This window comes from Agelaius phoeniceus, chromosome 1 (genome assembly GCF_051311805.1).
Source record: "Agelaius phoeniceus isolate bAgePho1 chromosome 1, bAgePho1.hap1, whole genome shotgun sequence".
In the NCBI taxonomy this organism is placed as follows: Eukaryota; Metazoa; Chordata; class Aves; order Passeriformes; family Icteridae; genus Agelaius; species Agelaius phoeniceus.
In genome coordinates, this window is record NC_135265.1 from 43,765,399 (window position 1) to 43,837,088 (window position 71,690).

General features: G+C 37.5%; 1 protein-coding gene across 1 annotated transcript; it reads left to right on the forward strand.

The window, feature by feature from the left end:
* Positions 1 to 553: 553 nt before the first annotated feature.
* Positions 554 to 43,066, forward strand: COL6A6 (collagen type VI alpha 6 chain). The gene is made up of 30 exons (XM_077176619.1): positions 554 to 605; positions 5,613 to 5,956; positions 8,965 to 9,043; positions 9,625 to 9,770; positions 9,865 to 9,957; positions 11,294 to 11,347; positions 11,818 to 11,889; positions 12,364 to 12,390; positions 14,845 to 14,889; positions 15,120 to 15,173; positions 15,399 to 15,461; positions 16,619 to 16,684; positions 17,777 to 17,830; positions 18,770 to 18,805; positions 23,555 to 23,617; positions 24,398 to 24,460; positions 25,144 to 25,206; positions 26,796 to 26,858; positions 27,298 to 27,348; positions 28,907 to 28,942; positions 29,070 to 29,132; positions 29,452 to 29,514; positions 31,711 to 31,746; positions 32,644 to 32,680; positions 33,367 to 33,854; positions 35,743 to 35,833; positions 38,718 to 39,389; positions 40,214 to 40,307; positions 40,515 to 40,786; positions 42,463 to 43,066. The coding sequence occupies exons 2-30, from the start codon at positions 5,675 to 5,677 to the stop codon at positions 42,633 to 42,635; spliced, it is 3,399 nt and encodes a 1,132-aa protein (XP_077032734.1). The 5' UTR covers positions 554 to 605; positions 5,613 to 5,674; the 3' UTR covers positions 42,636 to 43,066.
* Positions 43,067 to 71,690: the final 28,624 nt, after the last annotated feature.

Genomic DNA, 71,690 nt, shown 5'->3' on the forward strand with positions numbered 1-71,690 from the left:
TTTCTATGACAACTGTCTTTATTAGTGGCCCACTGATGTATTTAAATTGTAAATGAGTACTTGTTCTTATCTATGTGTATCATATATAGATAACACCACCAAGCTTTCCTTTAAATTGATGTGGGGGTGGGAAATTTCAAGGCTAGAAGGTAATTTTAAAGGCATAACTCCCATTACTCTTACACTGTGAATAGCTTGCTTTTAGTTGAATTTTAGATCATTGTAACTATAGCTGTGTGAATCAGAACAAAACGATTGTGAGAGCAAAGCATTGAAGAGTTCCTTTTGGTTATATGCTGTACATCAGTGTCAAACTCCTACAGCTCTCTGTTCAAAGCCTGTATGTTAAAAACTAAGGGGAAAAATTACGAATTTCAAGTGCTGCTTTAAACTGCATACAGCTAGAAAGCCTGCAAGGTGTTAATAAAATGCACTTATTCCATTCCTCCACAATTACAAGTCTCTGTTTTAGGGAATTATGCTCTGTATTTCTTATATCTTTTGCTTTGATTTTTTTTTCCTTAGGAAGATTTTCAAAATGGATGCCTGGAAACCACTTCTTCTTCTCTACATTTTCACCTTCTCTACAGAGGCAGAGGAGTCTGGTAATACACTAAAGAAATGACTCTTCAAGTTGATAGCAATATTGCTTTTTTACATTTGCACCCAATGTCAGAGGGAGATGAAGAATTGAAGAACATTCTAGCTATTAATTATAATTAGGGATAATGTGGTCAGTTTTTATGAAACTTATAACTACAATAGGAGAGTTTTCCTAAAAAATGCAAAAATTAATGGAACAGCTTATTACATTTTGTTTGTTCATGCATGCTTAAGTTTCATATTTGCAAAAGTAACATAAAGCTCTTACCATTACAAGACTGCCAAAAGCAAGGTAAGTCACAGTATTTAGCAGTTCCATTTTGGTAGTCAGGTGTTCTGGAAGACCTGTTTGAGAAGAGTTCTGCCCAGCTGCAGGATATTTTCTGCATGACTGTCGATTTGAGGAAATAATTACTGTTCCATTCATGCTCTGCTAGTGTTATATGCTTCTGGAATTTGTGGAAACGCATGAGTTTCACATCTACTACAAAGAAATGTGCTTAGTACTCCTTAAGTTAGTGTGAACTTATTTTTTTTTTCCTTCAGAAAATAAATATTGATTAGTAATGTATGCATGCAGAATGGAGCTCAAAGTGCATGACTAACTTTTCCTTTGCACTCTTGAGAGCAGGCCAACATTCCAATGGTTGTGTTTGACATACAGAAGTGTTTAATATGCATTAACTGCAGATAAGTTCTGAGCAGACTGTGAATGAAAATCGTGTTGTGGATTTGAGCATCTCTCCTTTTCCCATGAATGGTGTTGCAGAAGGATGTAGCTTCTGACCCTCTGTATGATAATCAGGGGAAAAGAAGGAACAAATGGGTGACAGCAATTTAACAGAATAGATGGAAGTCTGCAAAAGGCCAGTAGGTCTTGGATTCTGAAAAGCAATTAGGATTCAAAATTACTTTTCTATTAGATTACACAACCTTTAAGGAAAGAGGAAATTTACAATATATTTCTTCAGTCAGCAGAAAAGCTTCCATGACAGACATAATTTTCCTGGTAGATGGATTCTGCAGTCTAGGGACAAAGAACTTCGTGATTATGCACACTGATCAATGGGAGGACAAAATCTGTGTTGGTGTGATTCAGCACAATGATGTGACATCCACTGAATGCTTGTTGGACACTTCTTAAAACAAAAATGATTCCTTATGAAGATACAAAAATTACATTACAAAGAAGGAGGCACCAAAACAGGGCAGAGCCTCCAGTGCTAGAGAATCACTTCATAGCAAGTGCTGGTAGCCAAAAAGAGGCTTGTCCCAAGCCTTTTTCAGTGAGTACTCTGCTGATAGGGTAGAGGATGCAGCAAGGCTTTAAGGAGCAATGGGATCTATGTCTTTGAAGCTAACATAAGGATGATAAAATCCCCCTTGAGAACTGTTTTTAATAGCTGATGATGCAGGGAGAGTTCACAGTGGAAAATCTTGATGCACTGAAAACCATCATAAATAATGTCGATCAGGTCTGTTAATGCAAACATCTCCCTGGTCAGGGTAAGGAACAAACCTTTTGTTGGGTGTATAATGACAAATATCCACACAGCTTTCTGCAGTCCCTGATAGAAGTACCTGAGCTAACTGCACAGCAGTGCAACTGTTTTACCAAAGAGTACTGCCCATATTTAAAATTCACAGTTAGTACTTTGCTTCAGTCAAGAGCCACTGCACTCCTTGCTATGGTAAATAACTTCTGAAGTAAGACAGTGCTTCACATTAAGCCCTCATAGTTCTTCAGTGTCTGAAAGGAGCCAGAGCAGATACCTCCAGCAGGTATCTTAATAAACAAGAGGGAAATAGGCAATTCAGTGATACTTTAAAAAGAACCTCCTAGAAACTTTGCTTTGCCATCTCCAGCTGACCATACTGCTTCAGTGGGACTGTCAGCAGCCACTGTCTGTCAACAAAACTGAAGTCTCACAGAGCCACTGTGCAGCGAGTGTGTCAGAAAATCCATCCATGGATTTGTAGGAGGTATTGGCAAGATGTGAATAACAAATCCATGGTAATAGTAAGGTGCTACCCAAAAGTTTTTCCTAGATGAGAAACAGAAAGTGGTATCTCTTATTACATCTTTTAGATGGCAACAGTGGATTGGATGCCACACAGCCTGAGAGGCTGCCAACCCCAGAGAAAATAAAGGTTCAGTGATGCCTTAGTTAACATAGCAACTTTTATCAAATATCACATGCTGGTTTTGGGTCTGAGTTTATTCTAACTTGGTGCTGCATTGCCAGTTGCCTTATCATGTGGGAAGACTGAAGTACAGAACAAACACAGTTGCTCTTTAACATTACATATTCATGCCAGCTATGTAGTTTGATAATACTGTAGATGTGTTTGTTAAGTTGCAAAAAAGAAAAATGGAGTGCATGACAAATCAAAAAGCTGATCTCTTCTGACTGGAATAAGTGCATGACATTGGTTGGGTATGGCAAGAAGAGACAGTTCTGGAGCATTTCTTCTCTCTTTGCTCATCCTTATAAGGACTGTGACTGTCCTTTAAAGCTCCTTGTTGTTTTCCTGTGTGTTGTGTTCGCATAGATGTGATATTTTACACGTGTTGGATGCATGCTCTTTGTTCTCCTTGTTATGCCATAAAATTGATCCAACGCAGTTCTCCAGGTTTTGTTCCCTTTGTGATCAGAAACTTACTAAGAAAGGAACACTGGGATTACCACACTGCTTGTCCAAGGTGTTTTGTAACAACAGCTGAACATCCTAGGCTAGTGAGATCTTGAACATCCCAAAACTCACTAGTGTTTGCCAGGGTGTTGGGGGCCAAAATGAAGAGCTGAGCTTTTCTTCCTAAAGGCAGAAGAAACTTCGTGTGAATTATATCTGCTCAGGTGGTTTGCAGAGAGAACAGCTGGGTCCGATTGAGTATGAGCTCTGTACTTCCACCCACTCTTTATCCCATCAAGAGCTGAGCAGACTCCCAGATGAAAAAGCATTCCCTGGCTCCTGCAAGCCGAGAGAGAGGGCTGCTGTGGAAGGGGAAAGTGCTTCCATGGAGCAGTATGACCATAGCTGAGGCAGTAGCACCTCCTGGTGTTTCATGGCAGGGAACAGGGAGAGTTAATGGGAGATACAGCAGTAAACTTTGTAGATATATATATACACACAGTTACACACTTGTTTAGAGAGAGAGAAGTTAAGGAAAGAATATTGGGTTCCATCTCAGTGATCTACATATTTATTGCTAAGATCTGCATAAATTTGTCTCATAAAATGAAGATCAGCTTTCTGTGAAGCCTGTTTTATCTTGTCCTGTCATCTGCTTTAATATATTCACTGACCTTCTTTCCTGTAATAAATCTATTAATTCCCTTATCTCCAGTCACCTTCTCTTAAACTGACAGATTTTTCAATTTAAAGATTTTCATTTCAGGGACAGCATGTTGGCAGCAGAAAAAAGATATCTTTGCAACAGTAAGATAGAACAGTTTAACAATGTGGATGTATGTAGGAGAGCAGGTGGTGAGAAAAAGAGTTTGGCAACACAGAGGTGTTTATTCCTGAAAATAAATAGAGATTATCAACAAGGTATAGGATATCCCCATGCACAACATAGTAACACAAAAAGTTACTGCTGTTCTGTTGCTCTTGCTGGTACAATGAGGACTTGACAGAGAACATTTAAAGAGCTGACCAGTGTGGATGACCAACTGTAAGTGCAAAATTGCTGAGTTCATGCTTACCCTTCACACTACCTCCAAACTGTATGGCTAAAAAGACTCAGGTCTTAGAAGAATCTCACTGTGAATGCACACTCTGTGTCCTGTACAAGAACACATACTGGAAGAAATATCCATTAGATTTTGTGTTCACATGTATGGGTAGGCATGTATACATTTATAGATATATTTAACTGATTGTTTTGTTGTGAGCTAAAAAGATAAGAGGCATAGAGTTTTGATGTTGCTCTGAGGTCTTTTTAGCCATAAAATCTTGTTCAATTGGACCTTTTACAGTCAAAGATTTTCACACTGCTTTCTGGCAGATCATACCCTCTAGGGGGCAGTTTGTACCACAAGTGAAAATATTGAAACATAATGATGATCCCTCTGAGATTAAATTATTTCTAGAAGTATTTGGTTAAAGAACTGAAGACATTTATCTCTTCCATGAGAGACGGAAAATTCAGAAAAATTATGTGGAGTAATAGGAACAAGCCCAAACTAGCAAACACAGAAAGCAATCTTGTGATTGCTAAGTGTTTCAGAGTCAATGAGTGAAAAGAGAATAAAATTAGGTAGAGTGCTGTTATAAAGCTAAAATTGCATGCCTCTGACTTCCTTGCAGAGGTACAACAATGAATAATAATGCATCTAGGATCACAGAATAAAATTCAACATGAGAAATTAGTAATCAAGGTAGAGAAGAAAAAAACATGTGGTTTAGCTGAGGTTTTAATGAAGGCAAGATGATTGGAACAGGAGGAGGAATTAACCACATCACACTATTAATTGTTATTACAAGGAACAATGCAAGCAATTCCATAACTGAGGTAGCCATCACCTTACAGCAGCTGTTTTTCACAATGGTTATGACATTTCATGTAGGCAATGCTGCCTCTCTCTCTCATGTTTGTTTATTTGGCCTGTTTTATGTTTGCATGTATCACCTGGTCTTGTGACAAAGCACAGTCAGTCATTAAGGTTCCCTTCACAATTAGAATTTGTGTTGTACATTCTCAGTTGGTAGCAAAGCTCATGGAGACATTTTCAAGATTAGTCCCTTTGAGGACACTGGGCAGCTGGAGAACAGACATGTTTTGCAGTTTAGGAATGTGCAGGTGTTGAGTAATTTAGTATTTGCAAGTTCATATGGCCACCTGTGGGTTGATGACGTTTTATGTATATGGAAAATCTATCTCACTGATTCTCACTTCTGGCTGTAAACCTACTGTGTTGAATTTTGTTCCATGATTCTGACAGAAAACTAGATCACAAAGCATGTATGTTTATAGTTCCTCGTTTCCTGTATTTTTTTTTCAGAATGCAGTATAGATCTTTCTATAGCAATTGATATTTCAAGGAGTGTGCAGCCAGCAGCCACAATGCTCCTGAAACAGAGATTGCAAGCATTCCTCCCCAGACTTCTACTCCAGATGGAGTCACTGCCAAATACCAGCTGTGATGCTCCAGTCGAAATTGGGTTCAAGTTCCAAGTGTTGGCACAGAGCAAACAATTAATCTTTGACTCTGGTTTTGAAGACTATAATGAAGAGATCATCCAGAAGTTCTTAGGTGCACAGGCCACTGTGGACTCCTACATGAATGCAGACTTTTTGCAGGCACTTGAGGAGAACTTCTTTAATGTGACTTCTGCTAAAGTTAAGGTAACTTAATGGTATGAATGTATATCTTGGAAAAGTTAGGCAGTGTAATATTTACAGACTCTGATGCTGAGTACTCCAGGAAGACAAAAAGAAGTTTAGGAATAGATGACGCTAATAAACAGAATCACAGAATGGTAGAGATTAGAAGGAATCCCTGTAAGTCCCCTTCTTCAATCCCTCTGCTCAAGTAGGGTCAACTAAAGCAGGCTGTCCAGGGCCATGTCCTGATGGCTTTTGTGTATGTCCAAGAATGGAGACTCCTCAATGTCTCCAGACAGCCAGTGCCAGTGCTCAGTCACCCTTTTCTTAAGTTTATACAGAACCTCCAGCTATTTTGTTGACCTGATATAATCTGATATATCAATTCCAGTTCCCTAGGCACTCCTATAGTGAGATGGTACCCAGAACTTTTGGCTTAATACATGTGATTAGTATTCCTACAGATAACGTTCTTATATCTACCATGGAATGACTGTACTTTGGGCAGTGGAAAGTAGTTTTCTTTCAGGAACTCTTATTCCTAAAAGGAAACTATTTTCTTATTCCTGATTCAATATCTTTGTCCAGAATAGTGACAGCTCGAAACAGAAGTCACAGAAAAAGGTCATCTGAGAAATTTGTTTACAGAAGTTTATTCATGTCATTAACTTGTCAAATAATTTCAAAAACAAAGGTGGGTTCTACTTACAGATAACTGATGATCAGGAAATTCTGCCTAGATGCTGCAGTTAATTTATCCATCTTGAAGTGAAGTGAAGGGAGAAGCACAAAGTTTCATCTAATCTCTCCTGAAATGAATGGTGATTCTTTCAACTTGAGTTCAAGAAATTCAAATCTCATTAGATTGTTTCAGGGTCAATGCCTTGACAGTTTATTCTTGATAAGGCACTGACTCTGTAAAGCACTGAGTATGTCCTGTAGTAGCTGTTTGAATATTAGCACTTACTAAGGTCTCCATGCAGGGAGACCTTCCTACTAAGGAAGGACTGGTTAGTTCTTGCTACATACATAAGGGGTTTCCTCCTCCAACTTTATTTTCGCTTTTATGAAACACCAATTTTAATCTGGCATGGAGTGAGGAAGCCATAGTACAAATTCCTCTGCTTTCCAGATGCAAGCTGGCATTCCATTTTTTACAGCATTTGCATAGATGTGTTTGATTTACCAACTTGGGTTGCACCAATTTGGTGCACATTTAATGAGGTTTTTTTCCAAAGATTTCTTAAAATGTCTGAACAGGGAACATGACCACATGAGATTTTGCTTGTTTTGAGTCTCAAAGAAAGAACTTGTTTGACATAAAAGTAAGAGCAGTGCTTTTTTCCTCCTAATTGCCAGTTCTGGAGATCAGTGTTAAGCAAGCCTTCTTTCTACTTAGACATTATTATTATAAATAAATATGCTGCATATTTCAGCACTTTACCAGTGGATTAATATTCTTCTCTGACACTGTTTATGTACAAATTGAAAGTGCAAGACTTTAGAATGCACATGAAATCACAATTTAATCTTCCTAGGATCCTGAGCAATAACATGCTTGTTCTGTAAAGATTATTAGTTATAAAACTCATCAGGGACCATGATTATCTGCTGGTTGATTTTCTTCTTTTCTTTGTTATATATTTGCTTAGCATCAAAAAAGTTGGACCTAATTCCAGCATTTTCCACAATGGATATGTTTCAACAGGAGCTTGATATAAAAAAATGCTTTGTAAACATAATAATATATCTTTACATACATTTACATATAATGCCTGCAGTAACACCCCACATTCCCCATTCCCCATGTTTTTAAAATGGAAAGATCATAGAAAAAACAACCAAACCCAGGCCTACAGCGTTGTCTCTAACAATCTGTGATGAGTTTACCCATCCATGGTCCAGCTCTCCTCTGTATCACACAGTGCTTGAGCAAGCACAGAATTTGTACCAATGCCTCCATATTGTATGTTTGGTAACTTAACAGTTAGCTCCAGCTTGATTTCTTGTCCCCTAACTGCTTTAGTACAGAAGTAGGATGTTTGATGTGGCAATCACTTCATTTGCTTTTGTCACCTGTGGAAAAATTTACCTTAACAGAAGTAACAGGTTTTGCATTGATCAAAGCTCTGCCTTGCATAGGGAATGTAAAATATGAAGAGTGGGAGGGAAGAAGCTCTAGCTGTCCTTGTGCACTTGCTTGTCAGAGAGTTTAGGAGGAGTTTAAGTCATTGCCACTGGGGATAGGACAAAATTTATTTGTGCAGCTTCTTTCCGGGCAAACTAATCCACTCTGTGAGTGGGACCTGAGAAGTCTTCTGTTGGTTTGAAGAGGGAATTGGAGATGAGAAATGGGAAGAGACTGGTAGCTTGAAGGGGAACTAAGAAATTGTGCTTTTCCTCCATCCTGGAAGAGCCTTAACTATAACTCTTTAGCCTGAAAAGATGGAAATGTATCCGATACAAATTATTAGCATCCTGAGGTAAGTTAACATTATATCTTAGGAAGGAAACATAGGGCGGAGATGGAGAAGGGTGATGACCTTCTATGTGGAAAGACAAAAGGTCATAAATATCTGCATGGGGGGAAGATTAGACCCAGAGAGGATGCACTTCCTGGTGTGGCAGCCAACGGGATCTGCTCTTGCAGAAATGGGAGAATTTGCTCTTGATTCTTCTCCACATTCACATATAAGAGAACTCTTCAGACATCAGAAAGTTTTTCAGTGGGTAAGTTAAAAAAGAATTTGTCTCCTACCTCACATGCTAGGAGGACAGATATAATATAATAGCTATGCTATATTCAGCAAGAAAAATCCCTCAAATGGAATGCTATCAGTGAAGAGAGGCTTTTGTGTTCTGTTCTCATTGTTCCTCACTACCATTTTCCAGCACATATTTCAGGTCTACCACAGTGTAGTGCAATTTGACCATCTCATAGCCATTTCTCTATGGGAGCTGTAATTCTTACAAAGACTGAACTTTCCATTTCTTTGCAATTGACTTGTCATTACACCCTTTCCTGCCAGGTTCTGTTAGTATTTTCAGATGGGCTGGATGATTCACTGGAAGACCTGAAGAAAGCAGCAGACTCACTTCGCTTTAAAGGTATTACAGTACCATTTTGATGTTCCTGCCTCCTAGTATCACAGGCCTGAGGTACAGCTCCCCCATTGCAACTTTGCCACTTAACACTGCCTTTCCATGCTCATGTGGAATTGCCCAGGAGTCCCTGGGAGAATATTTGCTTCTCCATGTGAAGCAGTGTACATGTTGGCTTGTCACTATATGGCAGATGATGCCAGACATGCCTAGAGGTGGAGAGGTTCTAGTTTCTGGAGTCCAGCTCCAACAGCTGGAGCAATTCAGGATGGACCCTTCTCACTGATGAGAATAGCACCAGAGGTTAGATACAACTCTGACTTCTCTAGGAAAAAGCAGGTATGAACTTGTGTTTGGGCACTGAGTAACATTCTGGTCTGACAGCTGGGGAGAAAAGTCAGTTGGAAAATTACTGCTCTGGATTTTTCTCTTACACATTTTTCTCAATAGCTTGATTTCTTTTAACATATTGTATTGAAGACTTAAAATGTAAGTCTTTCAGGGGATTGCTGCTATTCAAGTTTATTTTGTTGGTTAAATTGTATATTCCAGATATTCACTAATTTAAATTTATTCTTATGTTGAAGGTCTTGATGCACTTCTGTTAGTTGGCCTGGACAATACACAGAACTTGACTGAATTTTGGGAAATAGAGTTTGGCAGAGGGTTTGGATACAATGAACCTCTGAGCGTTGGGTTTGCAGATATTGCAAATATTTTGCAGAGAAATCTTGTAAGTCCTTCTGTGATATAAATAAAAGGCAGGGGAAATCAGTCTTTGTTTATGATTAGTATATGTAAATTAAATGTTTCTTGTAATTTTTCAGGATACTGTTGCAGAGAGAAAATGCTGTAAGGTTATTTGTAAGTGTCTTGGAGAAAATGGTGATCATGGTGTCCGGGGAAATCCTGGAAGGAAGGTAGGAGGCCTAAGATAGACATTACATAAGAACTTCTTCATTTTTCAAAGTGTTTCTGGCTTTTTGTAGTATTTCAGAGCATGCATGTGGGTCTCCATAACATTTAATGTTAGGACAGATGAAGGAGAAACATTAAATGTGATACTTTCTCTGCTGCATTCTCCTGTGCAAAATATTTTTATAATGAAAATGATCTGTACATATAAAAATCATTAAGCACTGTACTGCACCAATTCAGCAGAAAATGGAGAGGATTTAAAAAAATAAGTCTGATTAATCAAGAGGCTTATTATCTATTGGGAATGAGAAACTTCCAACTGACAAGCTGAGAGTAGAAAATAATCCTTTTTCACTCGGTATGTGCCTTACCCTTTTGTGACTGGTTATTCCAAATGTCCTCTTCTATAAGTCTGTTTTGATCCAAAAGGATTACTTCTTTTAAGATTTAAAATTGGATTTCTTAAGCCTTTTTGAATATTACAGATACCACTACTTCTACAGCATATTAGTAGAATTAATTATTAAAGTTTTTAATATATGTAGTCTCCATTTGACTACTATTCATTCCGTTAATTCTACTTATTCCAGCAGCATGTGAGATAAATGATATCTGCAGTTCACACTCTTCAGTTATATGGTTGCAGTTAAATGAAATTTTGGTTATCTCTTAAGAAAAGTATAGTCTTCTAAGACTTCAAAAATCCATTTATTGTTTGTTTCCATTGCTCTTGTTGCTTTTCTTATACCTTTCTGTTTTACTAAAAGACTAGATTAAGGTGCTTAGACAGTTTAGAATGTAAACATAGTTGTTTTGCAACTAGAAATTCCCTGTCTTCCAGTTTCTGTCTGCTCAAATTTTGCCTTAAGGGTAATGATATTTGCATGACTTCCAATATAAAGTTGAAACATTCCTATGTGTTTGCAAGGCATTGCAATAACTTTGTCCTAACAATTTTCCAACTCCATATATTTTTCATTTCACCTTATAATTTCATTACTGTAATGCTTTCTTTTCCAAATCACTAGAAAGATGTTTAATTTGACCAGGTATCACAATGAGCTTTGTTAAGCCATCAGAGAGTTTCCTGAAATAACATCTGAAACTGTATATTAACCATTTTTCTTTTCTTGGGTTTATTTTTGGGGTTTTTTTCCAGCCATGTCAAATACACAGGACTGTACAGAATGTCTGTGTAAATGCAGAGAGCTGCCCTCCTTAGCATAACCAGATCTAATTTTCAGGGAATGTTTTCTATCTCTATGTGCTGAATAATCTGATAGAGATTAACCCAGTGCACTTGGAGAAGAGTGTTACTTTTAAATTTTCCTTTTTCAGGGAAGTACAGGTTACAGTGGATCTCCTGGCCATCCTGGTGAGGAGGGTGGAATTGTAAGTAAACATTTGTCTTCCTGCTATGATGATGTTAGATGGTGCCTGAACCTGTCTGCACTTATTCACTGAATACCCATCAATGTTAACCCAAAATGTTTTAGAGAAACAGGTAAATAGACAGATCTGTTTCTCTGTGCCTCTGCACCTCACCAGAGGTAGTTATGCAGTTAAAAAAGCAAAGTGAGTTAGTTATTCAGTTAAAAAAAAAACAACCCACCTTGAAGTACAGACAATTGAGTTAGAGATTGGTAATGCAGTATAAACATGGCATGATAGTGAGAGCAAAGAACCAGATGCAACTCAGATTAGTAATTGATGTTCTCTTATGGCCTGAATTAAATTTTCCAGGAGACTTGCATGGTGCAGTGAATGGTGATACAGTTCTGTCTTGCTTTAGTCTTGTGTGATAAATTAACCAGTAATCATCATTGTATAGATGAGATTGAACATTTTCCTTTGTTTCCTAGGGGGAGAGAGGCCCAGCTGGTTTCAGTGGGACTCAAGGAGACAGGGGATGCCCTGGTGTCAGAGGCCATAAGGCAAGTGTGTAACTTTGAAACATTTCCTAATTTGTTTCCCATAAACCTGTTTTCTGTACTGGGAACAAATCCCTGTGCTGTCTCTCTGAAGCATGGATGAGCATCAAGATCCAGCTGTAGGAATGGCAGACAGTGTTTGCTGTCTAATTTTGAGAAGTATTTTTATGTAACCTGAGCATGGTTGAATGGCTCAGGATTTTGCTGACTAAACAACTTGATGATGACTTTTTCACCATCAGCTCCAGACTGACCTTAGTTAAAGCTATAAAGCTTTATGGAGTGGGAATGAAAATTAAGCCTGTACTGTCTTCCCAGAGGAAAGGAAATCCCATATGTGACAGTAGAAGGTTTTACAGTAGGGACTACCAATACTGAGCTCAGCATACCTCTGCACAACAAGCTATTGTGCCCTGCTTTTCAAGCTCAATAAAAACACTTTAACCAAATTTCATCTATATTTATTTTCAATTTCAGGGGGCCAGAGGCTATAGAGGAAGTCAGGTATGTGTTTTCATGTGTGATCCATTTTCTTTGAGAACAGATTTCGGCTCCCTTTCACGTTACCCTGTAAATTAATCAACAAAGAAGGCAAATAGTGTAAAAATTTAATGTAAAAATAGTGTAAAAACTTAGTGTGAAAATAGTGTGAAAACAGCATTCAATTTACTTTTGCTATGGTTCTGTAAGGATGGATTTAAGATACCTATCACATTAATCAAAATCAGCAGTCATAATTGTATTTTTATATGATTGCAGTCTATTAGTCTAACTGACAGGAAAAGGATTTATTGACTGACTAGTCTGATAATCTGTTAAGGTGGTAATTCTGGTTATCTGAATCTCACTCTAATTGTGAGGAGGAGCAGAGAGAAAAAAAGGTTGTAACTAATACTTATTGGGGATTTGGACATCATTTTCCCTAGATCATTATTGACATGTTTTCAATATCCAAACTTCTTTTCAAGCTGTGTTTGTCATCTCATCTGTTGATATTTCAAGTCTGCTTGTTTAACCTTTCAAACATGAAGAAGATATGGTCACTAATTCGATAATAAAAAGTGAAGCCTGGAAGACAATGATCTGTAACAGTAATAGCTTCCAAGCTACAGTGATTAAAATGAAATTAACTTGTATTGAATGCTTTGATACAAAACCACTTCTAAAAATGAGTTATGAGCCTCAAAGATTCAGATGTTTGCCTCCATAACTGAGCAGCTTGGAGAAAGTTCAGAGAGTGTTTCTGAAACCTCAGCTCTATTTGAAGTACTGCTCTGTAGTAACTTTTTAATCTTCTCATGTGTTTCTCTTTTCTTTTCCTTTTTTCCTCCGTTCTCTGAAGTAATTTGTCCTTCTTACAATGTTCAAAATGTCTGATTATAGAGGAGGGAGAGTACTTGCTGATGATTTCAATTTCTCAAAGTTAAATAGTGCAGTAGGTCTTACCAGTTGCACGCACCCTACTGAAATCCAGTGAATACGTGAATATCTTCATTATGTTGTGTAATTATATCCACAGGGTTTTTTTAATAAAAATATGAAACTTTCAGGACATAAAAAAGGGATTCAATAGTGCCAACTTAGTAAGGTTGAAGCAGTTTATTGAGGTTACTGAAGTCTGGAAGGCATTTTATTGTAGCTATTTGAATAAAAGGAAATGCTGAATGTTTAATAGTATGAAGTTTGGCTCAGGTTTTCTGAGGTAGGAAATGACTGATAGAAAAAACAGCACCTCAGTAAAAGTCATGATTACTTAGTGCTCAAAATTTTTCTGGAATGCTTATTCAAGAAATTCTTCTTTGTGACATATTAATCTAATCAAAATGTACAGCCAGCTGTTTTTTTCTTGTAGTAGGTACAGAACTGTTTTAAATGAAAGAAGTTCTTCCTCAGGAATTTTAACTAGGAGGTTTTGCAAACTCAATTTAGCATCAAAACCTACAAAGCAATTATATCTGTAGTCTCTATCAGAGTGAGACTGCTGATGGTTTTAACTTGTTCTTGTGCCACTTTCAGTGTTTGTTGAATATCGTTTCAGCTTTCTGGTTAGTTGTCTCTGCTAAATTAATTTCTCACTACAAATTAAGCCAACACAGTTAATTCCTTCATTTTTATCCTAGTAAAGAAAGATGGAAGAATTTTCAAAATATCCTGTAAAAACTGATTTTGTTATTTGGCTGAGTCTGAAACATCGTGGAGCATACTTAAATGAAATAAGAGTCTCACAGTCATAACTTTATTTAGATGCCTCACACAAGTTAACACTGCAAACTCCTTAAGTCTGGGATGAGTATTTTGTAGGGAAATGACTTCCATAAGTGTTTGATACACCCCATAAATGGGGTGTATAATTTTTGCAGGCAAAGGGAAGAGAAAAACAATGTGAATTTGAAAGTGAAGGTGACTGATATTCATGTAGCCCTGGTATTTATGTACTCTTGCTGAAAGAGTTATGAAGTTTCTTAAAAAATCCTAAAGTCTAAGATCAGTGTTCTGTAATTACTTTTTAATCATGGCTATTCTTTCTGGTTTTTCAATCCACTGTTCATGTTATAAAATGATGTAAAAAAGCAAAAAAGCACAGTACAAACACATACGATGGCTGAAATCAAAATGACAAGGTTATCAGCATGATAGATCAAATACTAGTAATTTATTGTGGAATATATTTGGATTTTGAAGGTGCTGCAGCTGGGAAAAGATTTGAAAGCTAAAACAAGGAAAAGCAGAATTTAAATCCTGATAGAAATCTAAAATTTAAATATCTGGGTTTTTATTTAGCGTCCTTAACAGTTACTTGTTTTAGACAGTGTTATAGTAATTAAAATTTATTATTCTTGCTAACCATTAAAACCATAGGTCTTATTCAAGTTCTCCAATGCAGGGTGAACACTTTCTTTGCTCAAACAGACAAGTGGACTAATGCTAACTGGCTTCTTTTTTTCCTTATTGCTACAGGGTGAACATGGTGAGAGTGGATTTGATGGCACTGATGGAGAGCAGGTAAACAATACTTTAAATGTGCAGTGCTACTAAAGACAACAACCTCAGGGTTCAAAGGTGCAGATTTTGTGCTTTGAATGGGCTTTAATGCTGAACAGTAGTTCTGTTGTTGGGAGTCTAGAATTGTATATCTGATTGAAGTTGGATTCTGCCAGAAAAATTTGAGAACCTGATTTAGCAGAAAGAGCAAATATTAATTTTTATTCTTTTTCTCCCCTTTCTGAGTCTAGGGAGAACGTGGATTTCCTGGACCTTCTGGAGAGAAAGGCAGCAGAGGGAAACGGGTGATGTACCCCTTAAAGTTTAGATTTTATGGAAACATCTTTCCAAAGTGTAATGCTGTCTGCAATGACTGTGAGTTGTTTTTAATAGCTGCCTGTTCTCTAATATGCTGTCACTCCTGCTCTAATCATTGTAGCTCCACTGACTTCAACAGATCTGGCCCTCTGCTGCCACAGATACTATTTATACTGGTACCTGAATTGTTTGTGCTCTTTTTATGAATTTAGGGCAGAAAAGGCCCCAGAGGAGAACCAGGTGAACGAGGAGAATCTGGTCTAAGAGGAGATCATGTAAGTGCATTCCTTTATTTTTACTGTATTTCATTGATTTGCTCCTTGATTTTGTGATGGAGAGGTCTAAAATATTTGAGGATTTGAAGAGTTTTTCCCAGTCCTAGAAAATGCAGTACTCTGCAAGAAGAATAGCATATTCTAGGAGTCCTGAACTCTTTAGATGTAGATGGACTGATATGTTTTGATGTGTTGCTTGGAAGCAGATGTTTAAGCCTCAGGACTCCTGCTTGTTTATGATGTTTGTTTGTTTGTTTGTTTGTTTGTTTGTTTTCAGTGTAGGCAACATAACTCCTTTTGGAGCTGCTTATCATAGAATTTTAGAATGGCTTGGACTGAAAGGGACTTTAAAGATCAACTAGTTAGTTCCACCCCCCCTGCATGGGCAGGGACAGCTCACACTAGACCAGACAGTCTGATGGAAAGACCAGGACTAGGTCAGTCTTCCCTGTTTGTTCCCACCCTACAGAGGAATTCTGGATCACTTGAAAGTCCTATGCACTGACTCTTGGTTAGCAATTTATAATGGTGCAAAGGCAGGTTACTTCTTTATATTCATATTTTTTCTTTGCATGTTCCGGAGATGTACATAAATGCATTCCCTGGACTAAAATTCCAGTGCAGATGCCACAATTCTTGTACTGAAAAGACACAACTTTGTCTTTTCACATATATTTCAAATACTTTGTTCCAGTCATATATTGTGCTGACTCCTGTCTTTAAAGCTTATATTGAAAAAAAAAAAAGAGTTCAAGTGACATGGTAATTTGCCTCTTTGAGAGATCAGGATTTCACCTGATCTAGCATTAAGTGGCTAAATGGAACTCCATTCTAGTGTAAGCCCCAAATGAAAGTCATGAGTTATGATCGTAACTCAATTAACTATACCAAATCAACCAGAACAATTTCACATTTGCAGTTTAATTTGTTGTCCTTTAGAAATTTTGCTTTTAATCCCTGTGGAAAAGAACTTGGTGGACTTTGCAGAACTTCCTATATTGAGATCTTACAAGCATCATCATTTAAAATAGCCTTTTTATTCCTTGCTCTCTGCAATTACAAATCTAATTAATTCTATTTCTGTATCCTTCTGCTGTAGTCAAAGTAATAAAGGTATGGTAACAGAAAATGCTGAGCTTTCTGTTGATCTTTTTCAGGGAGATCCTGGGGCTAACAATAATGTTACTGGCCCTAAGGGTGAAAAAGGAAACCTAGCATCACAGGTGAGCAAGCTGTTTTATTTTATGGAGAGAGGATTTGCAAAATGGTTAATTTCTACTGGCTGTCCAATGAACAAGGAGGTTTTTGTTTGTTTGCAACACAGAAAGCTTTAGGAACTCCTTGATACAAGAAAAATGAAAAAAAAAGAATGTTTACAAATACTATGGAAATATTCTCACAATGTAGAACTAATGGAAAACACGGATTTAGTATAAATATGTTATTCTTCCACAAATTGACATCAGTAGCCTGAAAGGCTTCAAGTAAAGGGTTGTAAGGATACTGTTAAAAACTGTGCTGGGAAAAATGCATGGGGTATCAACAGGCTATACTCATTTTGTTATGGAACTGCTATTGCCTCAGGGTGTAAAAACTCAAATATCACCATATATCCCAGCTCTTATATTTTATTTACAGATCAAAATACCCATTTTGATCTGTAAATAAAATATAAGAGCTGGGATATATGGTGATATTTGAGTTTTTAACAGGTGTTTTAGCAAGACTGTGAGGAAAGAGGCATAACAGAAAAGCATGGCTTGCATTACCATTAAAATTTGTTTGGAAAGAGTAAACAAAGCTAATAAGTAGTTGGACAGTAGCAAAAAAATGATGGTGAATGAAAGCTTAAGAGGATGGCAAACATGTGGGAAGAATCCACTGCTTCAGAAGTCTGTTTCTCTCTGAACAAGTAGGATTTTATGCATACATGTATGTCTATGCAGAATGTGTTGAAAGCAGTAGAAAAATTCAGAGGGTTACTTTTGGATGAATAATTGGGATTGATGACGCTTTGGAAGCAAATCTCAAGTAGTCCAGTTGAAAGGCTGAAGTCAACAGAAGTGATTTCACAGAAGCCTTTACTTAGTATTGGCTGTTAGTAACTGGAAATCCAAAACAGACATGATCTGTCTGGTTTATCATTTTTGAGTACAAATGATTTCTAAAAAGCAAGAATTTACATTAGTATGACACAACTGACTGCAATGAATATTCTTAGCAGAAGAAACAAAGAAGAAATGTATAAAGAAGAATGTGCATGTACAAGAAAAAGGAGAGTGTTTAAAGAGCTTGGTCATTACTTTGTTTTTCAGGGAGACCCAGGCCCACAAGGACCCCAAGGAGAGCAGGGTGATGCTGGCCTAGATGTAAGAATAGCAATCAATAGGGGGTGGAAATAACTAATAAAACACATAGTGGGGTTCCCACCAAGAAAACCCATTTTTGTCTTCTTCCTTTTAAACCACCCTTCAAACTCCTGCAAGGAGAGAGAAGAAAAATCTTCTAAAGTTTCCAAGGAGAAACACATTTGGCTTCAAATCTGGTAGTTTATATATATTGCAATGTGTTTTCTTTTCTTTAAAATTGGGAATTTGCATTCCTGTTAATTCCAGGTCTGATTCATGTGAAGTAACAAACCTTAAACTCAATTTCTTTTTCAATGAGCCTTAAATGCTTCAAGATTCCACCCTAGATTAATCAATCTCTTCTTTCTGCCCTTGGCTACAAGTTTTCTATGTCTGTTCAAGCATATAGATAAGCTCACTGGCAGCTGAGCTCCTCTTTTTTAGTTCACTGGAGATTGGAAATTGTGAAGGACCCTCTTCTAGTCTGTCAGCATTGTGCCTAATGCCAAAGTCTGGCATGATCAGTTCTCAATCAGGCTGCAAAAACATCCTAAAGGTTTAGCAGTAACATTCACAAGAGCTGCTGAGCAGTGTGCAGCAGTAAGTGGTGCAAACCTCTGGGCTCATAGGGGGAGAAAAGGGCTTTTGTTCTCTTTATTTTAGCCAAAGGGTAAACTGGTAAGATGTTTTCCAGAATTTTGTTGAAATGTCTTCTCTCTGCACTCATTAAGGATCTAAAATCTTTTTTCTTTTTGGAAAGACTTACTTGTGTAAGAATTTCTGTCCCAAATCTACCTTTTTCTCATTTTTTTTTAACCTTAAATCTTTCTGTGAAAATAATCTCTGCTTTCTTTAAGCTGTATTTGGTTTTATTGAATGTATAATGTGTTTTATGATAAGCTGCTGTTTCACACGTTGCTCAGTATTCTGGATGTAATCTCTCATGCCACTCCTTCCTAGGGTGCAGCGGGTCGAAGAGGCCCTCCAGGTATAAAGGTGAGTGGCTGACACTGCTGCTACCTATTTAAATGCAGCTACATGTCCAGCCTGAGTGTTTGCTCCTCTTAAGGGAAAAATTTCATTGTGAGCCAAGACACAAGTGTTTAACAATCAAAAGTTTATTTCAAGCCAAGGCAGCTTCTCAGGTGGGTGTAGTAGAGACCCTCCTGACTTGAAGGATTTGGAATTGGAAGGGATAAAAGGACAGTCAAAATAAAAGGACAGTTACTTTTACTATTAGGGCAAGTATGGGAATGTAGCTAGAGAAAAGACTGTCACTAAAGATGACAGGAATGAGAAGTCAGTCTGCAAATCTGACAGTTTATTCCTCCTTTGCTGCATGAACAGAGATTTGTGTGATACACATGTGCAGCACAGATAAAATTAGGGCAAGTCCTACACAATGCTTTGCTCAAAATAAAGAGTGTTAACTGCAGCTCTGACAATGGGCTCAAGCATATAACATAATCAAGAGTTTGGAAATAATTTCCCAAGTCAATATCTAGAAGAATGTACAGAATAGGTAAAACCCACTGCATGCTGTCTGATCATTCCAGGAAGATCCTCTGGTAGAAAAATCTCTCGTGTAATTGAGAGATGACAAAATCCCTCTCATTGTTAGGTGGTAGTCCTGGTTTTCCTAGACTTATACCCCACAGGGTCACAATGAAAGAAAACTTTCCTGAGATGTACCTAGTGAAGACATCACTGCAATTCTCTTCAATGATGATCCAGATAATGTTCTTGGAAAAGAAAACTTGTTTTCTTTGTTTTCTTTCACCCAGGGTATGGATTACAAAATACAGTTATCAAAGTAAATCTAAAAGCAGCTATATTCAAGGGTGGGTTAATGCAAGTAAAAATTAAATTCTAGGTATTCTCAAGTATCGGTTACATGATTGTTCTAGAAAACCTTGCTTTAGCACAAGTGGTTTACATTTGACCCAATCTCTTTGCCAAGTTGCTAACCCTGATAAGAAAGATGGTATATGCCATGATACAGTATTTCCCTCTTTGTCTTAGTGCATATAAATCCAAGGAAACGTTGCAATTTTGTGTACAACATTGTCAGTACCAACTGGGTGGAATATATCTTGAAGTTCCGCTGTGTGTTGGAGTCTGGGGAATGGGTAGAGTTGCAGCTTCTGAATGAAAGTGTCAACCAGCATTTTGAGTAGGTCAGGTGTAAAATGTTAATAAATAATAGCAAGAATAACCCTAGTGATGCAATATAGAACAAAAATTTCAGTGAAGGAAAAGGACTGTCTTTTATGACAATAATATTTCTTCAGTGGCCCAGTGTTTGATTTGTTTCTGATTTCTGGGCTTCCTGTCCCTCTCCTGTTGAGAGGTTTTGCTATACCTTTATTACTTTTTTCCTCTGTGTGACAGCCCAGTAACACAGTTTTTTTACATTTAGAATGATTTAAATTGATATTTCACTGGGAAATGTCAATCAGAAGGGAGAGTCCTGCAAGTTCCCTAAACTACAGTCTGGTCACTTCCCAGGTTTTTGCAATACACATGTATGCTATGTGCCAAAACCATTTTCCCTACCTGGTTTCTGAAAGCCCCAATTTGGATTTCACTTTGAAAATCCAAAATTTTCACTGAGGCATTGTAGATAGGAATAGACTGGAAGATTTTGATACTATCTGCCAGCAGGGAGAAAGCACCATGCTTTGGCTATTGCCAGGATCAGCATAAGTTGAAAGACTATGAGCATTTTGCAGTTGTTTCCTATTTCTATCTCAGAAATTCTTTATAGGGTTTATGAAGACATTTTAGATTAAAATATTGAAGAATATTCATCAAGTCTGCCTCTTAATTATCCCAGTCATTGCTTGATCACTCAGAAATCAATTTCTTGGATAATTAGGAAACTTGGTGCATTTTTTTTCTTTTCCTTCTTGGATTGCAGCTGATATCTCATGAATGTTTGCATTATTCTGTCACCTACCAACAAAAAGAAATAGTCCCACTAAGATATGGTTGTAACAGGACCAAAACTGAAGTCAGTAGAAATGGATCTTTACTATATCTTGGCTGTACTAACAAGCAGAAGAACCTTATGTGGTTAGAAAATAAGAATGTTCAACTTGTTTAGTAAATTCACAGAGTACAGAGTTAGTTGAACCTTTTCAACTCATTGAATCTTAGTTCAGACAACTCTCTTCATGTCCATGGAAGCCCCCTCAGCCAGTGATGCAGCCACACTTTTGTAAAATGACAGGGAACAAGAGAAATGACTGAAACTCACAGTAACAGAGAACTTTCAAACTGTTTTCATTCAAGTACTTGATGATCAGCTTTTGTGACAGTGGTCACAGGGGTCTTTGGATGAGGGAAGAGACGAGGATTTGACTCTATATTCAGAAGGCTTGATTTATTATTTTATGATATATATATTACATTATAACTATAGTAAAAAGAATAGAAGGGGAAGTTTCATCTCAGAAGGCTAGCTAAGCTAAGAATAGAATAGAAAAGAATGATAACAAAGGCAGCTGGCTCGGACAGAGAGAGAGCCAGCTCTGCCGTGACTGGTCACTAAATCCAAACATCCACACGAGACCAATCACGGATCCACCTGCTGCATTCCACAGCAGCAGGTAACCATTGTTTACATTTTGTTCTTGGAGCTTCTCAGCTTCTCAAGAAGAAAAAATCCTAAGAAAGGATTTTCATAAAAAGATGTCTGCAACAAGCTTTGACTTCTAAAAGCATGTAAAAAATATTTGTCTGGGTCAGTTGAGCATTGAAAGGTAGGCACCAATCAATGATCAAATGCAGGTAATGTAGGTATCACTGAAAAGCTGCAAAAAGTAAATGGAAAAGAGAATTGCACACTTCTATCTTCCACATCCCTGGAGAAGCAAGATGGAACAGTAAACCCTGCAATACAACAGTGGCATCCATCCTTGGGTAAGATTGTGGGTGTTGTGTCCATCCACTGAGATCTCTTTCATGGCAGGATGTTACAAAGCTGCCACAGGGCATAGCTCTATCAGCAGAAGTTACGAGAGCTTCACTGTGAAGCTCTCCTGGTGTCCCTGGTCCAGGAGGCAGATCTATTTAGTCTTGACATTTGTGGGGTCTTCAAGGGCCCTTCTGTGGAGCACAGTATCCTGCTTTGTAGGGAAATTAGATATGGCCAGTCCCTCTAGAGGAGGAAGGTTTTGTGCTGAAATGGGATAAAGAAGAATTCCTCTGTCAGGTAGATAAGAGGGATATTGGTGGTAATGTACTCAGAGACAAATAATCAAGTTAGAGACAGTGAGCCAGAATTCACCCACCTAACACAAAAGGACTTGGTTTAGCTTCAGCTGTTAATAAAAGGCACTGAAATAACACCCTCTTTAACAAAGTAATTTACTTCTCTTGCAGTCAGCATGAACACACTTCTGTTCACCATATCCTAAAAAGGACTCCTCCCAGGACTTGCAGTTCCAATTGACTGTGCCTTTCTGTTCTAAAAGGAGGCTAATTTTTTCAAATAGTTAAAATAACATAAAGAGGCATAGCTAGCCATTCTTAACAGTCAGAAGTAGTCAGCAGGCAGAAGGAATAGAAGGTGTGATGTGGTATCAGAGAGGTGTTTGTCACAGACAAGAACAGCACTGCAATATATGTGATGGAAATAAAGCAAAATAGTGAGGAGAAAAAGGAGATTAACTTATAGAAAGGCAAGAGAGAGAGGAAAAGGCAGGGGAGAAAAAAGGACAGCAATTTTTCTAGGTTTTGATTCAAAGTAAATTTAAGTAGCCGAAAACTTTAAATTGGTTTTGAATTTTAGTAGATATGTATCAATTTTTATTATAGTCAAAATTATTTTTGTGGAAATCTATTTCAATTTTATTTTTTACATCTGTCAATATCATATACTTGCTGATGTTCTATTTTACAGTGTTCTTACTCTGGATATAAATTAACATTCTTTTTTGCTTTCGGCTTTTTTTTTCTGTTGTTATCTTTTGTTTCATTCATATGGCGCAGCATGAAATTTCAGCCTTTAAAATTCATTTTTCCTCAGAAGATTCTTTCCAGAACCATCTGTTTCCCAAGAATCTTCAGGCATATGTTTATGATTTCTCCAGTGAAAGGGGATCTACAAGGCCTGTAATATCTTGATGCTAATTGTCACCATTTTACTCAATCCAGAAGTCAGTGAGTATTTCTTATGGACATCAGCTAAACTGACTCATCCTCAGATGGCAACTTTATGGAGATGGGAGCAGGAATTTTTTTTCCATCATCAAGGCAGATTTTATTTGCCTCACTGAATAACCAGAGTGAAAGATGGGGAGTAAAAAGAGGTCTAATTCTAGTGTGATTGTGAAGTCATGATTCCCCCCCAAAAGCCATTTCCCATGGATAAGGGGAAAGAGGATCTGGCCTTGTGGCCTGGCTTTATGACTTCTGGTCTCCACAGTGGACAAAGGTAATGCACAAATATTGCTGAGACATGGTGTAAATGTATTCAGCAAAATAAAACTGATCTCTTCTGCTGCAGCTTTTATATTCATCACACCCTCCAAAAAACCAAAGAAAAGCTACTCCTCTGCTTTTTATTTGAGTTTTCTTCAATAGGAATTTGAAGCTGTTTGAAAATTGTTTGATAGCATTGAAAAGCATTCTATCGACTGTTACTCTGTACAGATACTAGATTATTACCTTTTGATGTACAAATGAGAGATACTAATTTGTCTGTGTTCACTGTTGTTTTCTTGGGTTTTGTTCTGGCAGGGTGAGCAAGGAGATCTGGGAGAAACAGGTTACTCAGGAGAAACTGGTCTTCCAGGCCCCCAGGTAACTAATAGAACTTCTGAGTTGTTTTTATGTTAGTTATGGAGAAAATAAATTTTCTGCCTTGATGTTTTGTTTGTATTTTGGAAAGCTTTGCTAACTTCAACTAATGAATATTATGAGTAAGACTCCTTCTTGGCAAATCTTTTCTGTAAGCCTAAGGAATTAAATGTGACAAGTTACATGGCTGCAACTTCTAGTGAAATTAAAAGAGGAGCATAGGTAGCAAAAAAAAGTAATTTAGCCAACACATCTCCAACTTACATGATATTATCAAGCAGAAACTGTCAAAATGAATTCATTAGAAATTGCCAACAATAAATACATAAAACCTATTGCATTGACAAAACCAGTGAGAAAAGCCTTGTGTTTAAAAAATTTGCTAGGTGGAGTAATTTTGAACAGAATTATTGTGATAGACTTCTTATAGTAGCTTTGAGTTTAAAGATGCTCTTAGATGCTTCTAACTTTTAAAGATGTTTAAGTTTAAAGATGCTTTTAACTTGCATTTTAGGATGGAGAAAGCATGACTGGTTGATAGGAGGCTGCTTATGGCTCCATTGGTATCCTTAGACACCACAGTGGGTCTCTGAATCAGACTGTCAGGCCATCTCAGGTGCTTCAAACAGGCAAATCCTTACAACAAAACAGCAAGAAGTTTCACCTGTAAAATAAAGCTTGTGAAACAGGCACTGGGATTCTGGTCATTGCAGCAATATGATAGTCATTGAAGGGCTGTTAGCATTGATCTGACTTTGTGTTTCAATTTCTTCTTTACATCAGGGCCCAAGAGGACCACAAGGGATCAGAGGACCTCCTGGACCACAAGGCATGCCAGGCCCTCTGGTTAGTTTTAAATAATATATTCCACCTGTACCCTTTTTTTCATTATCAGTGATGGGTTGTTCTTCTAAAGAGTTTTCAAAAAGCTTATAAAAAGTAGAAACAGGGATTTTTGGTGTAATACTTAAGGAAACTGATTTGCAGTCTCATATGGTAAAATAACAGCCTTGAAAATAAATTTAGGTGTGTGAATAGCAAGTGCTAGGGTGTGATGAGTTTGTAACTATTGAGCTGCTGAACTGTCTGCTGAACTTCTCACTTTTGTGATGCTGTTGATTTTGGGGTTTCTTGTTCTGAAATTGCACCATTGTAACCCAGGAATGAATATACTATGCTGTCAGCCTTGATCATCTGTTTCAGTCAACTAATGATTCTCATGCTTACATAACCAATTATATATGTACATTAATATTTTTTACACATATGTGTGTATTTACTAGCTGTCTATGTAGATGGAAAATAACATTTATGTCATAATTGATAAAATTTTGAAAATTTTATGGCAGTTGTACAGATGACAGGAAATAAGTAGAATGATAGTTTGACCAGTAACTCTTACTTGTGGTCCTCAAAAGCCCAATATTTTTACTGATTCTATAGTAATTTGAAGTGACAATGAATCCTTGAGTGCAGTGAGCCCTTGATTTTTTCATTGTGCACCTTTTAACTGATGCTTCTTATTACAGGGTAGTCTGGGGATGCCTGGTTCACCTGGCTTTGTTGGAAAGTTAGGTGTAAGAGGAGCAAAGGTAAAGATTTTCAAAGTATCTTATTACAGCAATCTAACGGTGTCATTCATTCATTACTGACCAAAGAAGCATGGACTAACAAAGAGTTCAGTGCTGTGAAACGTGTGGAATGTTACATTTTTAAGATATTTTTCACTTGCATGGCAAGACAAGTGATATACTTAGGGTAATCTTACACATATCAGAACTACACTAAGAAGTTTTTAGTGTTGCCATGATCACTGTCATTAATTGCTCTTGTGGTAATGGTTCTGAATGGGACCTGCCTTCTCACAAAATGGAGCAGAAATATGGCAGGGCCGACCCTTGTGGTTTTTTTATGATTCCTAGGGTCTGTCCAATCCATTGAAAATACTCACCAGTGAATCATAGAATATCTCATCTTGGAAGGGATCCATGAGGATCAAGTTCTACTCCTTGCTTCTTGCAGGACTACCTAAAACTAAACCATAAATAGGATCATTCAGATGCTGCTTGAAGTCTGACAGGCTTTGTGCCATGACCACTTTTCTGGGGAGCCTGTTCCAGTGACAAACACTGGATCGGTGACTTCACCCTTAGGTGAAGAACTTTTTCCTACTGTCCAATCTGACCTTCTCAGTTCAAAGAACCATAGCTGCTTATTTTAACTTTGTTTTTCTAAAGATTCCAAACCAGTCCAAGGAACTTTTGCTGTTATGGTGTCTATTTTGAAGGAATGCACATATTGAGAAGAACTGACTAAACATAAAGGCAAACAAAAAGGCTTATACTAACAGGTTGTTGACACTGGAGTTCCCTTACTTATAATAAATGTTATCCTTACTTACCTTTCCTTTATGTTTGTTGATATGTGAGATTTTATTTAATCAAAATAACTAAATTTAAGTGTTGTTGTATATTTGAATCTAAAAATCATAAATAATACCAGCCAGCTAAGCCTTTCCATCTCTTTCAAGGGTTGTAACCTTTAGCAACAGAGAGGTATCAGAAGGTCAAAGTGCTGCCATGAAAAGAATCACTGTGTGAAAACATAATTAAAACAGTGACTAACATTGGGAAGATATATGGGAATTTCCATCATACATACCACTTTTTCAGTCTGGTTTTGTGCTGTTTAATATTAGGGCCTTTGTTAGAAAAATGTTCAGTTAGAAAGTGAAAACTAAAGTGGAACTGAAGAAAAGAAACCCTGCAAGAGGGCTAAGAGCACAATGCAGACAGCCTGCCTGTGAAATATCATTTGCTATCAATAGGTGTTTCAGACTGGTAGAATTCCAGAATATGTCCTGCTACCATTAATATAATTTTTTCCAAACCCTACTTTTTTTTTTTTTTAATTTGTAATTCTTTATTACAATGGGAGTTTTATTGAATTTTGGGGTTAGCTGCATGAATGCTCAGCATATTCTGATTTGCCAAGTCCTTTCCAGGTCTACCAACAGGAACAGTCCATGAAACATGGTCTGTAATGGAATGCTTTTGCCCAGCATCAAGTAGTCTATAAAATGTATAGGCACACTTCAGTTTAACAGGCAGGTTTGCATTTCAGAAAGAAGAATTCTCTTGAATGAGGCAAACTAATGGCTTTTGTGTTTCAATTATAACAGGGTGAACCTGGTGACCCTGGAGAGAAGGGCTTAGCTGGACCCCCTGGACAGAGAGGCATTCCTGTGAGTTTTCTTTCTAATTCAGGACCCCTGTATTTTATTACCTATCCATCTGAGTCAGGAATGTCCATTCCCTTCTATTTTCTCCATTTGATACAATTAAAATTATTTCACGTTTGGTTCTCAGTTTCCTTATAGACACCAGATTTCTTGTGGGCTAGGACAATATCTTTCCCCTCAAATTCTTTAGAAGTGAGAAAGTATGTAAAAGGAAGGGCACACAGTGGAAAGAAATTATGACCTCTATCTTTGTTTTTCCTCTACAGTTTTTGCCACTGTTTGCTAGTGTTTTTAGATTGTGTTTTGATAGCTTGTCCAATGTCATCAGTCTTAGTAACTTGGGCAGGTCATTGTAATGGGACAATCTTAATTCCAAAATGAAATTGGATCTAAACCTAATCCTCAATTAAAAGCTAATTCATAGCATATTTAACTCACACAGGGCATGGATGGCAGAGATGTCTATGGTCCTGAAGGAAGCAAAGGAGCAAAGGTATGTGGTTTAAGTCAGAGAGTGTCTCAGTCTCCATTCTACTGTGTTACCAAACATGATCATTCATATTTGATTGAAAAGAAATGTAGGACATGCAAAGTGCATTTCTAAGGTTCAGTGAGAGGCTCAGGATTACCACAGTCCTTGAGAGACATTCTTCCATAGGATATTCTTTTGAGGACTACTCACTCTTACTCTTTCCCTGATATATATATATGTGTGTGCATATATATGTGGAGGATTGTACTTGCAGTGCACAGTGCTTTCTTCCCACTTCAGCCTGCCTGACTGAACCTTGCTATTGGCAAGTGTTGGTGGGCTGGACACTATGGGCTCTTTTAATTTTTCTTGTTTCAGAGGAAGGATTCCCTAACTACCAAGGTGGGGGTGGTACTCTCCAAACATTGTCACTGTTTTCATGTGAATTTTTTTCCTTGTGTTCCTACTGTCAGCAGTCAAATCTGAGGATTAACCTCTGGATTGTTAAGAAATTTTTATAATTCCCTTCACAGTGCTGAAAAAAAAAGTAATGAAATGCCTTCATCTCTAAAATTGTACAAGAATTCGGCTAAAATAAAAAGTATACAGAAAGTATGAGGTCAAAATCATGGTACCGGTGGATCAGTCTATGAGCAAAGTGGTCAGGATATTGGAAACAGCTGCAGTTCTCCTTTCAAAGAGTTTGTGCAATATTGCAACACTAGTCCTTTCTTGTTGCTTGTGAAACAGAAAGGGTCCAGTGAATCTCACTGGTAGGCCCATCTGTTTCATTCTCCCTTTCTGTGAGAGAATCAGAGTGCAGCAGAAAGCTGCAGAAAAGATATGAAAGGCTTTCTAGGAGCCTCTCCTATAGATGAACTCCTTTTTTTTTAAATGGCTTTTTGGGAAAGTGGCCCTTGATACTTCTTATTTTCCAATCTCTTTTCTTACCTTCGTAGCTCTAACAATTTTCTTTGATAGCAGAATTTCACAGGTTACACATATGTTATATGCAAGAGGACAAGGAAATATATAAGTAGTGTGAATTCCAATGTTTAGAAAAGATACACTTCACTTCTGATTGGCTTTTGTAAGAGTTTCCCTATTTCTCATGGGGGAACAAAGAACACACTAGAAACTGAAGTAACTGAAAACACTTGATGAATTGACTTCTGATAAGCCAAGGAAATATTATGGTATCATTGTTTAATCTGGGTGGTATAAAATTTTGAAACTACATTCAAACACTGGGTTCTGAATCTGAATTCACATGCTACATGGGAATTCCTCTGCATGTTATTAGGAGACATGAATAAGTTTTGATAAAACACTTACTGAGAAATGGAATATTCTTGAAAATTTAGAAACTGATGGAAATTCTTAAAATGCCCTTCCCTTAGATGAACAAGGTATTAATCTAAAATTACATAATTCGAGACCAGAGTAGCAGCCACTATTGCTCGGACGAGTTGTAAAGCTGAGAATAATTTTGAAATTATTTTTGGTTTAAAGGCATCAAACACTAACCAGATCACAAAGTTCTAGATTCTTATGAAGTCTTTGTCCTTTCTTTTCATAGGGAGAATCTGGATTCATAGGATATCCTGGTCCAGAGGTATGACTAAATGGGCACATTTCATTTATTTTTGTCTTGTTTTACATTATTCTTCTTTGTAAAAGGTTGCCTGTGTTTCTGTCTGTCTTCTCCTTTCCAATAAATTCTGGATTTAATTTATTTTCAGGGAGAAGAAGGAGATCAGGGCATTCCAGGAGCTGAAGGACCCAAAGGAATTAGGGGTAGAAGAGTAAGAATGATAAATCTGCTAACTCTGTGAGAGTTCTAAAAGTAAAACCCTCACACCAAAAGTGGTTTTTATCTAAAGTTTTTTAATTTGTTACCGCTCTGATCTTTTATTGCCATATTTTGGGCAAGAAGTCTTGAGAAAGTGCAGGTCGAAATCTTCAAAAGTGTTAGTTGCTGATAATTGTTAGGAGTGGTAGACTATCTTTATGAAAATGCAGGATCCAACTCAAAGTATCATTACAGAGATTTTTTTCCCCTTATGAAGTTTGGTACCTGTGCATGCGATTATAAAGAATAATATATTGTATTTCTATTTTTAGGGTAATTCTGGCGCACCAGGTTCCCTGGGAGATCCAGGTGACCAAGGGCCATCAGGACCTATGGTAATTTTTGTTTTTAATAAAATTTTTAGTTTTAAGAAAATCACCCTTAAATTACTCTTAAAATTACTATTAGATTAATGGAATATCTAATAGTGTTTCACATGGTAAACTATGTTTAGTCAGCCTGGCAGTTGCACAGAGTTATGTCTTGCCTGTGGATGTGTGTGCACAGAAGCACCAGCTGCTGGAAATGAAACTGCAACAAAACAATGCTGGCCAGAATTTCTTCCACAGTATTTGGTATTTTCTTCAGGCTGTGTGCATATCTAATTAAAAGAACAGAAAATACTGAAATATAGAACTGAATAGGTCTGCTAAATGCCAATAGTTCTTTAAAATTTAAAAAGAAAAGCAAGGTAAAATGAAACTTGCAGTTACAGGCACTTAAAGTTTAAATTGACTATAACCTGTTAATCCATAATTCAAGCAGATGTCTTGAGGTATTTTCCAGTGTCTGTGCTCTGCATTTTATACAACAAAATGTTTTATTCTTTATCTAAGCAGGTGAAAGGATTAGGGATTTCAATAGGATTTAGGACTAACCCTTTAAGTAGTTAGGAAAATCCCTGTATGTGTCTATCTTTACCCTGCAGCAATTCTGAAAATTAGCTCCCTAGTGACCAGAAACAATCCCTACTGTTAATGATTTTCTTGTTAAACTTTCTTTAGCTTACTCTTTAAATTGAAATGTGGAACACTGTTGGTAATACTGTCTTTACCTGAATAACATGGATCACAGGATGTATGTAACTTAGTAAACATTTTTTTCCCTTCTCATTACACTGTATTGGTTAATGAATGTACCTGTCCCAATTTATTCTATGATGCTGGGCACAAGAATGGTTAAGAGTGCCAGCTGGAGCACATTTCCCTCTCTGCTACTTGGCCACTCACAAAATTTACAGATAGATCTTGTGAGTTGATGAGCCACAGCTGTGGGCCTTGCCAGTCCACAGTCCAAGAAATCTTCAGAGATATTTCAAGTTCAAGATCTCCTCTTCAGGTGAGAATAGAGCTTGGGATGTATGGGCTTGGTGGGGTTATTGCTGTAGCAGTACATCAGTGAAATGAAAAAGTAGGAACCCTGTAAGAAGTGGAAGAGGTAGGAATGAAGGAAGAGGCACAGGTAGTTGACAGGGCCAGCCAAAACAGGCTTGTTTCACCCATCCTTGGTGGTTTGATTATCCATATGTGTCAGGTCTGCCCAGCTCAGTCACCACCACTGACTTGCTATCAGTAGCATTCTTTAGGACCCAGGCAATTCACAGTAAACTCTTGCTGAACAGTACCAAAGAACATGGATCTGCTGGGAAACATAGAAGAAAAAAAGCATGGAAAGGCAGTGATGGTACTAGCAGCAAGACAGCAGAGGAGGTGAGAAAGGTAGCACAGGCAGATGGAGGAATAGAAGGTTAACTGAAAGGGGAAAGAACAAATCTGGGGACAGGGCTGTAATTTGGAGATGTAAGGAAGTATACAATTTTGGCAAAATGTAGTGTTATGGTAGAAAGTGGGTGAGGAAAAGAAGTGGGATGGGGAGTTCAAATTTTCCTGCTGTATCTCACTGCTGCTCCGTGGGAGTAAGGGAAATTTTTCAGTAGTCTTATGCATCTGAAATGCACACATGATGAGTACTCAAGCTCCCTTGAAAATTAGTTATTTTACCTATATTTCATTTCTGTTATGAAGATTAAACAACACTTTTATTTTGAAAAAAAAAATGCTTGGAGTGCTGTTGTTTTTCCACAGCTCCCAAAGAGAAAGTTGCAGAGTAGGTAAAGGTGTCATGATGTGTGTATGGTCTGCAGGATCTTTCAAGGTAGAACTGTGGGGATTGTAATGTGCAAGAGGAGAGGGAAAGCTTGTCACACACCAGATGTTGGAAAATATGTGAAGTGCAGGTAACAGAACCATAGCGCAGAAACTGCTGTTTATAAGGGAACCCAATTACTGCTCCCCAAGAGCAGCAAGTATTGAACATTTAAAAACCATTAAGAAAAATGGACTGAGAAATAAATCTGACAAGTAGTCTGCAGCTCTGAGCATATATGTACTGGGAACTGCCATCTCCTCTCAAATTCATAAATGATTGCTGGGAAACACTGTTTTGCCTGCATTTTCTTTGGGCTACAGAGTAACACATGGGAATACATTAGCAGGGTCTGGTTTTATGGATCTATCTTTAATTTTTTTCAGGGTGCCAAGGGACCAGTGGGCACCATTTTAATGGAAGTAAGTAATCACCTTACAGCTAACTATACTGCACGGAATTATCTGGTTTCGTTTCCATTGATAATCCCTGACAGCAATGAGCACACTTAGCTGTTATAAAATAGTATATTTTCCATGTGCTTGTCAGAGTGTGCAGTGGGTTCTGCCATTCTGCAAGCAACCAAGGAATGAGAAACATTTATGCATGTGGATTAACACCATGTCCAAACTTTTACAAACGATTGGACAATTAATATTCATTTATCTGTTTTTTTCACTCATATCAGTTTACACAATAGCTCACATTAGGGTTACTATTTCCCTTTTTGTAACGGAAGGCATTTCTTCAGCAACAGTTATTTTCACTGGGAATTACAGTGCAGGATTTCTTCAGAATCCTAATCCCATGTAAAAGGAACACTTCTGAGTAAAGACTTCATTAATCCTTGCATGCATGACTACCTGTAGGCAGTACTATTGCAGGTGTGTTCTGTGTCCAGAGGACATCTCTCCTTCTTCATGGGCTTCTCACTTCCTTTGTGAGTCACTATTGGAATGCCCATTGTTTATGGAAGTGCCATTGACTGATGACATCTTAGATCAATTTACTATACAAAATAAAGAATGGATGGCACTCATTCATAAAGAATTTAATGATTGTTTTAATGCTTCAGAACATCATTAAATGCCAACAGAGCACATCTTAAAAAATGTGCCTAGTTTCTGCAGCAAGGGGAGAGAGTTCCTGCACTATCTGTTATAAAAAGGGACTCGACTCTGTGATTCTGGATTTCTTGTAATGAAAGTTATTTTAGGAACTGGGATACAACCTTCAGCTCAAACCAACAGTAAGATTCCCAGTCTGGGGTGGTCTGGGATTTGCCATTAATTCCTTTTTTATTAATTTTGAACCTGCAGCCTTGTGAACTTGTGAATTTTACCCGAAAAAACTGCCGTAAGTGGGGAAATCTTCTTTTACTTCTGATTTCACGTAGTCACTCTTCCTGAATGTAACAGCCTTCATTGGAAACCCTATAAACTGATAGTTTTTATCTAGGTTCAGTTTGACTGGTAGTTGTTAATTGTAAGGGCTTTCGGCAGGTGTATGAAGCAAACTTATGCTTTTTGATAATTTTTCCTATCTGTTTATTACAAAAAATATAGCAAATATTTCTTCCTCATTAAAGATCAAAAAAATCTTTGGTATTGTGCCAACACCCTTTGGAGAGTTCTCTGAGAAAAGACAAAATTTTTATTTCAGCTGTCACCCAGATTAGGTGTGTTCATTCTCAGATATGTGTGCTCAGCAGAACCCAGGATAATTTAAAAAATTCTTATCCAGTAAAATGGCATTATTTTGACTATTTGATTGTAAAAGAGGAATGTGGCCTTGCACTGACAGACTCTGTCAGTTGTCTGAACTTTGGCCAGGCTCTTCATTAAAAGCCAGTGAATAAGTCACTATTTTAATGCATATGAGTCCAAAATAATTAATTGCTCTCCCTCTCTTCCTTCCAGCATGCTCATCAGGTAAGCCCATCTGGTCTCTGAATATCCATTATTTTATAGATTTGAAGAAGAAACGAACAATGTTTGAGTTGTGGAAAGTTTCTCACATAACTTTTGTGCTTTGATATACAGACACGTGCCCAGCTTATCCAACTGAAGTGGTTTTTGCCTTGGATATGTCTGATGATGTTACACCAGCTGCATTTGAAAGAATGAGGAACATTGTTATGTTATTGCTGAAGACCATTAAGATCAGTGAAAGCAATTGCCCAACAGGCGCTCGTGTCTCTGTTGTTTCTTTCAATACCAACATGCACTACCTCATCCGATTCTCTGAATTCCAAAAGAACAACTTGCTGCTACAAGCCATCCAGAGAATCCCACTTGAGAGATCCAGTGGAAAACGAAATATTGGGGCAGCCATGAGATTTGTTGCGAGAAATGTCTTCAAACGTGTTCGTCAGGGCATCCTCACAAGAAAAGTTGCCCTGTTTTTTGCCAATGGTCCATCGCAGGATGATGTTGCCATCAGCACAGCTGTGCTTGAGTTGAGTGCCTTGGACATCACTCCAGTGGTTATTGCCTTCAGTGAGGTGCCAAATGTCAGACGTACCTTCTCTGTAAGTAGAGCCTGTTGAAAACTGAGTCAGTCACCCACTTGCTGAGTATCTGCTAGGATTTGAGTGAATCCTGTTCTCCAGCCTAAGCCCTACAGGAACTGTCCAATCCCTTACTAGAAAGGGGTATAATTTTAACAAAGCAGCAGTGATTCACTTGACCATAGTGATCACCATCTGACCTTTTTCTGAACATAAATTATTAATGTCTTGTGCTTTTAGGGAAAATCAGAGAATTTCCATAATGTTCTGTTAATTTCACTTATTTACTATGCCTTTTTATTTCTGAAGTTGTAACAAGTAATAAAAATTTAACTAACAAACTCTGGCCCTAGTTTCTAGAAAAGTTAGTAGAAGGTTTCAAGCATGCCTTCTGTTTTTTCAAAAGAAAATTAAATTAGCAAAGCCCCTCTTGATATCTTTATTGCCATTTGTACATGAGAAAACTATGAAATTTTGTTTTAAAATATGACTTAATCTAAAAGATAGTAAAAAAATTAACAGTCCATTTTAAAAGGTACAAAAGGAAAGCAATTCTATATTTATTTAAGGTTTCATAATATAGATTGCATGTTCTCCGTCCTTTGAATTTGTTTTAATATCATCTGTGCTCAGTTTTAACTTTTTCAAAGTAGAATTCATTCCAGCTGCTGTTTCCTCAAAATTGTAATTTAAAAAAGAAATATGTTTACTTGTGCATGATTAAAAGTGCAAAACTTGGAGTTTAAGTTCTGATCTAGCAATATCTAAGTCAGTCCTTTATTATTTATGCTATATTTATTCTCATGCAGCCTCATATTTATTAGTTGATTCATGTATTTTTCTGACTAAATGATAATTTACCAGAATGAAAAATTTCTGCTGACACATGAGAAGGAAACTTATGGTTTATTGCCTGGGTTGTTCCACAGGATAAACAGGAGCAAGAATCAGTATTTTCTTTACTTAGTATAAGCAGATTACAACTCTGAATGCATGTGATGACATCTGGTGACTTTACATAAATCTGTCTTCAGAGTAGAAGAGTTTAAAAGAGCTGCTTAGCAGGGGAAAGGCAAAAAATTCACTGCCCAGCACTCCTTTAAGTTTACAGTGATGGCAAGGCCAACAACCTCACCACCATCCCCACGTAAATACAGCTTCCCTTTTCCTTTCAGATGGACTTCTGCCCTTGGAATTGAGAGGTGGTGTAATCTCTATGATCCTACAAGTCTGTAGCCACAGATACTTACTGGCTTTACTTTGCTTCAGGAACTTCAGTTTATTGACCACATGCAGCCATTGCCAATTCTAATTCCCTTGAAGAGTTCTATCTGTAATATTCTTTACAGATGTTAATCAGAAATTAATTGTGTGGTGTATAACACACAAAGCCAAAGTTTAATGCAAAGAAGTAATTATTTCTTTGCTTACCATTATAGCTTATTCATATATGTTCATTTCCTGTAATACTGTGATATTTTAAAGCCATTTTTATCTTAGTCTACAAGGAAATGCTTTTCCATTGGATCACATCTGGATGGGGTTGGGTGGTGGTCAGTGAAATTGTAGAATGTTGGAGCATCTTCAGAGTTCCTCAAGCATTTCTGTGGTCAAATCTTCCACTGTGAAAGATTGTCTTTCTTCAGGTGATCCCAGGAAACATGTAGGTTGCTCTCATAATACAACTTTCTAATGCTAGAATTTTCCCTCCAAGAAATCATCTTCACCCTTTGTCCCAGAAAAAGAGATATCCTGAGATATCCTGCCCTTTTCTCTGTAGAAAAATAGCACCTTATTAAGAAAATAAAAAAGTGATGATCCTTCCCTGCAGAAAAAAAAGAAAAAAGACAGTCTTCATATATTTTGCCTTTCTTCTTAATGTTGCTTTTGTGTTTGCTCTAAAACACAGATTGATGACACAAGAAGATTTCAGTTATTTGTTTGGGAAAGACAACAGGACGAAAATTTGGAGGGCATCACATATTGTGCACTGTGCTTTGGTAAGACATTTTGCAAATTGCATCTGTTGGTCTATTTACCATTTCAATAACAAATTCTATAGCTTTTTTTTTTGCAATGTGGTGGGGATTTTTTCTGGTACACCTTAAACACATCTGTGCTTAAATATAAAAGAAAAATATTAATGAACTGGTCAGAATCCTACTGCCATGAATGTTCCACAAGGAGTTTGCAGAGATGTATTAAGAACTGTGTGGTTGGTTGCATGGAGCAACTCAGCCCAGCTCTGCAGCCAGTAGGGATGTCTGAGTGTTCCCATTCCAGGATGGTTAGAAGACAGTGCTATGGCTGTTTCTTATAATTTCCAAGAGAAACTTCACTCCTTTACAGAGGAAACTTTACTCCTTTTTCTGTCTCTGACATTCCAGTCAGCTGAACCCTTCTGCAACTGGGCCTTCTTGCCTTCTGTGACAGATAATTTTGTGGTTACAGAATACCACTGCTGAGGAGTTACAATTTTAACTTCCTCTTCAGTGGATGGTAAGAAATAGAATCTCAAAATCACAAAAGCTGTTTAATTTCCATCTCAGCCATGTGAAATGAATTATTGTGTTTAGCATTTCCTTGTTAACAGAAATGCACTTAAAATAGCAAAAAGATTTTGGGAAGGCAGGCTCATTTGCTGTAAGTTCTATGCTGTGAGAGGGGGAGAAGCTGCTAAATGATAATATGTCAAAATGTTGAACAATGATCTGAGATGAAAAAACAGAGTTTGATTCTGTGTCCTTTACAATGTTCAGAGAAGATTTCAAGAGAAGAAAATTTCTCCAGGGAACTGTTATCTATGAAATTTTTCCTTATGAATGTTTTTCTGCTCTCATGCATGAATGATTTCCCCTAGTATCTCAAAACCTTCTTCAGCAGGACTCGTCTTGTTGTTCCTTACTAGAACAAAAATATTTCAAGCTCCTGTTACAAATGGAAGTAGGGGTTTAGAAAATTTCTTGCCTTTTGCCCAGGCCTCTGGCAGCAGGCAGTAGCTTTATTGAGGCAGCCAGAACCCCAAAACCCACTCTCATTCACAAGTTCTTTAATAATGGCTGATTTGGTCTATTATAGAATGAATCATTTAATTAATAGGCAGAAAACTAAGAGACATAAGACTTAAACCAAACTAATACTACACAGGAATAAGGATAAAAAGAGAAACTACTAGTAGATAGATACAGCATGAAGTTAAAGGTACCTATTAATGTTACAGCTAATGAAGAAATAATATAACTTCAATGGGTTCAATATATCTTACCATCCAATTGCTGGTGGGGCACATACACATCGAGATCCTTTCCCTCAATCCCCAGGGAAGTAACCACAGAACCTGCATCCAGGCTCTGGGGAGAGTTTCAGGGTGTGTGTGTAGAAGGCTTCTGCCTCTGTGATAACTCTGTGTCTTTTATAGTTTGTTAAACAGTGTCTTTCAGTCAAGAATATTTCCTTTATCCCTTCCCACATCTGTTCTCCAGACTAAGTTGTTGATTCCTAGCTGAGTCCTGAGCCCTTTTGGAACCAAGGAAAACCCCTTGCTGGGCCTTTCAGCCTCTAGATTATCTCTTTATGGACCAATTCCCTGTGGTAAAGAGGAGGGGGTATAGAGTACAGCTACAGCTCCCAAATTGATTAGAGGTTTTTTGTTTGTTTTGTTTGTTTTTGTTTGGGTTTTTGTTTGTTTGTTTGTTTGTTTTGATTTTTTTAGATCAAAGTTTAGGAAAAAGAAAAAAAGCGTTTGTAGTGGGTTGACCCTGTCTGGATGCCAGACAATCCCTCCACAGCTGGGCAGGGGATAAGGAGATAAGGACAGAGAGATCACTCATCAAATGCTGCCATGGGCAGAACAAAGTTGAATTACAAATATTAATTGAATTTATTACTAACAAAACAAAAACAGACCAACAAAAAGTAAAATTAGACCTTAAAACCACCTTCCCCCCCCACTCCCGCCTTCTCAGCTCTACCGTCTCCCTACCAGCAGCACACAGAGATGGAGAATGGGAGTTATGGTCAGTTCATCAAACAGTGTTTCTGCCAGTGCTCAGGGAGAGCATGGGGTCCCTCCCATGGAAGATAGTTCTTCATGAACTTCTTCAACAGAAGCCCATCCCATCTTCAAACTGGTGCAATGTGAGTTCATTGCCCCATGCGCAATAGTCCTCTCCAAACTGCTGCAGCATGGGTCACTCTTCCATGGGGTGCAGTCTTTCAGGCACAGGGTCACAAGTCTTGCCAGAAAACCTGCTCCAGCCTGGGCTCCTCTCTCCATAGGTCTGCAGGTCCTTGCCAGGAGCCAACTCCAGCATGGGCCTTCCACAGTTTCACAGCCTCCTCTCAGGCATCCACCTGCTCTCACATGGGGTTCATCCACAAACTGTAATTAGATCTCTGCATCCCCTGGATCTCCATGGGCTGCAGGGGAACAGCTGCCTCAGCATAGTCTTCACTAGGGGCTGCAAGGGAATCTCTGCTCCAGTACCTGGAGTACCTCCTCCCCTCCTTCTCCACTAACCTTAGTGTTTGCATAGTTGTCTCTCTCACATATTTTCACTCTGCTTTTCTATGGCCACAATTAAGTCTGCATAATAGCATTTCTTGTCTTCTTCTTAAATATGTTATCACAGAGGCATGTCCACCACTTCTAATTGGCTTAACCAGTAGCATGTCTCTCTTGGAGCTAGTGGCATTGGCTCTGCTGGACATGGAGAAAGCTTCCATCAGCTTTTTACAGAAGCCATCCCTGTAGTGCCCCCCACTACCAAAACTTGGCCATACAAACCTAATACAGATCTACAGGACTTTGTGTGAAATTTGTATGAATCATTGCTTTTGTTGTATTGTTAAATAGTTCACTGGATATTGGGTCTTCCTCTTTAGATAAATGCAATCCGAGAACCAACTGTGAGGTGCCTTTTTCTCCCCTGGTTCAGATGGATATGGATATAACTTACATCATGGACAGCTCTCGCAGCATTAGCAGTGAAGAGTTTCAGAGAGCCAAAGACTTTGTGAGCAACATGGTGGATCAGTTTGTCGTTTCCTCACAGCCAAACGAATCATATGGAGGCATCAGAGTGGCACTGGTGCAACAGGCTCCTAGGGGCTTCCTGCCTGACAGAAACCAGACACCTGTGGCCTTGGAGTTTGACCTAGTCACATACAGCAATAAAGATTTGATGAAGAAACACATCCAAGAGTCTGTTCACCAGCTGGAAGGGCCATCAGCCATTTCTTCTGCTCTACAGTGGACAGTTGAAAACGTATTCTTTAAAGCCCCCAGACAAAGAAAACACAGGGTCATATTTACAATAGTCGGAAGCAAAACAAGCACATGGGACAGAGAAAGGCTGAGAGAGATTTCACTCGGAGCCAAGTGCCAAGGGTTCACCTTATTCACTCTTGCACTTGGCAGTGATGTGAGTGACAATCAGCTGATGGAGCTGTCAAGCTCCCCCACAGATCAGCACTCACTGACACTGGGCAGGTTTTCCACCCCAGAGATGGCATATGCTCAGAGGTTTAGCAGGGCATTCCTAAATCTTCTACAACGTAAGTATCATACAGCAGCATTTGCTTCACTTGTGGAAAAAAAGACAAATGTTGTGTAGAAAAAGGTAGTCAGTGTATATGTGCTATCATTCATTTCCTGGTCATAACTTTGCTGCTAATCATCCATGATTAGTTTACCTCAGATGCTGGACATTAATAAAAGTGCCAGTAATGACAGAACAGCATTCTATTCTAAAGTAGTCTTTTTCCCTTAAGTTTTTATTTAATGTGTGGCTTTGTGTACTCCACTTTCACTAAAGACAGACCATTCTTCAGCTAAGAAAATTGTCATGTTCCTGATTTAGGCCCACATTTCTCCTCAAACTATTGACAAGTCCAGATCAACTGAGCTGTTTATGCCTATTTAGGCTTTGGGACAGGTACAAGATAAATATTTTGCACATTTGACTTCAACCTCTCTACAGAGCAGACACAGGACTTACTTTTCAGGACACATTCATGAAGATGCTTAGTCTTAAATGCTTTGACATGGAAACAAGAGAATAGCAAAAAGGAAATTGCCACTTATTTAAAATCCTCATCACAAGCATATGCTTGGAGATGTCAAAGTTTCTATAGAAAGATAAATAGTGCATTAAAAAGTAAGACAAAATATAAAAGATTGGTTCAGTAGTCATTCTCATCTATCTGATCTCTATAATATTTTTCATTTTTCTGGGCATAGTGTCAGTCACTCTGGATATAGTGTGTTACTTATTCAAAGACGCAAACTCCAGTTCACAAAAACAGCCATGTAGTGGTTTTTATTAATCCTACTTTTGAGGACTTTAAAACTCACCCCTGCCACCTGTGCTTTCTCACAGAAGAAATGAACAGTTATCCTTCACCTGAACTTCAAGAAGAATGTGAAAACTTAGATCGGGGAGACATACAACAGGAAGCATCCATGACTGAAAGGTTGGAAATTGCCTATTGAACTTTTTGAGAACATACCTCTGAATGTAAGATTTATCCCTTTGGGTTAGTTTTTACATTCAAAGTAGTTATAACATAAATGGGATTGGGGTCAAAAGTTTTTTTCATGTTTTTCAGAAGGAATGAACCAGATGCATTTTCTAAGGTCATATTGGTGCTTAATTTTTTTTTTCCCCCTCTCTTTGGAAGGATACCTTTTCCTGGAATGGCTGAAAGTGATTCCAGTCAAGTTTTAGAAGACATGGAAAAAAATGAAAGTAGAGTCATGAAGAGTATGAAAGAGAACACCAAGGAACCTGTATACACAGTGCCAGAAATGAGAGATGATTATGAGGAGAATGAGTATTTCACAGAGGAAAATGCTAAAAGGGAAAAGCCTCAAGAGTGTGGAAAAGCTCAGGAGAAGAACAAGAAAAACTTAGAGACAACAGCAGAAACTAGAAGTGGCTGTAATGATTATGGTATGATTCTAGAATATGAAAATCTTTTTTAATTCAGTAAAAAGACTAAACTGTAAAGGACTCAACTGAATATTTTTACAAGATGAGGAATTTCCAGCTACATTTTTCCAAAGGTTTTAGTCATCATATGTTAGTATTTAGTCCAAACCTATATAGTAGTTAAAGATTGAACTACAGGTGTCATTATAACTTCAGTTTTGATTCATAACTTTTTGTAATAATATCATGCAAAGTTCTAATCCCCCTTACTAAAATAGTCAATAATTTTAAAATCCCCAAGTTGCTCTGTAATTAGTAGTTAATCCTGTTGCTAATTTAGCTCAACATGGAGGAACTAATTATATTTCTGCTACAGTCTGTTCCGGTAGGAAGAACAGGATCCATCAGCAGAGGTATCAAAAGATGTATTCTTCATGGTTTTAACTGTACTTCCTAATGATACATTTTTCATTGCAGATTTGCCATTAGACATAGGCATGGGAAGCTGACTGTGAGATTATTTGGCACCAATGTTTTTGTAACACTATTGAGTGAATTTTATGTTTAAAGTATAATTAGAGAGAAGTTATGTGAAAATAAATGAAAAGGTGTCTGCATAGATTTGGGTGTGGTAGTTCATTTCTACAGACGTTATCCCTTTGTTTTTCATCTCTCTCCACTCAAGAATGGTTCTGGAATTGTAGCCTCATTCAGGATGAGAGAGGATCAGTAACAGGAAGATATGTTACTGTTTATACTTTACTAATAAAATATTTCCTTTGATGAAGTAGTCATGGTCACTGCACTTGAGTAAGAAACTACCTAAGCCACTTATGAGAGCTGTATGAACTGCCTTCCCCAATCCTGTATTGTAATTAGTGACCCAACATTTTACTTCTAAAAACATGTAGCCCAGTTCCAGAACTTGCCTTTTGAGAGATGTACTTTGTGCTCATCTCTTGCTTGAGATTTTTGCTTTTCGGTTGATTAGGAGAAGGTTATGTAATTTTAAATCTTTAAGTTGTATCATTATATTTCTTTATTTCTCAGTTCTTCCTCTTTAATATTGTACTGACACCAAAGTCTAGAGCTGCCTTTCTGTCTTCTTTTGAGTAACTCTGAATTTACATTGGTGAAAGATCATTAGAACTGTTCTCACTGAATACCAGATTGCTACTAAGTATGCTCCTCTCACCTACTTTGCTAATTTATGCAATTTAAATCTGTAATACTCTTGGATTTGGCTAAGAGACTACCATGGATAGTTTAACAACCTATGTATACTAATTTATGAAATTTTATTGATGGATACCAGTATAAGAAGTTGCAATAAAGAAGAGGGGAATTATTAAAAAGCTTATTCTCCTAGTTTCTATGGACCAGGTATAGTTATTTTACAATCATTAAAAAACCCTCTTTTTGTTAGAAAACTAAACACCTTTTAGCAGTCCTATTTATGGCAATGAAAAATCTAGTTTCAGACATTCTTTCTGGGAAAAACAATCATAAAAAGAGGGTTTTCACACTGGCACTATGGAGTTCTAGATGAACACTTAGTGAATCTGTGTAAGACCTTGAACACTGCCTACTCCTTTTGTCTGACAGTTTGCACTGAATGTTATTTTTCCCTGAATTTACAATGCTGAGAAGGGTGGATTTTTCTTTCATTAAATCTGTCTCTTATTTCCCTTTTCCAGATGCATGTGACCTTGTTCAAGATAGTGGAGAATGTCAGAATTACATTTTGAAGTGGTACTACGACAAAGAGCAGAAAATGTGTGGTCAGTTCTGGTATGGGGGCTGTGGAGGCAATAAAAATAGATTTGAAACACAAGAAGAATGTGGATTCTTGTGTATAGAATCCTCCTAGTGCAGAGACACTTAAATTAACTCTTCAGTTAAACACTATCAGATTGATGTGGAAAAGGCATTCAAAGAGGAAGCTTTACATACCCACTCAGCTCCCATGTTTCAGTTGAAAGAAATACTTGATTATAAAATTATTATCTGGTGATGTAATTGTGAAAATAAAACTTAGGCTATTTCTCCATTGATCTAACATGTTGAGTATTGAGAAACTCTAATTAGCCAAGGGTACGCTGTTTAAAAGGCATAAAAATATTGAAACCTGACTTTTTTCCATAAGTACCAAAATGTGCACTTTCTGAATATACTGCATAAAACAAAGCAGTGCCTCAGAGATTTACATTAAATAATATCAGATGCAAGACACTGACATCAAAATGTTTTGAGGTGTTTTCTCACATTTATCCTGCTTGTAGAAAATATCAGAAAGCATTTAGATCTCAAATGACAGAATTCGTAGAACTTAATTCTCTTAAAGGATTTAAAAGATTTATTACCATAGCATCATTCTTGGCTTCTTTTCTTTTTTGCTTCTTTTTTTTTATGAATAATCCAACATGTGAATAAAATCGATCATTCTCAAATTATTTACTTCTGCTGTTAGTTCTTAAAGCAGGTGTAAGTGTATTCTCATGATGTGGCTTCCTATTAGTAAATAAGCATTGGTCCCCTGTCCTTGTTACCAGATGTTAGACAAGTGCTTTTATTTTAGAGCATTAGATTTTCATGGCTGCTCTCAAGTGAAAGAAAAAATTCCTGAAGACATCTGATTGAGGATAGTAAATGCAGTGCCCTGCAGAAGGGTAGGACTTATCTGAGCTTTCATACTCTGATGACTTACTGAAATTCTGTTGTTGCCCATTTTATTGCTGTAGAAGTCATGGTGCATTTAATTTTGTCACCACAGGCCATTCTGCAGAGGTGGCTGTACTTACCTGGCATTTTGTTCTTCTGTGGATTCACTTACAAGATACAAGAATTGATCTAGCAGCATCTTTCTATATGCTCCCTTGAAAAAAAAAGAAAAAATATTAAACTGGAAGAAAAGCTGTAAAAATTATGCAGAATTTTTTTCTTACTGAAGAAAAAAAGGGAAATAATGACATATATTCTATATATGAAGATAGATGCCACTGGATATAAACAATATGTGCCAGCTTTCCTTAAATAAAATTTAAAATTTCCCTTTGAAAATATAGGCTTTGCTGATTCAGAGGAATCACATACACAGCAGTGAGCAAAATTGAAGGGCTGGTTATAATACTGACTCTATGGAAAGAAGGTCTTGTCCACTTGTAGAAGGAATCAGCAGGGAATTTTATGAATGAAGTCATTCTGGTGCCACTGCTCAGTGCCACTGGACCAGACATCTGAACTTCCATATGAACTGCAGTCAAAGGCAGCCAAGTGCTGTGCCACAGTTGCCACTGCCAATGCCTTTTCCTCAGCCCTTTGGTGGCAGAGTGCGGGGCACATTTTGCTTCCACTTGGAGGGATCATTGTACACCTGAAATCAACTGCCCCAGGGGTGGGAACAAAGCCCTGCTGCCATGGACTGATCCAGACTGCACTGGAACAGGGTGAAGATACAGAACACCTGCAGTACATCAATGATACCATTGTATAGGGCAATACAGCAAAAAAAGTTTTTGAGAAAGGGAAGAAAATAGTCAAAATCCTTTTGAGAGCCAGTTTTGCAATAAAACAAAATAGAGTGAAGGGACCTGCACAGGAGATTCAAATTTTTAGGTGCTTCTCCTGGCATCCTGATTACCCATGTTGGATTGGATGTTCCTCTGCACATCACACAACTAATCCTACATAGAGTAAGTGGGTCACACCGATCACATAATGAGTTCAAATAAGAAACCTCAGTCATTCAGGAATCTTGGGAGTGATCATGAGCTGGCCAGAAGGAAAAGATTTTGGAATGTCACCTGAGGAGGAGGTAGCACATGTTGATAATACCCCACTAAATAATAAATCAGCAGAATGTGAGAAGCAATATGCCTTGTTTACTGCTGGATCTTGCCATCATGTGGGAATGCATCAGATAAGGAAAGCCACTGTTTGGAGTCCCTTTCTACAAGCCACAGAAACTACTGAAGGAGAAGGTGAATTGAGTCAATTTGCAGAGGCCAAAGCCATACAGTTGGCTTTAGTTGAGTACTACTGTTGAGTAGGAAAAGTAGTCAATACTTTATAATGATTTCTGGATGGTAGCAAGTGCCCTGTGGTTCTGGCTGCAGCAATGGAAGCAGGATAAATGGCAGCATAGGGCTAAGCCCATCAGGGCTGCCACATTGTGGTAAAATATTGCTGCCTCTGTGGAGAATCTGATTGTGCAGGTATGTCATGTAGATGCTCATGTTACACAAGAGTCAGGCCACTGAAGTACGTAAGAATAACCAGCAGCTGCCAAGACAAAAGTGGCACAGGTGGATTTGGATTGACAATGTAAGCATGAGTTATTACTATCTCAGTGGGGCCATGACACCTTGGGCCACCAAGGAAGAGATGCCGCATATAGGTGGGCTCATGACTGAGGAATGGATTTAGACAGAGACATTATCCTTGGATGTGAAAAATGCACTGCAATTAAGCAAGCCAGGCTGTTGAAACCTCTTTGGTACAGATGACAGTGACTTAAATGTAAGTATGAGGACACGTGGTAGATTGACTATACCACATTCCTGCAAACCTGTGATGGCAAGAGCCACATGCTTAAAATGGTGGCAGCAACCACCAGATGGCTGGAAGCATACCCTGTGCTCCATGCCACTGCCCATCCTGGGCCTTGAAAAGCAGTTCTTATGGGACAGAGTACTCCAGAAAGAAATGAATCATTGGAACTCATTTCCTAAACAATCTTGTAGACACTTGGGCCAAAGAACATGGCATTTGAGTGGGTGTATCACATTCCTGATCATGCCTCTGGAAAAACCAAACAGTGTAATGGACTGTTAAAGACGACACTGAGAGCAGTGGGTGGTGGGATCTTCAAGTACCCTAATGAACACTAGGGAATGTGCCTATCAGACTGGCCTTGACCAGTCAATAATTTTAATACTGTAGAAGAGGATAGAATTCCTGTAGTGCAAATAAATATGTGCTGAGGAAAACTGTCTGGGTTATTCCTGCCTCAGGCAAAGACAAACCCATTGTACACTAGTCCCAGCAGCTAGAAAGGATTGCCATGGTTTAACCCCAGCCAGCAACTAAGCCCCATGCAGCCAAGGATGAGAATTGTGAATGTACAAGGGAGAGAACTCAGAGGTTGGGACAAAGGAAATTTAATAGTTAAAGCAAAAATCATGCATGCAAGGAAAGCGCAACAAGGAATTCATTCACCACTTTCCATGGGCAGGCAGTTCAGCCATCCTTAGGGAAGCAGAGCTGTCTTATGTGTAATGGCTATTTGGGAAGATATATGGCATCACTCTGGACCTTCCATTTTGATCTTCTCCAGCTTTAGATGCTGAGCATGTTGCCATGTGGTATAGAACATCCCTTGGATCAGTGGGGGTCAGCTGCTCCAGCTGTGTCCCCTCCCAGTTTGTTGTGCCCCTTCAGCTTTTGTGATGGCACAGTGGGGTGAGTCCTTGACTCTGTGCAAGCACTGCTCTGCAATAACCAGAACATCCCTGAATTATCAACACTGTTTTCATCACAAACACAAAGCAGACCTCCATACCAGCTATTGTGAAGAAAATCATCTTTACCCCAGCCAACAAACACCAGAACATTCTCCACCCCTACAGGTCATGAGCTGACCATGTCTGGACACCAGGTGACCACAAAGCCACTCCTCATACTCTTTCCCTGCTCTGATGTGAGGTGCCCTCCCAAACAGTGCAGTCCTTTGGGGAAGAGGCTGCTCCACACTACAGAGTCACCAGTCCTGCCAGAAAATCTGCTCCAGTATGCTCTTCTCTCCAAGGGACCAACTTTCTTGATGTTCTGTCGCAGACATCTTTTATGCAAAATCCTTTCCTTAGGATTTTTCCTCCTGAGAAGCTGAGAGGCCTCAGGAACAAAATGTAAACATTGATTATCTGCTGCTGTGGAATTCCACAGGTGGATCTTTGATTGGCCCATCTTGGATGTTTATAATTAATGGCCAATCACAGCCCAGCTGGCTTGGACACAGAACCTGAGCCACATACCTTTGTTATCATTTCTTTCTATTCTATTCTTAGCTAGCCTTCTGATGAAACCTTTTCTTCTATTCTTTTAGTATAGTTTTAATCTAATATATATAATAAAATAATATCAAGCCTTCTGAAATATGGAGTCAGATCCTCATCTCTTCCCTCATCCAAGAACCCCTGTGAACACCGTCACAATGTTCAAGTTTTTTGGTCTATTTATAGACCAAATAGATTCTCTGTGCCCTTTTAAAAGCCCTACATAAAGCTGCAGTTCTGTAGATGGATTATATTATAGTTGTCATCAGCCATTCTTACCCGTCTCACCTCTTTCCCTCAACTAGGACAAATATTTGAGCAAATCTTGAGTTACTGTGGAAATCTGGTCGCAGTCTTTGATAGAGTTTTGTAAAGGCTGATAATTTCATGCCTGGATAGCCATAGTCCAGATCTCTTTCAGGCCTGTCAGGTGAAGGAACTGTCCAAGTGCCTGAAGCTGTTTTTCATGTTGTATCAGGCTGTCCATCAATGACAAATCCAAGAGTTTTCAGGAGCCGAGAAACTGGTTTGACAGAGTAGCACCACTCTGGGGTCCTTGGTCAAAGGAGGTTTCTCTGCAGATGCAAGTTCTTCTAGGTGACACCTTCTGCTCATTGGTATCACCTTTGCTTTGCCAAGGTCAATGTTCCCTGACTGTTTTACCTTCAGAGAGTGCTCTATGTGCTCTTTCCTTCATGGTATATCTTCTGCTCTTGGGACCTGACCTTGCTCAGGAGATGAAAGAAGAAGAAAGTTTCCAAATAGTCTTTGAACCTCTGGGGCAAGTCTTTGGCAGCCTCATGGCAGTGCTGCTCTCCAACAATTGTGCAGGACAGCCTGTTAGCAGGTGTACATCACTGTATCTCTCACAGCAAGCAAAACAAGAGATCCCAACGACTTCAGAGGCAGCAGGCATAGTCCAACTCACATCAAACCTGGATGCACCTTCTGGACAACAGACACCTTTGCCACATACATCCACTGTTTCCCGAGTCAAGTAGTGTAGTGAAGCATTTTGTATGACCCTTTTCTGCCAAGATTGCTTTCTTTCTGGGTGAGTGCATGTTTCATGTTCTAGGAATGTCCGTCAGCAGTTTTTAAGATCTTAGGGAAAATCTTTTTACTTCCAAATCCCATTCTTGCTTTCTGAAAAAAAAAAAGTAAATAAATGAGAAAAAAGAAAAGCCTTAGCTCTTCAGTGTGTCTAATGGAAGATCATACAAGTTTCATCTGAGAAATATGGTATTTGATTGTGAAAACCAGACACGGCTTGATGTCTTCAAATTAAAACACTTTGAAGAAGGCTGTGTATTACACCTTTCCAGACATTTATTGCTAACCTTTAGAAATAGCTGGCAACACAGGAAAAACCAATTAACTGCAATCTACAGCAAGGGAGGTCAAGGGTTTACTGTAATAGAGACATGAAGGACAATGTTCTCTAGCTGGATCCAAGGGGAGAATACCATATAATTCCTCTTCTTTAATTAGTTTTCTCATCTAATTTAATCCACAGCTTTAAGTTCTTAGATTCTCTTATCTTTTCGCTTTCTTTGGCAAGAAATCTCTGAGGTGCCACGGAATTCCCAAGGCAAGGCAGTGCTAGCAGCCACAGCCCCAAGAAAGGGCATGTCTGAAGGGCCATCAAGAGCCAACTCTATAACTACAAAAATTGAAGTTGAAAGTCAGAACTGCCAGCACTTGCAAAAAAGATGTTCTCTTAGTTGAAGACCATGTTGCAATTATCTTATCCCTGTTCTTGTTCTGCCTCCCTATCTCAGCTGTGCCTAGATTGCCCCCAGTATCTGTAATGAAGTGGTGGAGACTCATCCAGAGTCCTTAGATCAGCAGAGCCTGAGCTCGTGAGGAAGTTAGGTGCTTGGCTGTAGTCTTGGTGAGGTTTTAAAAGAGCTTTATGTCCAGAAATATTGCATTGCAGTAGTTGGCATTTTTTTCCAAATGACTTGAATACCCATATATGTGTTTTTATACACACATCTTTACTAATAATCTTGCAAAATAAATGTTTTCTTGCAGCAAGTGTTCTGTCATCAGTAAACTCATAGGAATGGATTCTTCTCAACTAAAATAAGTTCACATAAATCAAATATTAGAGCATAGACTTGCTCCCACTAAAATTAGTGTAACTGAAGTGACCACTCAATATTCTGTAAAAAGATTTTCATCACATATTACTTTAAAAAGAAGATGAAAACCTTTTTTTGGAAAATAGTGGTATAGCAATATAAGATACCCAGCCTTCCTGAAATCACAAACATGCCCATTTATTAAGGGCATTTATTAATAACTTCAAAACACATTTTAAAAAATAGTTACTGTTTGATTAATAGGTGGCTAGTTAAGTGTTTTCCACTTTCCTTCAAACTGGAGAAAAAAATCATGGTGCACCTAGACTTTGATAGAGCTGGCTCTTCCTGTTACACATGCATGGTTAAACCAGATTCTTCAGCTTTCTGACTGTAGCCATTCTTTTCATCCCCCTCAGAGAGGATGCTCAGAGAAAACCACCAGGACTAAAAGGAAGACAAGGTAACAGGGGGGATATCCAGGTAAAAGAGGTTTAAAAATTAAACAAAAATTCTGAAAATCCTGTGTAATTGTGATTTAGAATAATTCTTCAATGTTTTTATTACATGTTTTTCCATCTTTTGCCATCATTTTTCTTTTAATGGATGCAGGGATTTGTTGGGAAAAGGGTACAGTATTACTCTAGACAATCTGAATCTGTGAATGCAATATTCTTTAGGGTTCTCTCTTGCAATAATTGAAGATTTTGAGAGTTTTGCAGAGATGTCAGTGAGTATTACATTAATGTTACTTTTTTTGAAGCTGTGTGCAGATATCTATTGCAGTGCCCAGTTTGTGGTTTTGCCTAGGAAACACATGGGAAATCTAGAAATCTATCTGCAAGCATTAATTCCTGTGTTTAGGGGTTTTTTTTTCTTCCTTTTTTTTTTTTTTCTGTTTGGTTGGTTGGTTATGTAAAAAATTCATGCACATGTTTATTATTTCAGGAACAATGGCAAAGATGGGGGTGATGGAATTAGAGGAGAAGAAATACATTATTTCCTTTCTTTTGCCTTCTTGACCTCAAAGTTGCTGAGTGGTAAAAATGAAATAATATACCATATTTTGTCTCTAAGAGATCTCTTGGGGTTCCTGGAAAGAAAGGAGAAAAGGGTGACTTTGGATATCAGTAACACTTAGTCATCTTTTATTGGTCAGGGTTTGGGTTTAAGGACAATAGTATGGCTATTTCATGAAACTGTCCCTGTGAGAAATGTCTTTAATAAACTCTCAAGCACAAGGCACAACTTTGTACCAAAAAGTTATTTGCACTTCTTTTTGTTAGAATTTCTGTCAGAAGAGATATTATAGGACATAAAATACTTTTTGCTCTTCAGAAAAAGAGCAAACTACTGATGAATAGCCAGTGGGTAGTTTTGAAAATGGGGTATGCATTCAGTAGAAGAGGCCAGTGTAGGACAGGGGAAAAAACAGATAAGATTGTTGTAGTAGTCTTTATCAGGAGGTGGTTTGGAACACATGTGCAATGCTCTAAACGAACTGCTTGGTACCTCACTTCCAGATAAAACTTTCTTACCCTTTCTGTCCTTATAGAAGTGCTGAAGGATACACAGAGCTATATATGTTCCAAATATTGCACAGATAAAACTGCAAGTTTTAGGTATTTATAGCTTGCATGTAATTATTGTTAGATATATAAAATTTCTTTTTTCATTTATTTGTGTCAGCTTCCACCACCAGGCCTAGTGCTTAGCAAGTCTTTTCTGGTGACTACAGTATGAAATGATTTTTAAATGTCCATACACAAGATTTTATTTCAAGAGTATTACCACTGTATAATTTCAGGATTACTGACTTTGAATTGTTTTTGCTGTGTGGATTGCTAGTTCTTTCTGTGTCTGCAGTGTTCAATGCTTAAATCAGACTGAATAGATAGATCCTCTGGACTCTTCATTGACATCTGTAAATGCAAGGAAGTATGTTACACATAGGAGAAAAATGTAAAGAAAAAGTTAAACCTTTTTGATACAATGGATCCTGACATACTATCTGTCATTATCTGACATATCCTGTCTGTTAGGTCACACAAAAAAGCCTTAACAAGAAAAAGATTTGTTGTCATTTAGAAACAGAACAATTGTGAACAGCCTGGTTACAGTGGCTTGCAATGAAAAAAGGGATACAAAGGACCTCAGGTAAACATTTTTAATATTCACAAGTGGAAAAAACCCCTCAGATTAATGATTTGTGTGTGTTAACTGAACTTTTTTGTACATGTTGATTTTTACAGTCAAAAAGGACAGAAAAACCAGGAACTAAGAGTCTTCCAGTAATGAATATACTGAAAGCATGCTATGTTAATTATAAGGTACTGGATGTGTAACCAGCTGAGGATTGAAGTCTGAATGTTTTTCATAACAATATTTTTTCTTACAGTAAGCTAAGACGGAAAACAAGATGAAAGGTCACAGATTTGGTCATGCAGAAACTATCAAGTATGAATTGATGCTATTAATCTAATAATTATAATAATTTTTGTTCCTAGGAATTCCAGTTATTTCATTAGTGAAATGAAATACCTTTGCTCCTTGTTCTCCTTTCTGGTTGTGTCTCTTGCTCCAAGTGCCGTGGCACAGGGGCTTTTGCAAGGACTTGCTTTCAAGAGCTGTTGGAATTTTCATAGGTGTGTATTTATCTTTTTGTTGTTCATGCTCACACTTCCTGCAGCCTTCATGGCATTCTCAATTATTCTGTATAATTGTGGTTTAGTATTTAATTTAAAAACAGAGTAAGTAAACTGATTTTCCCTATCTGATGGAATAATTTAGCCAGACAAAAGACTGAAATTTTTTTCAGGCTGAATGTGAAGTATGAAACCCCAATCAATTCTCAAAACAATGAAAATTGCATAAATAGGACTGATCTGTGTAATTGGTACTACACTTTAGGCTTCAAACAATAAGAATTCTTAACATCTGTACTCTCTGTGGATGCAGAGCTATCACCACAGAAAAAGCTGGTTCGCTCTTCTGAACACCATGCTTTGGTGACACTGTGGGCAGACCTCTGACCCAAAGCTTTCTGGTAACTTGTCATTTTTATATGGGATAAACAAGAGTAAGAAGTACTTCATGTTTCCACAGTTTTCTGACTGATAGGCATTCCCCCATGGATACAGAAAATCTGCCAGATGCTTGTTCTTGTTGATATCACTGGACATTTTCAATGTTCTGTGCACAGAAATTGCCTGTTAATATCTTCTCCAAGATTTGTGCTTACACAGCAATTAGGGAGCAATTAGAAGTTTTGTTAAATAAATTGAACTGACAGCTCTTCACTGTTCTCATGGGAAATCAGTGTGTGCTTCAGTAAACAAGTAGATAAATCACACTTTGGAAACAGCCCACTTCTGCCACAGACAGTATTACTTGGAGAAAACACACCAGTCAACAGGATAGTTGTGGCAGATTAAAAGGAGGAGTACTTTCAGTTCTGTGAAACAAGATGTTGCAAGTCTTTTGTTATCTTATGATGCTGCAGTAAAGTAACAGCTGCATCTCATTTTCCTTTTCTCCAGTAAAAAATTATTGACTAGTCACTGTGCAAAATTGGTTTGAGTTTTTTACACAAATCTATGACTTTTTTATGGAATTTTTTTATTCCATATCCTTGTGTTTCAGGGGGAAAATGCTGTCATAATTTCTTGAGAAGCTGTTTTTTTTATTAGAAGAACTTCTTGTCAGATTTTAATTGCATTTTTTCCAGCTAACTAGGGTAAAGCTGGGGACAAGGGACTTGCAGGAGAACACAGACTAAAAATATATAGAGGCAGAATGACAAGTACATCATCATTGATACTCTTTAATTTTTTTTAATAGATTCCTTCTTTACATGTGCTGATTTCACACTTGTATTGATTTTTAAATGTTATGTCTCTCATTTGCAAAAGCTGTTAATACTCTGTCTTTGTGTAAGTCACACTAAACAGAAGCAATGACCACCTCTGAATATCCTACTATATGTGCTCCAATTCATCTTCCTTCCTTGCCTTTTAGGTAAAAAACTGCTGTAGAAGAAATAAGCTGGTTTAAGAGCAGTGAGATGATTCTTTTATTTCCCCTTAAGTTCTTTGTCCTGTTTTTTTGTGGCTTCTTTCTCCCTTTTCTTCAGAAGCTTTTGCATGGCTGAATAGTAATTTCAGATGTTCTCTGCAATGACAGGGACTGACAAGGGCTGGCTGCTCCCTGCTGAAGCATGTGCTAATTTTATTTTAAGGACTGTATTTTTAAATGGACTTTGAACATATTGGATGAATAACTCAGTTAACAAAAATGAGCTGAACTACTAGAAGAAAATTGGTGCTTTGATGTTATCCATTCAGGTTGTCTTATAAGTGAAAATGGTGTCAGACCTTAAGTTCTTTCTTATTTCTCATTTACCATTAATTCAGCATGTTGAAAATAAGAGAAGAAGGAAAGAAATCTGTTAATTTCCAATAGAAAATAAAAAATTTATATTGCCTCTATATGTTGTTTGAATAGCACATATGTACAGTGCTACTATTCATAGAACTCTTCCAGGACCTGCTGGTCTGGAAGGCAGTTGAAGTGACAGGGGATCTCCAGGATGCAGGGTAAGACCTAGACTCCAAATGTTTTGCCATTACTGGAAACTATATTTGTTCTTTTTCATTTTTAAGGGAAAATAAGCAGTGAAACAGAACATTTTCTTCCTGTTGTGGTGGTCTGGAGTAGTTATTTGTGCAGTGTTCTGATGACTTCCAATGATGTATTGCCCATATATTGTAAATTGCATGACTGTATTACCTTGTGAACTTCAATATTTTATTAAATAAAGGAGACAGGGAATCCATCTGTATGCAAGCACAAATCAGGTACTTCTGAATGCAGGTGGCTAATTGTATACTTGTAACTTTCAGAGGTCACCATCTAAATGCATGATTTGTGCACGTTTCAAAAGTGTACCTGACTCATGCTTTGAGCCTCTCCTTTTAAGTAACACAAAAGAGAATGATTACTGTAATTTTTGCTTGTCAGTAGCACCATAAATTTTGCAATTATGTGTTTCTAACAAACTCTTTACAAGTGCTATTGTGGGACTTCAACAGTATGTATCTTTAGTCTCAAATGAAGGAGGCTCACTTTAGAAATATTTATTTCCTCTTTGACTTTCAGCTTTGCAAGTTCAACACGGTATAAATGACAGATTGGGTTCATTTTCCACTCACTAATTGTTACCATTGCTAAGAAGTCTGCAGCTCTTGCTAAGGTGGTATTTTCCCTGTACTTCTTTGTAGAGATGATATATTGTGAATTTCTTACACCTTCAAAATAGGATTAAAGGTGAAATGAATTGCAACAGTCATGTTCAAAAATTCTTCTAACTACTAGAGGTTGGTCCTTGCAAACAAAGAAACAGAGGTTTTCTCAACCTAAATGGAAAAAACATTATATATCTATATGTATATGCACATATATGTGTATATGTGTGTATATATACTTATATATAAAAATATTTAATTAAAATAACAGATAACAGGTAGTAAAACCTTCAGGTCTATTGTGGAATTTCAGTATCCCAAATCATAGTAGACATGAAATAAAACATATAAAAATGTGTAATGCAAATAACTGTTGGCTTTGATTGGTTTTTTCCCCCATGATTAGTAAAATATCTGAGCAATTAACTGAGATGAAGACAACATAACTTGCAATTTTTTCTATTTTTTTTTAGGGGAGTAAATGACTGAATGGACAAGCCTGATTTTCTGTACATATCTCAAGCAAAGTCCATGTTACAAACACACACAATACACCACCTCACCAAGTACTCCTGTGCTCATGTATGGCTTTTTGTTCTTGTCCATGTGAACTCATTACCTACATCTACAAAGACAGCTATAAACATTCAATTGTGTTTTGATATTGTAAAGCTGAGTAATCCCTTTCTTCCCTGATTTACTAATATCACATTGGTTCTGTGTTCAGCACTCCTGTGAATGTATGATCTTAGCAGGCAGGTGCTTGAAAAATGATGTTAGGGCTGAGAATGCAAAAGTATTTTTTTGCTTGTTTAGATTACTTTATTTTACTGAAGTTACTGTAGCATAATTTATTAGAAATGTTAAGTGTCTTGGTATCCAGTGGGTCCAGTTACCATGAGGTAAGTTGGCACTCTTTTTCCTGGTCTATCTATCCTATTTCCTTAGGAGGTGGCTGTGCCAAATAGTGTGAGTTTCTACAACAAGAAGTATGCTTACATTTGTAAAATCTGAGAGAAACCTCTGAATGAAAATGTTTGGTGTGGAGCAGGCCCAGGTCCTACTTGTTCTCCATTCTCCAATAAAACCAAAAGGGGTTTAGCAAGCACACATAGCAGTGGAAGGCAGCAATGCATCTTAAATCACTGAAAGATTTAAAATCTGTAGAACTATGGAAAATAAATTCAGTGTGTGTTCCAACAGTGATTTCAGCTTTTGTTTCAAAAACTTTTTAGATGCAATGTTTTTCAACTAAACTTTCTTCTTCTCTTTCTTTACCTTTCTGGGATGGTCAGTACATCTTACTCCTATGTTACTGATACTAATGGTACTGTTTATTTGTCAAATTGTCCTAGCAGAGATCTGATAAGCTGTGAACTACTTTGCCTATGTAATGGTAGGGACCATTCAACCAAACACTCTGAGCTGTGTGTTTCCTTAACAGGGGTTAAATTCTTCATAGAGCCAGGTGTTTACTGATCTGCAGCTTCAGCTTGCTCATCCATTTGTAAGCAAGAGAAAATGAACTGAAAAACAGCATTTAAAACTAGATGTAGTTTCTTCAAATCTTTTTTATATCACAAATTTCTATTTACAATAATGATCATGGGTCTTCTTAGGGTCTTGTATCCTTTTGTTTCAGTGATATTTTATTTAACACCATTATAAGGGTATTGCTGGCAATAATGAAGTAGTATGAGTTCCTCCTTTGTCATTTCCCCATATTCTCTATGTTTCTGTGCTTATTATTTTATTATTTCTTTCTACTTTTCCCTGAGACATACAGTTTGCATTATCCTTCTCTGACCTTTCATAATTCTAATTGTCTTGCAGCTTCAGCCCTGCAGATTTTCTTCCTTGTCCCTTCTCTGACCTTCTTTTCTCTTTAAATTCACACCCAACAGTTCCTCCACTGCTTCACACTGAGCTGACAATTTTATCACAGCCATTATTTAAAACTGTGTCCTCTTTATTTGTTCTGATTTCAATACTGCTCTCCTTTGTTTTACTTTGTGTGTTTTTTTTCCCTAACTATACTCCGTACTTGGCGTGTTCCATGCCCAGATGTGTCCATACCAGTTATGTACAGGAAATGATAATGGAACCCCTGTCCTACACTGAATTTGGCTGGAATGGTGAGTCAGTAATCTCCTCCCCTCACTAGTGCTAGATAAATTATCTTATTGTTACTGTAGTTATGTTGCTTGCTCTAGCCTGTGATTTTTTCAAATTACATTTTTCTTCATGATGCAGCAGATTATTTTCATCAGCACAATTTCTGCTTTTAGATGTAATATAATGGCTGGAGTAATTACAAGATGAAACGTGTTTCACAACAGAAATGTCACATTCATTATAAAACCTGAACAATTCTTTCAGTAATAATGCAGTAATAATACCATCAAATGAGTATCTGAACCTCACTGCAGAACTTGAATTATTGTAGGCCCACAGTGTGCCACAGAGGAGCTTTAAAAGGGAATATTGTGTGCTGAAATTGCAGGGTCCAGCTAAACACCCCAAGGCAGACTGTTGCAGGCTCACTCTGAGGTCAGTAGTGCAGGTCCTTCCTCTGCAGGCACACTCAGCAAGAGGGCTCAGGCTGCAGCAGATTTACCAGAGGTTCAGAGTGCAGGTGAATCTGAGCCTGCAAGAACTTGGACAAAACCCAAGATTATTTCCACCCCTGTTGTTTAGGTAGTGCTGGAAAAGCAACTTCTTTTCTCTGCTGCAGCTTATCCAGCTTTAAATAGTGCTAATAGAATTTACCTCTATTTTTCAAATATCTTAGTAAAACCTTTTCACAAAACCAAACAGTTTTTATTCTTCTGTGCTTCACTTCAGTATACATTGGACAGGTTTTTGTCTATCTCCCTATTTTTCTTTGAGCTTCTATCAAGTGTGGAATGTAGTTTATCATTGTGTTACATAGCTTTTATGTGTATTACTCTCTGTGCCTGAGATGCAAGAGAACAAAATAATTTGGGGGTCTTTTTTGTTTCCTGCAACTCTGTTACCACCACCTCATCTACGTCTCAGAGTTTCACAACAAGAGTATGTTACTCAAAGCACTAAAAAATATTTCTCACCAGAGATCCTCCAGTGAACAGGACACTGGATGTTTGATGAGATTTGTTGCCATGAATGTTTTCAGGAGAACTACAAGGTGCTAAAGTGAAAAAAATAGCTGTGATTTACAGTCATGGACCATCTTCTTCTGTGAAACAAGCTGTTATGGAGAGCTGTTGAGATGAGTGCAGTAAAAGTCATTCCAGTAGTTATTATGAAGTTTCTTGTTTTGAGGGACTGCATGAATGGGTGTGGAGCTTCTGTTTCATGAGAAAAACTGCAAAATGCCTCTACTTGTCTGTTCTGGTGCAGAGCCATCTTCTCACATGTAGATGTGTCTGACCTACTTTTGCCTATGAGTGAATGCAGATTCACTTTACAAAATGAGTTCTCAGAAATTAGTTGCATTCTTCCACCTGATGTGCTTTCCTCTTGTGATCTTATTTCTCATTCTCTGCCATTTATTTTAAAGAAAATGGATGAAAGGCTGATAAATGGGCTTCTTCCATCTTGCTTTAGGAGCAGAGTTCAGGGAAGCTACACTGGGAAAAAGCACCCTTGTGAGGCAGTGAGACTGACACGGTTCATGCCCTGTTTTCACAAAAGAGAAACTATGAAAGAGCATGAGCATAGGAAGTCTTTGGAACTGGGACACATGGACCAGCTGAGCAGCCTGGCTACTTAGTTGGATGTTGTTATCCACATTGCAATCTCTCCTATCCATTGTTGCAAAAACTCCATTAGTTATGTTGTTGAGGTAGATGTTCCTTGTCACTGATGACTTCAAAATCCTCAAGCCAGTGAACTGGTTCTCTTGTAAATTTTGAGGTGAAATTAGTAGTGCCCATAGTGCAGCTAATAAGAACACAAAACCTCTTTTGAGGTGTTTTCTACTTTTTTTCCCTTATATTTTAAGAAATAAAGCTCAAAATTATTAGTAATCATGTTGTTCTTAACAGGGCATTTTGTAGAATTATTATAGGTACGCTCTTCTTCTAATATAAATTACTGCATACTGTAAATTCACTTAAGTATGGATTATTTTTTATTATTTTGCTGTTTAGTTTCTGAAAGGATTTTATACTCTTGTCACATGCTGTAAAAAAAAAAAATGTTAGGAGTTCATTACTGTAGTGGTTAATTTAATACTGCCCTGTGGCCCTACGGGGAAGTGTGATCTGTCTATGATAAATGTTCTAGGAAATAATGTAACTTCATACTAGATGAAGAAGACCAAATATAATAACATATACTTGGAATTAAAGAACATGTTGTGGAATGAGGGTGTATTTTTCTGAAAAAATATAAAAAATAGTGTAGAATAACTATAAATTTTGTGTTGAGAGTAAGTTATTATTCTGTCAGATTAGGAATGAGCAAAAGCATATGTGAAAAACTAATTGTAAGAAGGACACAGAAGATTTTTACATTAAGAAAACTGAGCTATTGATTTAGATTCTGTTAATGTTCACCAAAAATACTATGTGATGTTGCAGAAATTATAATAATACTGCTATGTAGGAAGGATTTTATGAATTTTAGGGATTTTTGCTCTATATTATAAAGAAAAACTCTTTATTAAAAATGTATTAGGTGGTGTTTCTCTAGCATGCAGTTGAAACTCATGGAGAAATGTCCAAGATTATTTTAAGCTATTAGGTTTTCATTCTGACTGGCATAATTAAATAATCTTAACTGGGAAAAAGAAGCACATTTCCATGTGCTTCCAGGTGACACACAGTCTATGAAAAGACTATATTAGGTACCATGTAACTCATGTGAAAAAGCCCAAAGGGGAACTGTGTTTCTCATTAAGACTGAATTATTTAGTCCCATTCTGGAGGTTTCTATTGCAGATGAGTTATTTGAAATGGAAACCTCTTCCTTTTCCTCAAGTATCATGCTCAGCTTAGAGGTTAACAGATGAGAGACTGAGGCTTACTGAAAATCTCTGTTCTTGTTCATATGCCTCAGGCCTCCTCATGGGAGTGAGTGCAGGAGGACCTGACCTGCCACTTCTTTCACATTCACTGGATTTAACTTATTTCCTAAAGCACTTTTTGTCTTCATCCAAAAAGGTGTGACTTTTTTTTTAAACCAATGAATTAAAAAAAAAAAGTGCCTAAAAATGCCACAATAAAAGATTATAAAAGATTATGTAATTTGGTAAAGTTTAGTGTACTCTGGCATCCAGCACAATTTCAAACTTTGTTCACCTTGTAAAATCTCAGTGATCACTGCTGCTGCTTCCTCTGTGTCACGTGCTGGGCAGAGAGGGAGTTTACTGTCTTTCTTGTAAAAATGTGAGGAAGTTCATTTCAAGCTGTATCTGTTAGAGCAGAGTCAGTGGTGTGGGGGCAGACACAGACAGGGCACTGCAGAACTAGTTTTGCTGTTTCAGGTCTTTCCATAAGGATGAGCAGTTGTCTGGAGACAAAGTTCATAAACAAGAATGTAAGTGATCCAAAAAGCTGCCACCAAATGACCTGGAAGCCTCACTGGGTTTCTGTCCCAGACAGGTGATATTCTGGTCATTAGATCCCTGTATATATGCCAGTGAAATAAAAAATACTGCCTTTGTTTATTCTGAAGAGTTGTTGGGGTAACTCCTATTGTATTTACGGGGTGCCCCGTGGCAGGAAAAAATTATGAATCTGACTCCATGTTCTTAGAATGCTAATTTATTCTTTTATGATACTATATTATACTAAAGAATACTAAACTAAACTATACTAAAGAATACAGAAAGGATACTTACAGAAGGCTAGAAAGATAATAATGAAAACTCGTGACTCCTTCCAGAACCCCAACACAGCTTGACCTTGATTGGCCAATAAGTCAGAACAATTCACATTAAACCAATAAACAACCACCTGTTGGTAAACAATGTCCAAACACATTCCAAAGGAGCAAAACACAGGAGAAGTAAATCAGATGATTATTGTTTTCCTTTTCTCTGAGTCTTCTCAACTTCCCAGGAGAAGAATCCTGGACAAAGGGATTTTTCCAGAAAATATGACTGTGACAACCTCCTGAAAGTTGTTCAGTCAGATATTGGGGATCATATATTGTAGATTCATCATATAGTTAGAGTGGAAATTCAGCCATCATCAGGGTTGTTTAAAAACAGAGAATGCAAATGGGACTGTGTTCAGAATTAATTCTAGCACCTAATTTTCTTGCTACTGTAAAGATATAAACTCTGCCTGTCAAATAAGAGTGAGAACAGTCTAGTGATTGTCTGTATCCTTTACAGAGTGTGTTAAATTGTGTACAGACCATATAAAAAGTGTTCTGACTTGTCACTATATTAACTGACAAGTCAGAACACCTTACTAAGGAAATAAATAAGGTATAAATATAATACTCAGAATCATCAAAATTTAAGTTTATTTAGGTCCTTCATTTTTTTCTTTCAAATTTTCCTATTGATAAGTGCAGAATCAGACCACCACAGCATTCCTATATATATGTAGATATATGTAGCATTTGCTGTAAGTGTATAAAATCAATGAAGTCACTTAATTTGCAGCTATTCTTGGATAAAGGGAAAACTTTGCCAAAATCTTCTGAATCCCATAAAACTAATGCATTTTATTACTGTTTTCTGAACAGGAGAGGACAACTACACATCAGAAGAGCCCAAGGAAAAGTGCCATAGACTCCACTTTCAGAATAAAAGAGCTGTGTAAGTCCATTAAATAATTATTCGGACATTAGGGGTTAATAGTGGATAAGATTTGCTTTCAGAGCACTGTCCTTCATGGGTATTTTTAAAAAGTTTTTTGTTTGATTGGTAACAGTCTGCTTGATTTGCAAAGAGAAAGAGTGGAACTGGACTATAAAACCACATTAGAAATTTGCATCATACTATGTTCGAAAAAGTCTAAAAGTGTTATGCACAATTAATGGCATCCCTTGTGTTATTTCTGTGTTTTAAATAAACCTTTACAGTCTCATGAAAATAGTCATTGGGCCCCTAAAATTTCCAATGCTGCAACATATTAATATTAAAATGCTGCTTTTGTTGTTGTTACACGAAGGCATAAACACAATGAAAAAAGAGAAGTCAAAACTGAGGAAAACAGTCACTGGTGACAACCAGTTTTGTGATTTCTCCTGCCAAAGGCATTGGTTGGTTCTGAGACTGAATCAAAGGGCTCACTTGCAATGCAGAGATTCACTAGAGAACTGCCCACTAGGACACACACTGGAAAGTGCTGCAAAAGGACTGCAGAGCCAAAGTTCTGATCAGCAAAAAAAGGATGAAGACATTATGAAACATGAAGTTTCCAAGCCATTGTCTTCAGGCTTATTTCCCTGAAGCACAACAAAGAACTGTGTGAAAATTCCTAACATTTTCCTGGTTGCCATTACTACCGTACAGAAGGATCTCTGTTATGTAGGCAGGCACTTTGTCTTCTTACAGCTACTTGTTAAGGCAGCTTTAGCATGAACCTGGAAAAGAATTTGAATTCTTGCATTAGAAAAAATGGTGATTATAATGAGCAAAACCAAAGATTTTGAAAGCCTACTCTTGGAGGAAAGTAGCTAGAACAGCTGGTTGAGAGTTCTTGTTTCCATTTTCTTATGTTTAGAATCACCATCTCTTATTTGCAGTTACCTGTTTGGAGTTTTCTCTAGCAGCAGTTCACATTACAATGGATCATGGCTGATAATAGCACTATTATTGACTTGTAACAGTCAACTTTGGTTTTGCCCCTGCTTCAAGCTGTTCTTTTCATTGCTTTTCTCCTTCCCTATTTGCAAGTGAATTATTCACATAAGCCTCCATCCATTTTCTGAGTGAATCCTCCCTAAGGGGGACAAAAAGCCTGATGCTTTTCCACTCACCTGCTGAGACCTAGCCTTTTAAAGTACAAGGTTGTGTTTTGGCTTCTCTCAGCTCCATGCTGTTTCCAAGATTTAGGTGAATAAAAACTGAACTGCAGAGAAGGTATCAGAATAGTCAATAGCTGCTTAGCTAAAAGGAATGTATCTTCTTCAAGACAAAATCCTACAAATCATTCTTAGCTTTTCCTTGAATTGCATTTCCTGAGAATGGGTTTTGGGTTTTGCAATCAAATGTTAAAACATGCTGTGTAACTTTTATTCTGAATTCTTTCTAGCTTTCATGCCTTTCTCAAGGTGTGATTTCAACCTCAGATACTATGTTATAAGAAGAAAATTGTCAGCACCATAAAGAGATGAAATGTTTTTTCCTTGCAATTTTCTGCTATTTGTTATCCCTTCCCAATGCATCAGCAATGCTTGCTGAAGTCATGATCTGATGAAGGCTCTTTTAAAAACTTGCAGACAAGAAATCATTTTCATCAGTTTTCTATGAAAAAGAGGGCCAGAAGGCAGGGATTTCAGGTCCATTGGGCAGAGACTTAGAATATATCAAATCAATTGCAGGTGGATACATGGATTCTCCAGTTTCTATATCTTCATATCTTTTTCCATATCTTGAGCTTTTCATTTTTTCTTTTCTCATGCAACCTTCAGAGGAAAAAGAGAGTTATGTTTTGCTGTTAGGCACTACAATGCTCCACAGTGATGAGAGATGTTTTATTCCCATCTATTTCCATCACAGGCTCCTAGAGGAGCACTCTTTAAATCTACAGTCTCATTCAAGCATGTGAGTTGGGAAGAGATTCCCTCAACAAAATAGTTGGTATCTTGAAAACAAAGAGGACACTGAAGATGGGGAGAAATGACCAAAGAAATAAATTTCTGTCTTCATAGGCAGATGTTTGTGTTTGTTTTGTCAGATGTCTGGGAAAGGGAGAAGGAATGTGCTTAAAAGGCACACAGTAACCTGAAGACAGGCAGAAGCTGTTCATGATTTTACTCTGGAAGTACACTGCATTCCAGAGAGATGTCTGTTTCTCTTCAGTGTTTCCAAGAGTTACAGAGTCCAAGGTCCCTAGAAAGATACTTTAAGTACAGTACAGTTTTGAAATTAGAGTACCTGTTCCTCATGCCTCAGAGAAATAAAATATCTCCATTACTTTCAGAAACTTGAAAATATACTTGAGCTCTGATGTTAATATGCAGCCTCTGTACTGCACAGGTGAGACTACTGAGAAGCTTCATCCTACCACAGTGTTTATCCTGTGTTTATTCTTTACTGGTGATAATTGATTTGCAAGGTGCAGTGAAGTTTGCTTTTTACTTTGTGTTTTGTTGTCATTGCTGTTAAAAAACTACATTGCAGGATTTCCATTTATCCTGATGGCTCTGCTCTAAAATGTATATCCTTCCTTATTAAAATCTTCCACAGAAAAATCATCCATAGGACAATTTCTTTCAGATGAAAGAGAATTGTGAAGTAAAAATTAAATTTGGCATATTTGTGAGATAGCATGTATGTATCCCTTTTGCTATTTACAGCCTCATCGATATCTCACAGTATGGAACTGTCCCCCACAGGTATAGGAATCAAGGAAATGTGAGGATAGAGTGCAAGGAAAAAAGAGTTTTCTTTATCTTCCAGGAAACCTTGTGAAGAGCTGGGCTGTAATGGGATTCTGATACAGAAAAACAGAAGAAATTTGTAGGGACACAACACTGTAGTGTCATTTGAGTTATGTAATTTCAAGTCATAAAACTGGAAAACATGTTGACTGCTCAAAGGTTGCACTTTTCATGAAACATCAGATGACTATTTTAATAAATTAACAGCAAGAAATGAGCATGTGCTCTCTCTTGTGCACTCTTTTGAGCCTATTAATTTTAATATATTTGACACAGAATATCAGCTTCTTTTTATAGATGAGTCAATTCTGATATTATTAAGATTACCAACCACTTCACATATTAAACTCTTTAATGTGGAATTTTGCTGTACCCAATATGACATGGAAGAATTGTACTACAAAACAAAAAAATATTATAACTATCAGAATTGCCAGTAAAATTACTTTAGGTATGTCATATATACTGGGTTTCTCGCTGATCTAAACTTCTCTTAAATATAAGCTACTAAACCTCTTTTACAGAAGGAGCCTAACATTAACTTTATAGAAGAGATTAATTTTTGTATAATTGCTGTCAAAGAAGAATTGGATCTGGATATTCATAAAAGACTGGCTACTGTTTCCTTCATTAAGCTATAGGTGACTATGGGGGAATAAGGAAACTGCACATTCTCCATTCTACAGTTCAAGAAGTCTTTTCTAAAGTATTTGTTACTTCTCCATTCAAATGGGGGGAAAAAAATTAATACTCTTATTGCAAAAGTTGTGTCCTTGGCCATGCTGGGCAAGAAAGGAGGAAAAGAGTTGAAAGTGGGGCTCTCCCACTCAGATCTCTGTCATGACCCCAACTGTCCTGATTCTGCTTATAATGATACTGTCAGCATCATTTCCTCTTCTCTCTCCTTGCTCTTTCAGAGCACAGTTAAACACTGAAATCCATTCAGTTCTGCCAGTTCTTGTTTTTTCAAACCCTTCTCTTTTCTTTTCTAGTCAAAATATTTCAAAAAAGAGATCATTTATAGTAAGAAATTTACATCTATTTTAACCATTTCACAAAACCTAAAACCAAACAAAAAATCATCTCACTACTTGGAGACATCTTAATTCTGTGACACAACTGAAGTTGTTTGATCCATCTGCCCCTTTCTTTGTGAAGTTTACCTTTGATTCTTACTTCACGTGTCTTAGCATGTCTAGCACAGAAGTACTTGGGCTTTCTTGGTAATGATTGCACTGTAAAACAAAAGGAAGCTCTAAAATGACATGGATGCATAGAATTATCCATTGCCATGGCTGGGTATATGTGATGTGTCTCCTAGAGAGCAGGAACTCACACTTCTCCTGGACAGTATCTGAGCTCACACCCTGCTTTTCCTCTTAATAGACCATTAAATTTGTCCCTAACCTCTGTACTGCTGTCATCTTTCTAAACTCTGCAGGAACTTCAGAACTTTGGGATCATTACCTTTCCATCACATTTAGTTGAAATTGGCCCACATGTTCAAAATTCCACTGTGGCAAGAATAAAGAGACAGATGCTGTAACAATATCAACCTCATTTTCATTGGAAGGAAGGCTAGAAAAGAACTGTAGAAAAACAGGACTGGTACACTTCACCCTTCCTTCTCAAAATAGCCAGATTTTCATTGTACATGTGTAAAACTTGTTTTTGAAAACTTTCTTCTTAAAACTAGCCCTGGTTATGAGATTGTGAAGAATTCTACAGGAGGATGCCATATTTTTAAACTGAAAATGAAACAAGAAGTAGATTTCCAGCTAATCTTCTCTGACAAACTGTCAAATAAAAGCTGTCCCAGAAATTTATTTCATAATTTGTGCCATACATGATTAAACCTGTGGTTCTGGATCCTGAGTCCTTTGAGCTTGCTGTGAAGGTAACCACAGTACTCCTTGTGACTGTATAATTTCCAGTGGCTGCTTTGTACTGACTAACTCACTCTGGCTTTTTGATTCTTTTTTTTCCTCTTTTGATCCCTTTTTTTCTTCTTTTGTATTATATTCACAAAATATAATACAGCATAAAATGCTCATTTTCTCCAAGCAAAACAGAAAAACCGATAGGTTTTTCTATGTTCCAGCATAGCCTGTCTTGTATTATGATACACTGACAGGCATGGACTTCTGAAGCACGTGCTACTCTTCAGTATGAGGCTTGTGTATGATGGAAAAGCATCATTGAATGCCAGGGGCTTTTTCTTTCACTAAGCCTTTTTATGGCCTAGGACATAATGGCCTTTTCCTGCCTCAGTCTGAGATTAAAATTTTGGCTTGTGCTGGTTAATACAGAGCTATACATTTAGCTGTGTTACATTTTTATTGCAAGATGAGGATTTATGAATTTTAAAAGTCAAGTGTTCTGTCTCCCTTGGCAATATCTTTTTCATTCTTCCCTGCATAGTTAACTCAGCTGGCATTTAGAAATAGATTCTTTTTAAAATTTGCTTTGCATCCAGGAGAATTTCCTGACTTTACACATTATTTCTGTTTTCACTTTTGCTACTCTTTTTTTTTTCAGATGCTAAAGCAGTCTTGCAATTTTTGTTTGAAAAGTCATTCTTTTAAAACCACACACAAGCGAGATATCAAAAAGAAGGATTTAAAAATGTAATTTTAAATAGATGCCTTTACTCATGCACCCCAAAATTGCAAGAAGTAGTAATAAAAATGGGAATGTCCAAACCTGGTTAGTAGTATACTCAGGGGATGAAGCACAGAAGAATAAACTACATTCTGGTTTCTGGTGGCTGCTGCTGGCAGATGGTTATGGTTTGACTTTCATTTCCAACCTTTTCCTAAGCATTCTGCCTTTGGCTCAAGCACAGATTCCACTGAGATCATGTAAACTGTGCCAGAAGTGGACCCTCTAAACTGCATCTCACAGGCAGATGTGGTATTTACACAGAACTGCCAGGGTAAATCTCATCTTGAGGAGATTAGTGGGAAGCTCAAGTTCCTATTTTTTAATGGAAGTTTTGACATTCTGAAAACAATAGAAGATGATTTTGTCCTTGCCATTACCACTTCTGAATATTTACTGTAACTCATGTTGATTCATGTATTTATTAATTAATTTCAGATTCAGTGGTGATTATTTTAATGAGATAAATAACAAAAAGGTTTTTTCTTCTTGCAATGTCACCTTTTTGTACAGTGTGTACATGGATGAAGTCAATTTCATTTGCAGATTAGCCCATCTGACCCAGTTACCTTCAAAGATGTAATATTCTCCTTCTGATCATTTGCAACAGTAACATCAACCATCCTTGATTTGGGATTTGAGAGCAAGTTGTTTCTGTTACTCTGCTCGCTTGCATAATTCTCAGGTCTTTGTCTCCCCTGTGATTTTTAGACATACTCTTCTTGTCCTTGCTTTCCATAAATCCTTGAGAGACCACTTTCTTTGGCAGTGCCTTTCTTTTCTGTGGATCTAAGAATATTAACTTCTCTCTCCTTAATTATGCTAGCCAGGTCTCTTGTGATATGGTCTCTTCCCAAGAGACTGTACTTGGTATCTCTTATCAAATCCCTTCTATGTAATGCCAATGTAATGTATTGTAATACTATTCTATTTCACTTTATTCTAGCCCCTGATTCACTTGTTCAAAACCCAGTTTTTACAGATGTATGTAGGTGATGATTTAATGTGTAATTATCTCTTTTGAAGCTGACACTTTGAAGAAATCAATGAGCTATGGAAATAATAAGGTGAGAAAATGGGCTTCATTTCAGTCATTATCCCTACACTGCATTCCTGAGGAAGGCTGCCAAAGTGGTGTCAGCTGGAATAGAAGAGTCTCTTGGAGGCTCCAACCAGCACAGCACAAACCCATTACAGTGCAGGATGAAAAACAGTGATTTTTAACACTTTGCTTTTCCCTCTCCTAGTTGGAGAAGAAAATCTGGACTGTTATCTTCACAGGTAAAAATAGAACTTTTCCTTCTACTTTCAGAGCTGTTGCCAGCTTTCCTTTACTGGTAATGCTAATGGTTTTCTGCCTCCCAGAATCCATGGCACCTTTGTGCCTTATGCCAGCTGGTCTAATTTTGACTACAAGTAAATTATCTGAGCAAAACTGAGTCTCTGCTTTTTATGTAGTCAGGATATACTACCTCATGAGTGTTTAAAGTTGGAAGGAAATGGGATTTGTGATTCTGGCTGGATTTTTAAAATTGCAGAATAGTCAGATAATTCATAACAGTCTTGCTAACATCAAACCATCTCTGTTTTCATGGCAACTGAATTCCATTCAGGAAGTTATTTTAATAAAAATACATTTTTCTCTCCCATTTTACAGAAAACTGTGTGCACACAAATAAAAATTTATTATTTTTTCACAGGCCACTCCTGTAAAAATTCAGTCTGGAATTGTTGCAAATCCACAACATTGATTTTCAATATGGCTTTTTTGTATATAGCAGTTTTGTTATCAGTAGCCCTTAATGGATTCTTTTTGGCTCTGAATGTACTTAAGTATTATTTGAACACAGGCAAACATTGGTGTTCACAACAGCCCAAAACAATGAGTTTCATCACTTAATGACATGCTTTATGAAACAGTACCTTCTTTTGTACATGTTTATCTCATCTTTTAGGTGATACTCTCTAGTTCTTGCATTAAATGCATGAGCAAACAGTTATTGCCTATTCAGTGTTTCCTGCCATTGCTTATTTACAGATCTGTTATCTCTTTCTTCAGGCTTCTGTTTTCCAGATGCTGACTCTGAGCCTGGTTCATGGTTCTTTGTGTGGAAACCATTTTTTACCCACAATAGGCCTCCCACAGTTGTATTATATATATTTTCATTATTAAGGGGAAATACTACACACATTATTCACAGTAAGAGGGCACCATGGATTTGTTCACTGGTGTATTATCCTATTCTTTCCCTTGTAATATCTAACATTTAACTTCTGGATCAATACTGAGTACTGAGTTAATCTTTTTATAGGACTGTCTGTTATAATTCCAACATTTTTCCCTGAATAGGACTGTGTATCCAGGACTCATTCAGGACTCTTCATTATAAACACAAAGTTAAGGGTGGGCTGTGTTTACCATGTACACCATTTGTACCTACAAGTAATTTAATTTTACATGGGATCATTCAGCCATCCACCACAATGAAATCCTTATGTAAAATTTCTGCAGTCACTTTTTTGTTCCTGCTGCCCCAAGTAACTTACTGTTTTCAGCCACTTTGGGCATATTGCTGCTCCTTTCTCTTTTCTAAGTAATTGATAAACATTATGCAAACAGAGGTCATCTCTCTCTACTGATGGCTTTACTCCACTGTGAAAACTGATCTATTTGTGGTATCACATATTGTGTCTTAACTAGAATTAAATAGTATTTAACAAGTGTATTTAACAGTGTTAATCCTGGGAATATTTTCAGATGACAGCATTAATTATTTTTGGAAGGCTTTCATTGGGGAATTTGTCCAAAGCCTTCCAGAAAAGCAAGACAATTTGCCAGACATGTACTGTTCACATGGCTAGCAATTCTTTCAAAGATGAGTTTAGGATAAAAGACTCCACCTTAGACTTTGACTCTTTCTTGATAGAGCACATTTATTGATGTCTTTACCAACCCTGCTTTTTTTTATAATTAATAAGATTTGCTTACTGCATACATTAGGCTGGTCTCAAAACTCCCCAGGATTTTTCTAAAAGATCTGGTGTGAATTCAACCTTTTTAAAACTAGAGCAATTTAAAGCAAGAGGCTCCAAACCATAGTTGGCAGTTTGGCTGTTTCATTCCTAATGCCCTTTAAAATACATCATCTTTTAGACGAGAATTTTCTGCTCTTGGCAATTTACTACTGATTGAAACCTCTCCTACCAAGCTGGCAGATGTTTCAGGCAGGGAGATCCTGTGGCACATCACATACATATGCAGAAAAGGGACAAGATTCTAGCACAGGAACCCCCCTGAATTCCTCCACGGTGAACACAGAGGGAAAGTACCCTTCTAATTATCTACCATGGCCTTGTTTTGTTTGAAGTCTTTTACACCTTCCTCAATTATTGGCCAGACAGAAACTGTCAGATTCTCATTCCCAATATATTTGGAAAGGAGTTTATTATTTGTTTTTATGTCTTGCAGAATGTTTTCCTGAGAATATATTTTCTATATTGTGTTTTACACATGGTTTCCAAAGTTTATTTTCCTATATTTTCTATTTCAGCATAACTTATGACTTTTGAAAGGTTTCCTTAACCTCATACTAGTCTTCAATATGCTACTGTGAATATGTTATCTGAAAACATTATCCTTGTTTAAATGTCACACAGCAATAGGATGTCATCATCATCATGGCAGCTAAATGGAGTCTTTCATGATTGTGCTCTCCACCTTTGCAGTCTCTGTAGTTTCTTTTAGCACAGATGGAATTGCCTTTCTGGTAGAAAATCCATGCCTTCTTTTGATGGGATTCTACTGCTTCAGCCTCCCTTTATAGTTTTGCCAAGCTCTGCTCCAGGCCAAATCGGAGGACACAAAGCTTCTGTTGACACAAACCCAGAGGAAACGTCACTGAAAATATCATGCCCTTTCACATCCGGTCTCCACTCCCCTTGTCTTTTCTTTAAGTATTTCACCAAAACTTGTCTAATTGTAACTGTCAGCAGTGTGGTATAATTTTAGTTTAAGACCACTTTTCCTGAAGGAGCTACAAATTATTCCCCTGTGCTCGCTGAATCTCAGTTCTGCTTCTGTACACAATGTCCTGTATCTTTGTGCAAAATTCCTAAGACAGTTTTGCACTTCAGGCTTTGGGACTGGTTTAGCCAGCTGCTTGAAATGTTTTGAATTGTGGGTGAAACACCAAGCTCCTGAGTTCTAAGATGCTTTTGATTAAATATTGATGAAATTGCTGAGTTTTATCTGCCATTTCTAGATTTGGGAGGGAGAACAGGGACTGAACCAATATTGCTACTCTGAGAGATATTAAAATGAAGATATGTCCTGAATTATTGGGTAAATCAGCACTTTCACTTAGCCGGAAGCCTTCCTTGTTACAGGGAACAGTAAGTTAGAAGTTGAAAAATCCATGCTATTAATAGAATAGTATTCTATAAGATGTAAGAGTTTTGATAAATATTATTGAATATAATTTTGTTTTCTTTTCCCCCTTTTGCATGTCTACAGTGCAGCAGTACATCATGGTTGTGTTTTCCTTCCCTGATCTAAAAGGTGCTCCTAAACTTAAATAATCCAGCTCTGATTTTAAAAGTCTGGAACTAGAGGTAACACCAGAGAAGACCTCACTGTCTTCCTGGACTGTGACCCAGCAACATTTTCCCATGAGATCAGTCTCAGTGCAAATTCTTTTTAATACTATACCCACCATTGAAGTGTCCTATGTATTCATAATACTTCAAATGTCTTGTAAGTTTCATATGGTGTCAGTGGATTGTAACACCTGAAAATGAAAACTGATCTGCTTCTTTCATCAAAATACTTTGTCAGTGGGCAGAACCATTAACCAAGCAATGCAGCCACAAAGGTGATTCCCTTCACCAGGTGAATAAGGACCTGTTTAGAACTGTACACCAAATGGATATAGCAACAGAAAAAGCTTGACTTACCACCCTCTTCCTTGCTGCTCTGTGATATAAGTGGACTGAGAAAACCTTCCTTATTTCTGAATTCATACAACATAAAGGGACAGCACCAGCTCCTCTATACAAAGCCAAGAAAAATCTTCTTTCAGCATAACAGGGAGCAGCAATGATAAGGTCTGAAAAGAAATGTCACACTGTTCTTGAGCCCACTTCCTCTTTTGTTACACTTGGGGCAATGTCTACTACACTAAATTATCCAAGTAACGCACTCACTAGGGAAAGCAGTCTATCCATTGAATTCTGAGACTTTTTAAATAAGTCATTATTTCATGTGTTGTCTCTTCAAAGAACCCAGTTCACAAGTTAAGACCATTCCCTGCTTCTATCGGATACTCTGTAGAGA

What these genes read in the sequence shown, in the direction of transcription:
- COL6A6 (XM_077176619.1), top strand. Translation starts at nt 5,675, where the DNA reads ATGCTCCTGAAACAGAGATTGCAAGCATTCCTCCCCAGACTTCTACTC. An exon ending in ATGTCAGACGTACCTTCTCT is followed by an intron (nt 33,855 to 35,742) that starts GTAAGTAGAGCC and finishes TCTAAAACACAG; the next exon opens with ATTGATGACACAAGAAGATT. An exon ending in ATATTGTGCACTGTGCTTTG is followed by an intron (nt 35,834 to 38,717) that starts GTAAGACATTTT and finishes CTTCCTCTTTAG; the next exon opens with ATAAATGCAATCCGAGAACC.